The sequence below is a fragment of the Lactuca sativa genome, chromosome 4 (genome assembly GCF_002870075.4).
Source record: "Lactuca sativa cultivar Salinas chromosome 4, Lsat_Salinas_v11, whole genome shotgun sequence".
NCBI lineage: Eukaryota > Viridiplantae > Streptophyta > Magnoliopsida > Asterales > Asteraceae > Lactuca > Lactuca sativa.
The window spans coordinates 25,097,050-25,169,138 of record NC_056626.2 but is presented as its reverse complement, the minus strand read 5'-3'; the positions used below and the strand labels follow the sequence as shown (position 1 = coordinate 25,169,138).

The window sequence follows — 72,089 nt, the reverse complement described above, 5'->3', positions numbered from 1 at the left end:
TTTCAAACTTATATAATAGTGTAGGTCAATTTGTACTTCTTTTTAAATAAATAAAGAGAAATTTTGGCATACTATGTATATTTACAAAATTGACCCTCAAAAATAAATTATTAAATAATCTAAATTGGGTTGAACCAAGTGATAGAGATTGTAACAAGGTTTCCAAAAAATATAAAGAACACTAAAATCCGAGTTATAACGAAGAAGTTATGACCAATCGAAAATCCGCGACCAAACCGGCAAAACACTGTTCAGTGTAAAAACTGAATTTTTAATAAAAGGCTTTCTAGCCTTAACAATCTAAATGAAAGTTATAGTTTATGTTAAACCGAGAACTTTCATAAAAAGAACGCCAAAATCTGACTTCGTATGAGGAAGTTATGATTTTTCTAAGTTTCAGTATAGCAGTGTATAGCTAAAAACTCGAAATAAAGATCGAGTGGTTTTTAGCCGACACAACCTAAACAAGAATTGAAGGTTTCGTCATTAGTAGTACAACGGTAAAAAGACAGACAAAAACGGACGTCGTATGAAGAAGTTATGAATTTATAACGAATTCACGTCCCTGTTTGTTTAAAATAATAATATTAAAAATAAAGTCAAAATTAGCCAAAGAAGTCTAAACGAAAGTTATAGAGTATAATTTTACCTACGCGTGCATATAAAGAACGTCAAAAACGGAGTTCGTATGCAAAAGTTATGAATTTTACAAGTTTTGGCAAAAAAATAAAGAAAAATAGCAAAAATCGGGAATTTTCGTATGAACAGTAACGCCACGTTACACCTCGCATGCAAGGCCTCCACGTGTCGGCTGCTGAGTGGATCGATGTCTCGCGTGTCACCTCCTGATTCGACCAAGTCCGAGGTCCAGTAAGAACCGGACAGCCTCGCATGAGACACACCGGACCTCACCCTCGCACGCTCCTCGCACGCCCCTCGCATGCCCTCGCACCCGCTCATTCGCACGTGTCTTCTTTCCATTGGACCGAGGGTTAGACCAATCCGAGCCAGCCAGCAGCGAGCCTCCGGTCCGAAGAGTCCCCCTCGCCTCGCTATCTGTCAAACGCGTGTCACCCTCGCGTAGCTTCGGGTTCGAACCTTCGGGCTATATATAGCATGCAAGGGCTTCCGAAATTTTTCACTTTTTCACCCCCAAAATCATTCTCTTTCACATTCTCCACTCCCCTAAGCTCATATACAACCCCTAAAGCCCCGGTATCAAGACTCGAGCCCGAAGTAAGCCGTGAAGCCCCGAAATTCTCGAGAATTCATCCTCTCTCCTGTCAAAACTCTGCCCGATTTAAGTCGGTTTTTCGCCAAACAAACTAATTTCCGGGAAACGAAACGCTGCCCGTATTACCACCTTTCAAGTGAGTTCATACCCCCGTATTTTCATAATTTCTACTGTTTTAAGGGAGGAAATACAAGTATAGCACAACAACTTTGTGTTATAAATAAATGATTTCCAATCACGATAAAATGATTTTAAAACATCAAAAATATTCCAAATCTTGAACTCTTTTATAAACTTATATTTTTCCCAAATATACATGTTTGTATATATAATTTAATATAACTAAGATTTATTACATTAGTTTAATTACCCTTTGTAACATGTTGAGCAAAGGATTTCATGCAAAAATAGTTATTTACCAATTCATAAAGTACATATAAATTATAATAGGTATAATTTATGATACATAGAGCAATAATTCATATGAATACACTGTTTCACATGCAACAAGGGTTTTAATTCAAAAGAAATCAAGGGTTTACACTTATCAAATACATGTTCGGGATATTGATTCAAGAACATACTGGCAATCATTTATTTCAGAATGATTGGGTTTTCATAACTAATATACATATAACGTTTATATGCTTTTTATGAGACATTCAATTCAGGTTGTTTAATTCATTTTAGATAACCAAGGTAAAGACCTGACATTATAACCAGAATCTCCAGTCAGGGGATCGAACACAAGTTGTGTGTAGATCTATATCGGGATTGACAACCCCGCACTCAGGCTGCTAGCTACAGTCAGGCATACACACCAATGAGTGGCAATTGTTATCAACAGTTTAAGCGCTTATCAGTCGTTTATTTTAGGCGTTCATGTCTTAGTATGGTTATAATAACTCATTAAAAAAGATATTAACAACACGTTAGTGTATAAACAACTAAACGTAAGTACATCTTCAAAGTACCAGTTTACAAAATGCAAAGTACAATGGTATACTATAGTTTTCAATAACAGCTGGTGAAGCCAAGCACACTCTCAAATACAAGTTTTACAAATACATTGGTTTACAAATAGGACGGTTTTATGGGAATAAAACTACTTTTCACATACCACAGAAAATATGGGATTTTCTAGAAGTGTTTTCATATTCAAAATACAAAGACGCCCATTCAAACATAAAGACTTATGTACTCACTCAACTTATTGTTCATTAAGAAGGTATATGTTTTCCATATATATATATATATATATATATATATATATATATATATATATATATATATATATATATATATATATCAAAACCTCGGGATGTCATGTTTCGATACAGATCAAAAGCATAAACAAGACATTATAAGCCTTTCAACAGTTATTTACAACTACTGGCCTATAATCCAAAAATCTCTCGTTGTACTCCGACTATGCTCGGGGTCCACTACCTGTAACATAAAAAGCTGAGTGGGTCAGGCTTGGGAGCCTGGTGAGCATATAGGGTTTTCAACCCACAATAATAATAAACTTACTAAGTTCATCAATCAACAATAACCCTGATTACCTGTTCCCGTTATCCTCACTTTATGCCCCTAAACACTTGTCACAAGGGACCTAGCTTAAAGAATATCATCGGGATGGACACTACTGCAAAGGGGTTTCCTCAGCCATACATGTCCTAAAGGCAACCATGAGGGGGATGGAGTACAGCGAATGAATACTCTCAGTTCATTAACACCTACAGGTTGCGGACCTGCTAATGTTTCCCACTAGACTGTCTAGAAAGTTTGTGGTCGTTATTCAAACTCCGCTAGATGATTGGATCTCAAAACACATCGAGGCCTCTCATCAATTTTATTTTATCACACATCACTATCTACCCATGTTCTACCCAACATATTTGTAGATAAAAATACTTATACAATTTAAAACTTGTATAAAACATCAACACAACAATCACCTCGAATAAACACCACTTCAATTGTCTCACATATCCGAATAAAGAATCCAAATAGATTTTCAACGAGACAAAAGGGGGGGAGGGGTTAAAGACCACTCAATAAAAAAATATCTTAATTTTATTTAATATATTTGATAATAGTTTTATTCCCATAAAACCGTCCTATTTGTAAACCAATGTATTTGTAAAACTTGTATTTGAGAGTGTGCATGGCTTCACCAGCTGTTATTGAAAACTATACTATATCATTGTACTTTGCATTTTGTAAACTGGTACTTTGAAGATGTACTTACGTTTAGTTGTTTATACACTAACGTGTTGTTAATATCTTTTAATGAGTTATTATAACCATACTAAGACATGAACGCCTGAAATAAACGCCTGATAAGCGCTTAAACTGTTGATAACAATTGTCACTCATTGGCGTGTATGCCTGACTGTAGCTAGCAGCCTGAGTGTGGGGTTGTCAATCCCGATATAGATCTACACACAACTTGTTTCGATCCCCTGACTGGAGATTCTGGTTATAATGTCAGGGCTTTACCTTGGTTATCTAAAATGAATTAAACAACCTGAATTGAATGTCTCATAAAAAGCATATAAACGTTATATGTATATTAGTTATGAAAACCCAATCATTCTGAAATAAATGATTGCCAGTATGTTCTTGAATCAGTATCCCGAACATGTATTTGATAAGTGTAAACCCTTGATTTGTTTTGAATTAAAACCCTTGTTGCATGTAAAACAGTGTATTCATATGAATTATTGCTCTATGTATCATAAATTATACCTATTATAATTTATATGTACTTTATGAATTGGTAAATAACTATTTTTGCATGAAATCCTTTGCTCAACATGTTACAAAGGGTAATTAAACTAATGTAATAAATCTTAGTTATATTAAATTATATATACAAATATGTATATTTGGGAAAAATATAAGTTTATAAAAGAGTTCAAGATTTGGAGTATTTTTGATGTTTTAAAATCATTTTATCGTGATTGGAAATCATTTATTTATAACACAAAGTTGTTGTGTTATACTTGTATTTCCCCCCTTAAAACAGTAGAAATTATGAAAATACGGGGGTATGAACTCACTTGAAAGGTGGTAATACGGGCAACGTTTCGTTTCCCGAAAATTAGTTTGTTTGGCGAAAAACCGACTTAAATCGGGCAGAGTTTTGACAGGAGAGAGGATGAATTCTCGAGAATTTCGGGTCTTCACGGCTTACTTTGGGCTCGAGTCTTGATACCGGGGCTTTAGGGGTTCGGACCCGAAGCTGCGCGAGGGTGACACACGTTTGACAGATAGCGAGGCGAGGGGGACTCTTCGAACCGGAGGCTCGCTGCTGGCTGGCTCGGATTGGTCTAACCCTCGGTCCAATGGAAAGAAGACACGTGCGAAGGAGCGGGTGCGAGGGCATGCGAGGGGCGTGCGAGGGTGAGGTCCGGTGTGTCTCATGCGAGGCTGTCCGGTTCTTACTGGACCTCGGACTTGGTCGAATCAGGAGGTGACACGCGAGACACCGGTCCACTCAGCAGCCGACACGTGGAGGCCTCGCATGCGAGGTGTGAAGTGGCGTTACTGTTCATGCGAAAATTCCCGGTTTTTGCTATTTTTCTTTATTTTTTTGCCAAAACTTGTAAAATTCATAACTTTTGCATACGAACTCCGTTTTTGACGTTCTTTATATGCACGCGTAGGTAAAATTATACTCTACGACTTTCGTTTAGACTTCTTCGGCTAATTTTGACTTTATTTTTAATATTATTATTTTAAACAGACAGGGACGTGAATCCGTTATAAATTCATAACTTCTTCATACGACGTCCGTTTTTGTCTGTCTTTTTACCATTGTACTACTAATGACGAGACCTTCAATTCTTGTTTAGGTTGTGTCGGCTAAAAACCACTCGATCTTTATTTTGAGTTTTTAGTTGTACACTGCTATACTGAAACTTAGAAAAATCATAACTTCCTCATACGAAGTCAGATTTTGGCGTTCTTTTTATGAAAGTTCTCGGTTTAACATAAACTATAACTTTCATTTAGATTGTTAAGGCTAGAAAGCCTTTTATTAAAAATTCAGTTCTTACACTGAACAACGTTTTGCCGCTTTTGTCACGGATTTTCGATTGGTCATAACTTCTTCGTTATAACTCGGATTTTAGTGTTCTTTATATTTTAGGAAACCTTTCTACAATCTCTATCACTTGGTTCAACCCAATTTAGATTATTTAACAATTTATTTTTGAGGGTCAATTTTGTAAATATACATAGTATGCCAAAATTTCTCTTTATTTATTTAAAAAGAAGTACAAATTGACCTACACTACTATATAAGTTTGGAATAACAGTTTGTTACATTATCCCTCCGTTAGAGAGAATTTCGTTCCGAAATTTACTTTACAGATAGACTAGGGAAAAAGATGTGGGTATTTTTGTTGCATTTGATCCTCCCGCTCCCATGTGAATTCAGGTCCCCGCTTTGCATTCCAGCGAACCTTCACTATCGGGATGCGGCTTTGTTTGGTTTTCTTAACTTCCCTGTCTAGTATCTCTACAGGTTCTTCCACAAAATTGAGCCTCTCGTTTAACTCGATTTCCTCGAGTGGTATCACAAGAGTCTCGTCGGAAAGACACTTTTTCAAGTTCGAAACATGGAAGGTAGGATGAATGTTACTTAGTTCTTGGGGTAATCGCAGTTTGTAAGCTACAGGGCCGATTCGAGCAAGAATCTCGAATGGTCCTATGTACCTTGGGTTTAGTTTGTCACGCTTTCCAAAGCATATCATGCCTTTCCAGGGTGAGACCTTTAGCAAAACTCGGTCGCCAACCTAGAATTCCAAGGGTTTTCTCCTTTTGTCTGCGTAGCTTTTCTGTCTATCTCTGGAAGCTTTAAGTCGTTCCCGAATTTGTACGATCTTTTCGGTAGTTTCTCGAATAATTTCTGGACCAGTGAGAGCACTGTCAGGAGTTTGACCTCTAGCTAGCTGCGTGTCACCCACTTCAGCCCAGCACAGAGGGGATTTGCACTTGCGACCATAGAGGGCTTCGAATGGAGCAGCTTTTATGCTAGTGTGATAACTGTTGTTATAAGAGAACTCAACAAGGGGTAAATGAATATCCCATGCCTTTCCAAATTCTATCACGCAAGCTCGTAACATATCTTCTAACGTTTGAATCGTCCTTTCACTTTGTCCATCGGTTTGCGGATGGTAGGCTGTACTCATGTCCAGCATAGTTCCCAGAGAGTTTTGTAAAGACTGCAAAAAACGAGAGGTGAATCTACTATCTCGGTCTGAAATAATAGATATTGGCACACCATGTAGTCTAATAATCTCCTTGAGGTATGTTCTGGTTAGCTTTTCCATCTTGTTAGTCTCCTTGATTGGTAAGAAGTGTGCGGATTTGGTTAATCTATCGCCGATTACCCAAATAGTATCATAACCACTTGATGTCTTGGGTAACTTGGTTATGAAGTCCATTGTAATCCGCTCCCACTTCCATTCAGGGATTTCAGGTTGTTGTAATAAGCCTGAATGCTTCTGGTACTCTACCTTAATTTTGGTGCAAGTAAGGCACTTGCCCATAACGGTAGCGATTTCGGCCTTCATGTTAGGCCACCAATATAGCTTCTTAAGGTCCAGATACATCTTGTCTGAACCTGGGTGGATGGAGTATCGGGTTTTGTGTGCTTCATTCATAACCACATCTCTATAACCACCGAACTTTGGTGTCCAGATCCGGTTCATGAAATAATAGACTCCATCATCCCTGACTTCGAAGTTCTTATCCATTCCTCTCAGAGTTTCACCTGCTACGATTTTGGGTTTCAAGGCTTCAAGTTGAGCTTCCTTGATCTGTGTGGACAGATGCAAATGGATTGTCATGGTCAACGACTTTACCCGGCGTCCCGAGTATTGTTTTCTACTAAGGGCGTCAGCTACTACGTTTGCTTTACCAGGGTGATAAAGAATTTCACACTCATAATCATTCAGTAGCTCTACCCATCGTCGTTGTCTCATATTCATCTATTTCTGATCGAAGATGTGTTGGAGACTTTTATGGTCCGTGAATATTGTGCATTTCGTGCCATATAAGTAATGTCTCCAGATCTTTAGAGCAAACACCACTGCTCCTAGTTCAAGGTCATGTGTTGTATAATTGACTTCATGTGTCTTTAGCTGTCTTGAGGCATAGGATATAACCTTTCCTCTTTGCATAAGAACACATCCAAGCCCTTGATTAGAAGCATCACAGTACACTGCGAAATCGTCTGTCCCTTCAAGGAGAGACAAGATCGGTGCACTACACAAGGCTCGCTTCAGCATTTGAAACGTTGTTTCTTGTTTTTCTCCCCAGCTAAAAGTTACACCCTTATGGTGAAACGACCCAAAATCACGACTAAAAATTTCTTTTAAAACATTACTAAAACTAGATTTATAAACAACGTATCAGAAGTCAAACATAACTTTCGAGTATTAAATTCAAAACATAATATCGTTATCAGAGTCAAACATCCCCAGGCTAACTGACTATGGTGTGTGCTCTGCAATCTTCCCGAGCTCCTCTTTTGAAAACCGAGTACCTGAAACCAAAACTGAAAACCGTAAGCACGAAGCTTAGTGAGCTCCCCCAATCTACCACATACCACATAATAACATATAAAGCACATATTGGGCCTTGCCCACTGCATCGGACCGAAGTCCGGACCAACTGGGGCCTTGCCCCCTACATCGGACCGAAGTCCGAAGCTGACTGGGACCTTGTCCCCTACATCGAATCGAAGTCCGAAGCTGACATCGGACCGAAGTCCAAAGCTGACTGGGACCTTGTCCCCTACATCGAACCGAAGTCCGAAGCTGACTGGGACCTTGTCCCCTACATCGAACCGAAGTCCGAAGCTGACATCGGACCGAAGTCCGAAGCTGACTGAACATGGCATAAACATATCAACTAGCATAAACACATAAATCCTGTCTAAGCCACGAAGGCATTAAACATACTAACTACTACATCGGATCGAAGTCCAAACCTGACTGGGACCTCTGTCCCCTGCATTGGACCGAAGTCCGAAGCTGACTGCTAGCTAAACGGGCCGGCATTGTGGCCTTAGACCCGTTACTACTGGAAGGAAACTCACCTGAACTGCTGAGCTCTGCTGATAATCCTCTGGATGCTACTCGACAATCCCCTGAACCGCTGCTCCTCTAGCTCTCCGAGCTATCAATATACATATAACACTTAGTCTGACAGTCAACTAAGTCAACTATGGTCAAATTCAACCTTCCAGGTCAACCCTACTCGCCGAGTCCTCCTAATGACTCGCCGAGTTCATAAGCTCAGGGTCTTTCTATTCACGACTCGACTCGCCGAGTCATTCTATGACTCGCCGAGTCCAACTAGTTCCAAGTCCTGTCCTGACCAACTCGCTGAGTCACCACCCGACTCACTGATTCGAGTCTCAACTCGAAGGGTTTGAGGTTTCACGACCTGACTCGCCGAGTCCACTAATAGACTCGCCGAGTCCAAGGCAATCTTCAACCAACTCGTCGAGTTGTTCTTCCAACTCGCCGAGTTGATGCCTAACTTCATCCGACTCGACGAGCTGTTCATCCCACTCGTCGAGTTCCTCCTCATCTTCAAGATACTCGCCGAGTCCACTCGAAGGACTCGCCGAGTCTATTCAGTCCTTAATCCATGCAGTGGCTTTTCGAGCTAAGCAGGGCTTCCAACTCATAGATCCATACTTCTAAGGCCTATCCCCCACGTAAAGTGGCAAACTTTACGTGTAGATCAAGAGATCTAGGCTTAAAACACATTCAAACTAGGGTTTATGGCAACATACTTCTTCAACATACCAAGGGCTGATACTTTAGGGGATTCTAGACCAAAACAAACATGGATCTGAGGTAGCAACCTCAGATCTGGACCTCTAACTCGAAATGGTTACTTATCATGCCAAAATGTCCAAAACTCACACATGAGAATAGATCTAGGTGCAAAGGGATTCCAAGCAACAGCTTATTACCTCCAATTGGTCTTAAATGTCTTCTCAATCCTGGATCTACAGTCCCTTCTTGCACCTCCAAAGCCTTTCTTCCTTTACCAAGCTTTAGTGCACTCTTCAAGGCAAAATCTAGCTCTAAAACGGATATGGTGGCTAGGGTTTGGTGTTCTGGGGTAGAGAGGCAGTAAAGGAACCCTAGGAAGGAGAATGAGACGCTTAATAGGCTCCAAGTACCAGATTTAGGGTTTTCCTCGTTCAGACCCAACTCGTCGAGTCTCCTTGGCCGACTCGCCGAGTCGGTCGCTTACACCTCGACCCGGATCCCGCTCGGACTCGCCGAGTCCCTCCATGGACTCGCCGAGTCTCCCCTAAAAATTGAGGTCTTCTTTCTTTTCTTGACTTTCCAAACTTTGGGGTGTTACAACTCTCCCCCACTTAAACTAAACTTCGTCCTCGAAGTTTGCTATGACCAACTGTCCTGCGAACTGCCTCCAACTCTCTATCTGGAAAACTAACACCCTTCTATCCATCACTCCAGCCACTCACAGTGCTGGTCACTACTGTTGGTACATACTGAATTCTTTTCCTTTCCCTAATTTCCTCAATGTTACTTCCTCCGACTGAGAATTCTGTACCCCTCATCCGCCTACTGGGTGCACCGAGACCACTCTGGTCCAACTAATCTACCGATATCTGAGTTACCGGACTCCCACCGGTCACTACACTCCATCGCAATCTCCTAGTCGCTTCCAGCGACTCCTGAAGATACTTCGACTATCTATAACTGTTCTATCCATTCTGCCGCTCATACTGAAACGATGCTGCTGGAATCAGCTTGCTTATATCCCATCTGATTACTCAACTCCTACTAACTCGAGCCTTCCATCCTGAAAGAAAAGCTACCTGCCTAGCTATCCTTACAGATCACTTACACTTGGTAGAAGGCTCAACTGATCCTGCTGAGAGAGACTTGCCATTTCCAAATCAACCAACTATACCGTCAGCACTTGCATTCCAACACAAATACTAATACTGTCTCAAAACTCTGAAACCTTCCAAACACTAAACTGCCTGCAGTACTGAACATGCCTGAAACTCTAAACCACCTGAAATGCTGAACCGACTGAAACGCTGAACGGCCTGAAACACTGAACTGACTGAAACACTGAGCTGCCTGAAACACTGAACTGGCTGAAACACTGAGCTGCCTGAAATACTGAACTGGCTGAAACACTGAGCTGCCTGAAACACTGAACTGGCTGAAACACTAAGCTGCCTGAAACACTGATCTGCCTGAAACACTGAACTCCAACCCAACTGTGGAGTCAAGGGACTCCTCACTTAGTCGCTTCCACGACTTCTGAACGAAATCTTCCTCTAGGACTAGTTTCCACTAGTTATCCTGTCACTGCGGCTCTAACAATCTTCCGATCCAACCGACCGGGTCCATACGTCACATCCTGACATCATCTATTCCACGACTAATATCATGATGGCTCCCAGACTGACGGTAGTCCTTAACATACCCGAACCCCAACGATCCGCTGCTACTCTGATCTCATAACTGATGCGACGATCTACTGACAAATCGCCGACTTAACCATAACTGAACCATTTGGGAAATCCGAAATCTAACCCGTGGATTCCCATATCCTCCCTGCTGCACTCGAACTAGTGGGTGCTACTGCTTTCCCGCGTCCAACACGCGCTCATGCTACCTACCAATCTGATAAAGGCTGCGACTACGCTCGCGAACTTACAACTCTCTAATACTATCTGGCTACTAGTGAATGCTACGGCTACCCCCGCAGACTTACAACACTACTACTACTATCTGACTGCTAGTGAATGCTACGGCTACCCCCGCAGACTTACAACACTACTACTACTATCTGACTGCTAGTGAATGCTACGGCTACCCCCGCAGACTTACAACACTACTACTACTACTACTACCCCGAGGACATCCTGACTATCCCTAGTCCCGCTAGTGATTCCTCATCTTGATTTCTCAAAACAGCCCTCAGTCTTTGAATACTGCATCATCCTCGACATCTTATATCCTTGATATACTTAGCACTTCGTCGAGGAACTCTTCGGCTTGGTTCCCAAACCAACCGTCTACTAATCCAGATACAAGAAGCTATTGTTGGGAAGTTTCCAGACTCCCAACTCCTGAATTTACACAACCCTGCATGCTGACTCTGACATTGGCTACTAATACAAAAACATCTCTTGCTAATCGCTCTCAGGATCCTCATTTCGATTCACTTGAGCCCCTACAGGTGGTCCTCCAATCCTGGATTCTCAACCAGCTTCCGACCATCTCGTTCGCACGCGCTAACTAGTGGGGAGTTTCTCAAACTCCCAACCCTGAATCCTTAGTCCATCAAACGCTGAACTACTTCTTTTCCTTCCCGGAGGCCACATACTCGCTCTGGGTATGCATGCTCTTACCTGGGCACACTCGGAGGATTCTCCCCCACTTCGATCCTGCTTACCCCTTGTTGCTCGATACTCAAAAGAGATCCCGATCTTTGCTGCCATTCCATAATCATTCTGCTAAGGAACCCAAGCCTGCCATAGCTAGGGATCTAACCAATCCATCTCTAACACTATGCCACTCCGAACTAGCGAGGCACACCAAATCCCTCCCAAGCATGCTACAATTACCGCAACCTAGATAACCCGCTCTATTGGGGAGCAACCGCTGACTATCAATCTAAAACCAAGGTATGCAAATGGAATATAACTCATTCATAAGCAGGTAGCATAATACTCATAGATACATGCTTACTAACATCGATGCAATACCATAACCATAGAGTTACTACAAAGGAAGGAATTCAACAACATACCTGAGATCTAGTGCGGCTCGATCTTGACTTCCTGTGGAACGATGGGTGCCTGACCCTGAACTCTCTCCACCACCAAGACGGGACAACGAGACCTGAAATGACCCGGCTGATGACAATGAAAACATCTTTGATCCTGCTTACAATCCCGATACACATGCCCCCTTTCCTCGCACTTGAAACACCTGAACTTGTGACAAGCAAACCCATGAGTTCCTCCACACTTACCACACACCTCTAGGTCCTCCTGACCTCCAGCGCCCATGTCAGCTGAGTAGGACTCCACGCTTCTTCCCAATCTCCCTGCGACATATGCTTGCTTCCTTTTTCCGAGTTGCCCATCCAAACCAATCTCCTGCTCCTGAGTGACCCCGACTACTCCATCAACCGTATGAAGAGCAGCTGGTTGTCCCTGGAACTTAACGGCCAAACGACCAGTGACCCGCTCAATGATGTTGGGTAACTCCTCACGAATGACTAGCGAAACCTCATTAGCTACCCAATCATGCAAGGGTCTCTCCCGAAGGCAGGGTGCCCCACTCACTCCTGACCCCTGATGGCAAAAGTCAGAAATGGAATCCCCCTCTCTGATGGATCCCCGATCTCCATAAGAACCAGGCTCTAGACGAGCCCCAAACTGCCCTGAAACTATCCCGGCCCTAAATGCCTCAAGATGACTGTCCATAAGCTCCACGATGGCCTCTCTAACTGAACCAAAAATCACTGGAGTCTGATCAATGATGTTGCGCACAATCTCTGCGGAAATGAAATCCCTCATCTTATCATCAAGCTGCCCGGCTCTAAAGCCCGAGCCAGATCCCTCCTCTACGCTTGAACTGCTAACTGATATCTCGTGCAATGACACCATGCTGAAAAGATAACAATTCCTAATCAATTTACATACTACTGCTGAGGGACCTCTCACACACTCTACCATTCCCTGGTTTCGTCTTGGCCCCTCTTGAATCGAGTACGGATCCTCTGCTTTCAGTAGTATGGGCCCCTACTACCTTCCACATCTATCCGTACTTTCCTCAAGAGTTACCTCAACTCCACCAAATCCCCTTTTCTCTACTACTGATCTCTGCTACTCTCATCCTAGGCTTGCCCTAGGGAACTTTTGACTCCACCCAACCCAGTCCTCAGCTGTTGAAGGCCTCCTTGTAATGCCAATTAGCCACCACCTGAATACCATCACATGCAATGAGGCTCGGATAATCCTTCGAGTAAAAGTCTCGTCCCTACAGCGGCTAGACTCAGACGAGAGCTGCGCAGTAGGGCCAAATCCAGCACTCTGAGATTATTCAACCCTGATCACATGTGATGTGACGTATTCACCTAATGGCTAACTCCCATGACTCAGAGTCCCACAAAGCACAAAGCAAGCAGCATTCGGATAAAGGAAACGTACTCAGGCAAAACTATTCTCATAACAAGAAACTGCACTAGCATACAATGCTAAGCTCATACTATCAGGCATAACCTACACAGGCTATCCTACTACTGTCTACTCAATACTAGCATGCAATTCTCCTCAAGATGGAACACATAAAACAGGCACATAAGGCATCATCCTAGATCCTTAGTCCTATTCTAGCATGCTGTTCTACTGAAGCTGAAACTGAAATTGATACTGATAATCATAACATAATTCGTATGGGTGAATTGGGAGTACTTACTTGAGCTCGGCTGATTGCATGCACCACACCCTTTTCTCTTTTCAAAACTCTTTTTGCTTTCTCTAAAACTCTTTTCTTTACACTTTTTCTAAAATTGTTTTCTTTTCTCAAAATTCTTTTGTAACTACGATTTTTTCTTTTGAAAACTCTATACCACTTCCTTAGTTTGAGTTCAGGCACACTCAAAAATGCGCCCGAATCCCTCAAACCAAGGCTCTGATACCAACTTGAAACGACCCAAAATCACGACTAAAAATTTCTTTTAAAACATTACTAAAACTAGATTTATAAACAACGTATCAGAAGTCAAACATAACTTTCGAGTATTAAATTCAAAACATAATATCGTTATCAGAGTCAAACATCCCCAGGCTAACTGACTATGGTGTGTGCTCTGCAATCTTCCCGAGCTCCTCTTTTGAAAACCGAGTACCTGAAACCAAAACTGAAAACCGTAAGCACGAAGCTTAGTGAGCTCCCCCAATCTACCACATACCACACAATAACATATAAAGCACATATTGGGCCTTGCCCACTGCATCGGACCGAAGTCCGGACCAACTGGGGCCTTGCCCCCCTACATCGGACCGAAGTCCGAAGCTGACTGGGACCTTGTCCCCTACATCGAATCGAAGTCCGAAGCTGACATCGGACCGAAGTCCGAAGCTGACTGGGACCTTGTCCCCTACATCGAACCGAAGTCCGAAGCTGACTGGGACCTTGTCCCCTACATCGAACCGAAGTCCGAAGCTGACATCGGACCGAAGTCCGAAGCTGACTGAACATGGCATAAACATATCAACTAGCATAAACACATAAATCCTGTCTAAGCCACGAAGGCATTAAACATACTAACTACTACATCGGATCGAAGTCCAAACCTGACTGGGACCTCTGTCCCCTGCATCGGACCGAAGTCCGAAGCTGACTGCTAGCTAAACGGGCCGGCATTGTGGCCTTAGACCCGTTACTACTGGAAGGAAACTCACCTGAACTGCTGAGCTCTGCTGATAATCCTCTGGATGCTACTCGACAATCCCCTGAACCGCTGCTCCTCTAGCTCTCCGAGCTATCAATATACATATAACACTTAGTCTGACAGTCAACTAAGTCAACTATGGTCAAATTCAACCTTCCAGGTCAACCCTACTCGCCGAGTCCTCCTAATGACTCGCCGAGTTCATAAGCTCAGGGTCTTTCTATTCACGACTCGACTCGCCGAGTCCAACTAGTTCCAAGTCCTGTCCTGACCAACTCGCTGAGTCACCACCCGACTCACTGATTCGAGTCTCAACTCGAAGGGTTTGAGGTTTCACGACCTGACTCGCCGATTCCACTAATAGACTCGCCGAGTCCAAGGCAATCTTCAACCAACTCGTCGAGTTGTTCTTCCAACTCGCCGAGTTGATGCCTAACTTCATCCGACTCGACGAGCTGTTCATCCCACTCGTCGAGTTCCTCCTCATCTTCAAGATACTCGCCGAGTCCACTCGAAGGACTCGCCGAGTCTATTCAGTCCTTAATCCATGCAGTGGCTTTTCGAGCTAAGCAGGGCTTCCAACTCATAGATCCATACTTCTAAGGCCTATCCCCCACGTAAAGTGGTAAACTTTACGTGTAGATCAAGAGATCTAGGCTTAAAACACATTCAAACTAGGGTTTATGGCAACATACTTCTTCAACATACCAAGGGCTGATACTTTAGGGGATTCTAGACCAAAACAAACATGGATCTGAGGTAGCAACCTCAGATCTGGACCTCTAACTCGAAATGGTTACTTATCATGCCAAAATGTCCAAAACTCACACATGAGAATAGATCTAGGTGCAAAGGGATTCCAAGCAACAGCTTATTACCTCCAATTGGTCTTAAATGTCTTCTCAATCCTGGATCTACAGTCCCTTCTTGCACCTCCAAAGCCTTTCTTCCTTTACCAAGCTTTAGTGCACTCTTCAAGGAAAAATCTAGCTCTAAAACGGATATGGTGGCTAGGGTTTGGTGTTCTGGGGTAGAGAGGCAGTAAAGGAACCCTAGGAAGGAGAATGAGACGCTTAATAGGCTCCAAGTACCGGATTTAGGGTTTTCCTCGTTCAGACCCAACTCGTCGAGTCTCCTTGGCCGACTCGCCGAGTCGGTCGCTTACACCTCGACCCGGATCCCGCTCGGACTCGCCGAGTCCCTCCATAGACTCGCCGAGTCTCCCCTAAAAATTGAGGTCTTCTTTCTTTTCTTGACTTTCCAAACTTTGGGGTGTTACATATGGGTCAGAGTAGTAAGAGGCTTAGCTATTCGAGAGAAATTTTGAATGAATCTGCAATAATAGCCAGCAAGACCTAAGAATTGACGGATTTCTGTAGGTGTTTTAGGTGTTGACCAGTTTTCAATTGCCTTTATTTTGGAAGGGTCGACGTGTATTCCTTCTGAACTGACCACGTGACCTAGGAAATCTACCTTCCTGATCCAAAATTCACACTTTAAAAACTTCGCATAGAGCTTCTCCGATCTAAGAGTTTGTAATATTTGACGAAGATTTTGGCCATGTTCCTCTTTGTTCTTTGAGTAGATAAGGATACCGTCAATGAAGACTATAACGAATTTGTCCAAGAATGGACGACACACTCTATTCATTAGGTCCATGAACATTGCAGGTGCATTCGTCAATCCGAATGGCATCACTATAAACTCGTAATGACCATAACGAGTTTTGAACGCGGTTTTGGGAACGTCTTCCTCCAAAATTCGTAACTGGTGATACCCGGATCTTAATTCTATCTTCGAGAAGTAGTTCGCCCCTTGAAGTTGGTCGAATAGGTCGTCAATGCGAGGCAGAGGGTATCGATTCTTGATGGTAAGTTTATTCAGCTCGCTGTAGTCTATACATGTAACACCCAAAGTTTTGAAGGCCAAGAAAGGAAAGAAAACCCTAAGTTTAGGGGTCGACTCGGCGAGTCCAAGGAGGGACTCGGCGAGTCCGAGTGGGATCCGGGTCGAGGCGTAAGTGACCAACTCGGCGAGTCGGCCATGTGGACTCGACGAGTCTGGTATGTGCGTGGAAAACCCTAAATTCGGGACTTGGAGCCTATATAAACGTCTTAATCTTCTTCCTAGGGTTCCTTACAGCCTCTTTTTCCCTGGATACCAAACCCTAGCCGTCATATCCTTTGATTGAGCCATTTATTGCCTTGAAGAGTGCATTAAGCTTGGAGAAAGAAGAAGAATCTTGAGAGTGCAAAAAGGGGGCTGTAGATCCGGGATTGGGAAGGCATTTATGAGCTTTTGGAGGTAATAAGCTAGTCCTTGGACTCCCTTGCACCTAGATCTATGTGTGTGTTAGGCATTCTTTGCATGATAGTAACCATTCTGAGCTAGAAGTCCAGATCTGAGGGTGCTACCTCAGATCCATGTTTGTTTTGGTCTAGTGTCCCATAAAGTATCTGCCCTTGAGCTGATTATGGAGCCTTCTTGCCTTAAACCCTAGTTTATGGTGTATTTTGCTTAGATCTCCTTCTCTACACGTAAAGTTTGCAACTTTACGTGAGGAATAGGCTTGGGAAGGGTAGATCTACAGATTTGAGTCCCTGCATGACTCAAAAGTCCTCTGCATGTATGAAGGACCGGATGGACTCGGCGAGTCCTTTGAGTGGACTCGACGAGTAGCTTGAAGATGAGGAGGAACTCGACGAGTGGGATGAACAGATCGTCGAGTCGGATGAAGTTGGGCATGAACTCGGCGAGTTGGAAGAACAACTCGGCGAGTTGGATGAGGATTGCCTTGTACTCGGCGAGTCTGTTCTTGGACTCGGCGAGTCAGGTCGCGGAACCCCAAACCCTTCGAGTTAAGACTCGAGTCAGCGAGTCGAGCAAGGACTCAGTGAGTTAGACAGGACATGATTCGGGAATCAGAAGACTCGGCAAGTCGGGGGCTGACTCGGCGAGTCAAGTCGCGATTGGAAGGACTTTGAGCATAAGAACTCGGCGAGTCAGTAAGTGGACTCGGCGAGTAGGGTTGACCTGGAAGGTGACTTTGACCAGGACTTTGACTTAGACCAGAGTTGGCTTGGTAGTCTTTCGGGGGTCAGTTAGACTCAGTGTCGCATTGTTATTGGTAGCTCGGGGAGCGGGTGGAGCCGGAGTTCAGAGAGTTGCCGGGCAGCGGCTAGTGGGATCATCAGCAAGTTCAGCCAGTGCAGGTGAGTTTCCCTTTGTGTGAATGGGTCTAAGGCCACAATGCCGGCCCATGTAGTTATGAGTAGAAGACCCGGGGGTTAGCCCTAGGCACAATATGTTAGTACGATATTCGGGACAAGGTCCAATGGTAGAGGGCGGGTCCCCAAGGAACGGTTTATGTGATAGTTTATACTTGTTGTCTGTGTGTGTCACAACTAGCATTTTTAGCTAGGAAATTCTCTTCTCACATAAACATTATCCATTGTAAAAGCATATACTCTAAGTGAATACTATACTCTATTCTCATTCAAATATATCTCATATGCTCAAATAAGGTTTGGAAACCCTAGAAGTTCTTGATTAGGTCCATTTTGGACTAGGGCTTCCTTATTGGACTCTATGGACCAATAAGCTTCCAATTTGACTATCATGGGCTTAGAACCCTTAAATGGGCTCTAATTGGACCCACATTAATTTATTTCAACATTATGGGCCATATTGGGCCTAGAATGAAATAAATTAAGAGTTTTGAAACATGAATAACCTAAACTAGTCCAACAAAGGGTAAAAATCATATTATATTTCTTTTAGGTTAAAACTCATCCAACCTAACTTCTACATGGGCTAGAGGGCATAAAAGCCCAAATTTTTCCTTTTCCTTATAAATTCTCGGCCCATGGCCCAAATCCAAGAAGAAATGAAGAAGGTTTGACTTTCAATGCCACCTCCTTATTCTCTCATGGATCTCCATGCACAAACACATGTTTCGATGCACATGTCACTTCACTCACTTCTCATTTCTCTCTTTCCCTTCCCTTGGCCGAGAGTTTACACACACACACACACACATCTCACAAAAATCTCTCTAAATCACTCAAGACTTCTCTCTTCCTCTCCATTCAAAGTCTCGAAAATTTTCTTGTGTTTCAAGAGGATTCTTCAAGGTTATCATCATCCTTTGGTAAGTTTTTCCATGTCTAAGCTTCAAAACTCCCCTCTCACATGAGATCTCTTATTCTAAACAAGTTTCTTTGGTGATCATACTCCTATAAAACTCCATAAACTCGAGATCTTCATCAAGGGGTGCTAGGGCCGAAAATCACCAAGTTTTCTTCCATCTTTTCTTCAAGAACCGAAACTACCCCCTAAGGTGAGCTTCATACCTCCTATTTTTCTATTTTATAAGTTTTGTGGGGGGGGGGGGGAATACAAGTGAAAGTGTAGATCTATATGTGTTTTGTATGCCTTGTATGATTTCTATGCTTATATGTGTGTTTTTGTGTGTTTATAATGTTGCATCTAGCCATAAACCCCTAAAAATCGAGATATAATTTATGTTAAATGATACTAGCATCAAATATATTTCTACATACAAAGTGTTCCAAGAAAAATAGCTAAATGGCTTAATAACATCTTCTTTGGGCTAAAAACTCAATTTTTGGACATAAAATGTTAAAAATATAAAGTTAAAGGGCCCAAAATGAAATATTTCGAATTCTGATGGGTGAGATGAGTCAAAACATTTTCCATAATGTATTTTCTGAAAATATACTCTTTTGGAGGATTAAAAACATAAATTTCAAGCTTAATGGGCTAAAAATGACATTTTCGGCCCAATAGGGCCCATTATGCGAAATTTCCCAAACTTGAGGGGCTGAACCGTGTTTTTCTGTAAAACAGTGGGTTATTAGTGTTCTAAGTACTTTTCAAAGGTCAAAAATGCTTTCCATAGTTAAAAAGGACCAAAGTTGCAAAATTTTTCCAATTTGGGCCAAAAGTGTAAAAATTTCGAAATAAAGGGCTACAACCGAGAAAAATTGTATTTTCAGGGTCTAAAGCTGTTTTCAATTAAAAAGGTGCTGAAAAATATCAATTTCATTAAGTTTTGATGTTAAAATGCCAAGAAAAATGGTTTAAGGACTAAACCGGAAATTAATTTACTTAAAGGGGTGAAAAAGTAAATTTACAAAATAAAGAGGGGTTGTAAACTGAAAATTTTCAATGTTAATTCAATACACTCGTTGTGAACCAAGACTAACACTACGACTCTCGATGAATTACAATACACAATATCACTAACAATCGTTATCAAACGAATTGATTCGGTCTCGAATCAATAACAAATCCAAAACTACTAACACTGCGACGCTCAATACACACATGGAACTCTCGGAACTCTATACACTCGTGGAACTACTCTATACGTCGACGTACCTTCCTTAGGCCCAAAAGTTTCAAATCATGCTTGTTTGGCCTAGCTAGCCCGACGACATGATCTTTAGGCCCAAAGGATACTTGGTTACATGTAGTTGGGTCTAATACGACTTAACCTCATGTAAAAGGACTTTCAATGGAAAACGTCCTGCAGGTCTCCTAGGGTCCTTCGGTACTGCTAGTAAAGTCAGGAACTCACGATTGCGAGTTGGGCTTCGGGCCCTTCGCATTCGCAATGGTCTTGAACGACGTAGGGAAATACCGAGGGTTTCGCACCTTCTCCTTTTCCCTTCGGTCGTGGGACTACACAAGTCCGGGAGGGTTGGGTTATGTGAATAAGTGCGAGCGACGCCTAAGGGATCGCTTGTACGGTTGTCAACTGGACGTTTTCATTAACGTATGTTACAACAATTCACAACCCACTGTACACCCAATGCCTCCGGAGCTCAACGAATACACCTGTCGTAACGAAATAACAACACATGAACTAATTTAAAGCAAAATATTAGGAAAACGTCGGGTTTTCCTAGGGTTTTCAACTATTACACCTATGAACTACATAACAAGTTTTACAAATCGTACGCTTACATCTATAGAAAACAAACAAGCATACTTATGGATCTTCACACCTTTTTGACTATACTATTTTCAGAAAATATCGGATTTTCTGGTGGTTTTCAAACAATACAAAACATTGGATTTCAAACACTACTTATGAACTCACCAACATTTCATATGTTGACGTTTTTCAAAATACTTGTATTCTCAGGTAACAGATAAAGTGATGGAAGAATTGTACTCTATGATGTGTTGCTGTGTGTTAATTAGTATCGAACCATCTACTTTTGAGATTGTAATGTTTTGAGACAATGTAATGGATGTAAACACTATCAGTTGTAATATTCAAATGTTGGTGATGAATGATGTTATGATTCATGTATATTCATTGTGATGGTATTCAATTGAGTCACAACAGCCCCCGGACGTTTCCGCCGTCTGGTTCGGGGGTGTGACAGTGTGATACTTGTATGTGCCTGGTAGGGAGGTGAGTGTGGGCGAGGTCCCGTATCTCACCAATAGCAGAGTGTGGATGGTGTTCGACATCTCAGTAGCAGCAGAGCAGGGGCGAGGCCCAAGCTAGGGAAGGAGTGAGGGTGGGCTGGGCCCGTACCTCACTATCATCACCAGTATGGACGGGGTTCCATGACTCATCAGTAGCAGGACACGGGCGGGGCCCAGAGATAGGCGAGGCCTTAGAACAAGATCCATTAGTAGGTATTTAGCTTATGTGATGTGATGTGATATGTTTATGTGCTATTATATGTTAGTGGGCGGGGCCCTGTGACAGGCGAGGCCTAAGTGAAACAAATCTGTATCCGAGCGGGGCTCGAAGCCAGGCGGGGCCGTTGTAGCGGGCAAGGCCCGAGGTAGGGGGCGAGGCCCAGGATAGGGGGCGTGGCCCAGTAAGTGCAGTATGTGGTTATGCATGGTATGTGGTAGGGTGGGGAACTCACTAAGCTTCGCGCTTACGGTTTTCAGTTGTGGTTTCAGGTACTTCCGGTAGCGGATGATGGAGCTCGGGATGATCGCATGTCACACACCATAGATTAGTCAGCCTGGGAATGTTTTACTCTAATAATGAACATGTGTTTTGAAAACTAATACTCTGTTTATGTTTTGAAATGATGATTTTACTTTAAGTAATATTTTATTAAAAGAAATTTTTGGTCTTGAATTTTGGGACGTTACAATACACATGCGAAATGATCCATCCTTCTTCTTTACGAACAAAATCGGTGCTCCCCAAGGTAAGAAGCTTGGTCTTATGAAACCTTTGTTTAGGAGTTCGTTAAGTTGGATGGATAATTCCTGCATTTCAGATGGTGCAAGACGATAGGGGGATTTGGCTACAGGAGTAGCTCCAGGGATTAAGTCGATTCGGAATTCGACTTGTCGTTCGGGAGGCACCCCTGGAAGTTCATCGGGAAATACATCGGGAAAGTTTCAGACCTCAGGAATGCTTGCGATGTCTTTCACTTCTTGATTTTTGTCTACCACATGAGCTAGGAATGCACAATACTCCTTGCGAAGGTATTTCTATGCCTTGATGCATGAAATGATCTGAAGGTTCGTTCCGGGTTTGTCGCCATAGATAATAAGAGTTTCGTTAGTTGGCAAGTTCAAACGAATAGCTCTTTCATAGCATAGGATGTCGGCATGGTTGGGGCACAACCAATCCATACCTATTATGATGTCAAAACTTTTGATAGAGACCGACATAAGGTCTATTGGGAAAGACAAGTCATTTAAGGTAAGGGTACATCCTATGTATATATCATTGGTGGATTCGGATTTCCCGTTAGCCATTTCTACTGTGAAGGTTTTATTTAGTGGTTGGGAGTTCTGATTTAGTAGATGTTTAAAGTTATGGCTCACGAAGCTCCTCTCGGCACCACAATCAAAACGAAGGCATGCATAAGTATTGTTGAGAAGGAACGTACCCGTGACCACAGCAGGGTCTGCCACTGCTTCTTCGTGACCTAGTGCTAGAATTCTCCCAACCCCACCGACATTTCCAGCTTTTGGACAATCTTTCTTGAAATGCCCCACGTCACCGCATTGGTAGCATGCTCGACTTACTCCAGCGGCCGATACTTGGTTAAGGGGTTGAGGTGGTGTTCTACAGAATCGGGCAGTATGCCCTTTCCTGTTGCAGTTACGGCACTGCATTTCAGGGCAATTTCTAGTGTGGTGAAAATTGCACTTGTTGCATTTAGGGAGGCTACCGACATAGGGCTTAGTTGGTGCTGGGTAGTTAGGGGCAACAACAGGTGCAGTAGTAGGTATGGTAGCAGGCACAGTAGTAGCATGGACTGTCACTATTTGTTGCTTCTTTGAAGGTTCCAGAGGAGATTTTCCCTTCCTTTTGTTCCAACCCTTCTTCTTGCTGTTGTTGTTGTTCTCCCTAGGTTGTTATGGGGCAGTAACCACAGAGTTTTGACGGTTTCCGTGGTCAATAAGTGACTGTGCCAGTTCCTTGGCACTGTCAAAAGTGACAGGTTTAGATGCAATGACACTTGCTTGTATCTGGGGCGACAGTCCCCAAATATACCTTTCAATCTTTTTGCTCTCTGGAGCAACCATCTCCGGACACAGAATCGCCAAGTCACAGAATCGATTCGTGTAAGTCGTTATGTCGGCACCGGCCATCGTAATACCCCAGAGTTCTTACTCCAGTTTCTGAATTTCCCCTCATGGGCAGTATTCCCGCATCAACATGGTTTTTAGGTTCTCCCAGCTTATAGTATTAGCCACTACCAAAGTTAGTGACTTAACATGGCCATTCCACCATGTTAGGGCCCTATCTAAGAAAATAAAGGCAGCAAATTTAACTTTGCTACCCTCTGGACAGGAGCAAATTTCAAAGTCTGCTTCTATCTTCTCAATCCACTTCCTTAAAACCATCACTCCTCCAGTTCCATTAAAGGTCCTGGGTTTGGCATTCGATAAGTCTTTATAAGTGCACTCTCTCGAGTGCTCATGACCCTTGGTAAGGTTAGAAGGACGTGGACCAGCTCCCGACCCACTAGCACCAGGAGTATTGATATGTGATAAGGCAGTCGCTACAGCTGCCGTGACTGCCGCTTGGAACATGGCAGCATCGAATTGAGGGGGTGGTGGTGGAGGTGGCGTCGGTGCTTCCGTTTCATTGTTACGTCTTGGATTCCTACGAGGAGGCATCTTTTTCTATAAAAGTCAATAGAAAAAAAGATAGTGAGATATCAAGAATGAATATGAATTTGATATCTCTGAACTTAAACACTTAATTCAACAAGAATCTTGTAACGATTTGAAAATGGATGTCCATTGCAAGTACAACTTGCAACTGGATAGATTAAAATGAAGTGGTTATTTTTCAAAGAGTATGAAAGTACATGTCAATTGTATTGGTATATTAAGCATATGTAATTTGGAAACTTAACCCTAAAGTAGGTCTTTAATAAACCACAATATTGCAAAAGTATCGACATCAAACCGGTCTACCGAAAATAAAAATTTTCGCGGTCGTATTTGAAAAGTATGAAAAATAACACTGGAATGTATCCAAAATCCCAACACTTTGGAATGGAATGTTTATGTAAATTGTAATAACTCTTGTTGAAGTAAAGTGCTTATTATTTTATTGATACTTGATTTATACATATCCTGAAAGTAGTCTATACATTTAGTATATTAAACTAGAAAGTAGTGTAACACTACTTGCGGCGGTTGCTACGACGGTTATTGGGTTCCGCTTCGTCTTGCGATTTCCAACGCCTTTCTTGGGCAGCTTGATGCTCCCTCAGTCCTCTGATCTCTGATTCAGCAGCATTAAGTTGCCTTTGAAGGGCTTCAGTATGGTGTTGGGTATCATCTTGCATCTCGTCAAGACGAAGGATATCGGCAGCGTTAGCCTGCGCAGCCGCATTCACTTCTAGGATACGATTAATTGACATCCTTGATTGATCGAATTGTCGGGCAATTCGGTTCACTATAACTGGAAGAGCTCTGTCGGCTGTTCCTCCTTCCGAGACGTTATAAAAACCTCGTGTCATTCCGTAGGGAGGGCGTTGGTCGTCTTGTTGACTCCAATGGTTTATGTATTGGCCCCACTCGGGTATGGGTATTGCTTCCTCTTGTCTCGGGGGGCGTATCCCCGGGTTGCAGACTTGTGGCTCTGTATCTGTACCGCTTGATTCGCTGTCCTCAAATGGTTCTTCATCTGAGTCTTCTTCTGGATCCTCCTCCGGATCCTCCACTATCCATCCTTGATTGCCATGATTTGGAAAATAAGGGTCCCCTGGTAGATGATGTCCTGCCATTGTGTCTATACGAGAATAAGGTTATGAGAAATGCCTGAAAAAAAAACTAAAGCATATCGATGTTTATAATATTCTTATAATATTTTATGTTCTGTTCTTAAAGTTTCTTCTGTAGTTGGTAAGTTTTAGACATGTCACAACACTACTATCACTCCCAAACACATGTTGGTCATGTCTGAAATCAATATAGTTGATCAGCCTATATTAAGTCTAGATATGATTACATAACTGCCCGGGTTTAACTGTAATGTTCAACATCCAAATACTTTTAATTTCTTATGACTATGTACTTGTAGGTATGGGGGTTAGTATACTTCTTGTAAAAATACTTGTAATTTTTAAAAGTATACTTGTAGTCAGAGTTCTTAGCCCCAATGTATTTATAGTTTGTATATCTTTTATGGATTGATATACTGAGTTCACTATAAACAATGCTCTGATACCAATCTGTCACACCCCCAAACCAGACGACGGAAACGTCCGGGGGTGGAGGACTTCATTTGTAGTATCACAACACATGTATCATAGTAATCAAAGCACAAACAACCATTGTATTTAAAAGTATAATATTTACATGTGTTCAATCATTGTATATTGAAACCAAAATAGTTATACAAACGAAGAAGGTAAGACTCCTAATGGCTCCATCTTCTCAAAAAGCTCGGGGAGTACCTGTTATTATTTCCCTGATAATACAAGTAATTTGAAAAGAGAGTATCAACAATAAGTTGAGTGAGTACATAAGTCTTTATGATTGAATGGGTGTCTTTGTATTTTGAATATGAAAACACTTCTAGAAAATCCCATATTTTCTGTGGTATGTGAAAAGTAGTTTTATTCCCATAAAACCGTCCTATTTGTAAACCAATGTATTTGTAAAACTTGTATTTGAGAGTGTGCCTGGCTTCACCAGCTGTTATTGAAAACTATAGTATACCATTGTACTTTGCATTTTGTAAACTGGTACTTTGAAGATGTACTTACGTTTAGTTGTTTATACACTAACGTGTTGTAAATATCTTTTTAATGAGTTATTATAACCATACTAAGACATGAGCGCCTGAAATAAACGCCTGATAAGCGCTTAAACTGTTGATAACAATTGCCACTCATTGGCGTGTATGCCTGACTGTAGCTAGCAGCCTGAGTGCGGGGTTGTCAATCCTGATATAGATCTACACACAACTTGTTTTATCAGGGATATAATAACAGGTACTCCCCGAGCTTTTTGAGAAGATGGAGCCATTAAGAGTCTTATCTTCTTCTTTTGTATAACTATTTTGGTTTCAATATACAATGATTGAACACATGTAAATATTATACTTTTAAATACAATGGTTGTTTGTGATTTGATTACTATGATACATGTGTTGTGATACTACAAATGAAGTCCTCCACCCCCGGACGTTTCCGCCGTCTGGTTTGGGGGTGTGACAATTACCGGGAGTTGAACAAGGTAACGGTGAAGAACCGTTACCCACTTCTGAGGATAGATGATTTATTTGATCAGCTTCAGGGAGCGTCTTGGTTTTCCAAGATCGATTTACGCTCTGGGTAACATCAGACGCAAGTCAGGGATGAGGATGTGCAGAAGACTGCTTTCAGGACCCGTTATGGTCATTATGAGTTTGTGGTGATGCCGTTTGGGCTCACCAACGCTCTAGCCGCATTCATGGATCTCATGAATCGCGTGTGCAGACCGATGTTGGATCGGTCTGTGATAGTGTTCATTGATGATATCTTGGTTTATTCCAAGACCCAGGAGTAGAACGAGGAGCACCTGAGGGAGGTGCTAGAGATCTTGAGGAGGGAGAGACTTTTGCGAAGTTCTCCAAATGCGAGTTTTGGTTGCGCGAGATGCAATTCCTTGGTCACCTCGTCAACCTGAAGGGTATTTTGGTAGATCCGGCCAAGATAGAGGCCGTGATGTAGTGGGAGGTCCCGAAGTTTCCATCTGAGATTCAGAGCTTTCTAGGTTTGTAGGGGCGCAAACGAGCCGAGCCGAGCCCGAGCTTTGACAAGCTCGGTTCGGGCTCGTTTAAGTTATATGAGGCTCGAGCTCGAGCTCGGCTCGATTCGAGCTTTCTTGTACCGAGTTCGGCTCGAGCTCGTAAATAATTATATAAGCTCGGCTCGAGCTCGGGCTCGACTCGTTTTTTGTTCGACATGCCTAAATTAGCTTAAGCTCGGCTCGAGCTCGTTAAGAAGCTCATTTATTAATATTATAAGTTCCTAATTCCCCAAATATATTTTTTATTTTAGTATATAATAATAATAATAAATTATATTATATAAAAGCTCGTTTAGGCTCGCGAGCCTAATCGAGCTTAGTGACATAGGCTCGAGCTCGAGCTCGTTTAATAAACGAGCTTAATATTAAGCTCGAGCTCGGCTCGGGATCGTTCAAAATCGGTTTCGAGTCGAGCTTTTAACAAGCCAATCTCGAGTAGCTCACGAGTAGATTGGCTCGTTTGCACCCCTATAGGTTTGGCAGGGTACTACAGGAGATTCATCCAGGGTTTCTCCAAGATAGATGTACCGCTCACCCGACTGACTAGGAAGTCAGTGGTGTTTCGCTGGGGGCCTGAGCAGCAGGCAGCATTCGAGACCCTTAGACAGAGATTGTGCGAGGCACCAATTCTTGCCCTGTCAGAGGGAGTAGAGGATTTTGTGGTCTACTGTGATGTTTCGATCACAAGTATGGGAGCAGTGTTGATGCAGCGAGGCCATGTGATAGCTTACGCCTCGAGATAGTTGAAGCCTCACGAGGCTAACTATACCACACATGATTTAGAGTTGGGGGCAATGGTGTTTGCCCTCAAGATTTGGAGACATTACCTCTATGGGGTCCGTTGTACCATTTACACAGATCACAAGAGCTTGAGGTACCTCATGGATCAGCCGAATCTGAACATGAGACAGAGGTGATGGTTAGATGTATTGAAGGATTATGATTGTGAGATCCTTTATCACCCAGGGAAGGCCAATGTGGTGGCCGACGCCCTAAGCCGCAAGGCGGCAGCAGCCCCGATCAGGGATATATGTCTGAGAATGACAGTGATTACTCCATTATTGGAGCAGATCAGAGAGGCATAGGTCGAGGGCCTCAAGGAGGAGAGGCAGAAGTGTGAAAGGATCGTGGGCCGAGTAGCTTCCTTCGACTATGATAGTCGAGGATTGTTGACCCTTCATGGTCGAGTTTGGGTGCCATAATGGGGAGGGGTAGGGCAGGTGCTGATGGATGAGGCCCACAAGTCTCGATTTTCTATCCATCCAGGGGCGAAGAAGATGTATAGAGATCTTCGACCCTATTATTGGTGGCCCTGCATGAAGCGGGATGTTGTCTGGTATGTGGAGAGGTGCCTGACCTGCAGGAAGGTCAAGGCAGAACACCAGAGGCCTCACGGCAAGATGCAACCGTTAGACATTCCAGTGTGGAAATGGGAAGACATCACCATGGATTTCATCATAAAGCTTCCCAGGACTGCACGTGGAGTGGATTCGATTTGGGTCGTTGTGGATCGGTTGACGAAGAGTACTCATTTTATACCGATTCAGGAGAGTATATCGGCGGAGAAGTTAGCCGATATTTATGTGCGGGAGGTGGTGGCACGGCATGGAGTGCCTGTCTCGGTGGTGTCAGACCGAGACGTCCGTTTTATTTCTAGATTCTGGAAGCGGTTTCACGACGAGATGGGGACTCGTCTCCTTTTCAGCACTGCTTTCCACCCTCAGACGGACGGGCAGAGCCAGAGGACGATCCAGACTCTCGAGGACATGCTCCGGGAATGTGTTCTAGATTTCGGTGGCAGCTGGGATACGTATCTTCCGTTAGCGGAATTTTCGTATAACAACAGCTACCATGCGAGTATTGACCGCCATCCTTTCGAGATGTTATACGAGAGGAAGTACAGGACCCCGATCTGCTGGGGCGAGGTCGGTCAGCGTGTCATTGGGAGCACCAAAGTGGTGCTCAAGACGACGGAGTTGATCCAACAGGTTTGTAGTAGATTACAGACTGCACAGAGTCGGCAGAAGAGTTACGCCAACAGGAGACGTTCAGACTTAGAGTTTCAGGTGGGTGACATGGTCCTCCTGAAGGTATCACCCTGGAAGGGTGTCATCAGATTCCGAAAGAGGGACAAGCTGGGCCCCAGGCTCATTGGTCCTTTTAGGGTCTTGGACCGGGTGGGTCAGTTCGCCTACCGATTAGATCTTCCGCCAGAGCTTAGCCAAATCCACAACACTTTCCATGTTTCTCAGTTGAGGAAGTGTTTGGTGGACGAGTCGGCAGTAGTACCCATGGAGGATATTCAGGTTGATAGCAGCCTAAATTATGTCAAGAGACCAGTTGCGATCTTAGATCGGAAGGTAAAAACCTTGAGGAACAACGTAATTAAGTTAGTGAAGGTGCAGTGGCAGCACTGGAAGGGTTCAGAGTGGACATGGGAGTCCGAGTAGGAGATGCGGGAGCATTACCCAGAGTTGTTTCCAGATTCAGCGGCAGCAGACTTCGAGGACGAAGTCTGAGTCAAGTGGGGGAGAGTTCTGACACCCCAAATTCTGGTATGTTATTTAAATAATTATTTTTCAAGATTTCAAGAGGAACTTGACGAGTCAGTAGCCAGACTCGTCGAGTAGAGTCGGGATTTTGAGCACGTTTAAGTTGGCTACTCGGCGAGTCCATATTTTGGACTCGGCGAGTCTGCCAGTCTGGATGAAACCCTAATTTCAAGGGTTTGCACCCTATTTATTCAACTTTTTGGGACCCCAATTCAGCCCCCATCACCCCCTAGAGCATCCTTCTCGAAACCCTAGAACTCTCTTAGCTTTTTGTGTGTTTTGGTGTGATTCTTTGAAGATCTTGTGAGAAGAAAGAAGGTAGATCAAGGGCAGAAGAAGGAGATCCAAGATCTTTGTGACATTTCAGAGTATAGGGAGGTATAACTCGACCCTTTTCTGTTTCTATGCTTCAATCCCCTTTGGAAAGCCACTAAAGCTATTCTTGAACCATTTCTTGGCTTGGTAGTGGCATAGAGGACTCATTGGGATGAATAGCCTTCAGATCTAACTAGGTTTGAGTTCCAGAAGCTTAGATCTAGTACCTTTATGGAGCCATTTTGCATGAAAGCTCTAGATCTACTCTTATAGTGTGCTTTGAGCCGTAAAACCTTCATTTGATGTTATTTACACGTAAAGTTGGAAACTTTACGTGTTAATCAAGCCCCAAGAACCCAGATCTATGAATGGAATGAACTGGTTTCAAGCATAATCGAGTATATAGTGATTGCATGTATACGACTCGGCGAGTCGTTCTTCAGACTCGGGGAGTCGATTCGCGAGTCCCTTGTTTTCCCCTTTTCGAGTTATGCCGAGTGGGACCAGTGAGTGAGAGATGAAATCAGTGAGCTAGAGGTTAGAATCATTCGTGGAAGAACTCGGCGAGTCAATGCCCTGACTCGGTGAGTCCAAGGCAATCTTCATGCCTCAAGAACAGACTCGACGAGTTGTTCATACAACTCGGCGAGTCACAGTCAGAGTGTTCATATGTTGAAGGAGAACCCGACGAGTTGTTCATACAATTCGGCGAGTCGGATGCAGATTGACTGAGTGTTAGTTCGAAGAGGAACTCGTCGAGTCTATGCTGAACTCGACGAGTAGTATCGGGCTGAAGCAAGAAAGTGAGAGTAAGGACTCGACGAGTTGGTTACCCAACTCGACGAGTCAGGTCAACTGAATGTTGACTTTGACCGATAGGTTGAGTTTGACCAAGGGTAAGATAGTCTTTTTACCCTCAGTATTATTATCATTATTTGATTGAGGTTACTTATGGAAATTGTAGCCGGGGTGAAGCCGGAGCCGTAGCAGATAGATTCCGGAGCAGTTCTTTCAGCAGCTAGGCTACGAGGTGAGTTTCCTTCCAGTAGGAACGGGTCTACGGCCATAATGCCGACTCGTTTAGTTAGCAGTAGTTCCGGACTTCAGTCCGATGCAGTAGTTAGAGTGCTTGATGTCTTTGTGATTCAAGCGCGTTTTGTGTTATGTGTTTCGGACTCTGTTCCGATGCAGTATGCCGTATATGTATTCATGCTAGTTGATATGTTTATGCTATGTTATGTTCAGTTAGTTTTGGACTTCGGTTCGGTGCAGGGGACAAGGTCTCAATCACTTCCAGACTTCGGTCCAATGTAGTTAGTTCCGGACTTCGGTCCGATGCAGAGGGGAAGGCCCTAGTTAGTTTCTGGACTTCGGTCCGATGCAGTGGGCAAGGCCCAGTAGATGCTTTATATGTTATTGTATGGTATGTGGTAGTTTGGGGGGAGCTCACTAAGCTTCGTGCTTACAGTTTCAATTTTGGTTTCAGGTACTTCCGCAAGTAAAGGGAAGAGCTCGGGATGATGGCATCGCACACACCACAACTTCAGCTTTATTCCTGGGAGTTTTGTTCAGATACTTAGACATGATTTGATACAGTTTTTGACATGACATTTTATTATGTCTTTTGAGACACCCGTCGTATGGTTTTATTATATGACACTTAGTGTTATGACGTTTATTATATGTAAAAACAAAAATTTTTGGGTCGTGTTTTTGGGATCTTTCAAATAGGGTTAGCACGCCACCTTCATTCTATGGTTTCCATATATTTATTAAAGGTGATTCATTTATTAATGATGCAACACTGATAAATATGGATGAACCTGTTAACTACAAGGAAGCGATGGCAGGCCTTAAGGCTGCTAAATGGAAAGAAGCAATGGATAGTGAGATCCAATCCATGTATGATAACCAAGTGTGGACCTTGTTTGATCAAGCACCTAGTCGAAAGACATTGGGGTGTAAATGGATCTTCAAGAAGAAGACTGGAATGTATGGTAATGTACAGACTTACAAAGCTAGGATGGTAGCAAAAGGCTTTACTCAAACCTAAGGGATTGACTATGATGAAACCTTTTCACCAGTTGCCAAAATTAAGTCAATTAGGGTAATGCTTGCCATAACTTCTCACAATGACTATGAAGTATGGCAAATGGATGTCAAAATTGTTTTCCTTAATGGGAAATTGCCTGAGGATGTTTACATGGCTCAACCAGAAGGTTTTGTTCATGCCAAATTCCCTAAATAATGTGTGTAAGCTTGAGAAGTCCATTTATGGACCGAAACAAACATCTCGTAGCTAAAATCTTTGCTTCCATGAGAAAGTCAAAGAGTTTGGATTTTCTACAATTGAAGATGAATCTTGCATGTATGTCAAAGTTAATGGGAGCATTGTAACTTTTCTAGTTTTGTATGTGGATGACATACTCCTAATAGGAAACAGTGTTCCAACCTTGAAAGAAGGTAAGTCTTGGCTTGGGGAATAGAGATTTTAAGTATTGGTTAAACCCTTGCTGCAAAATTCATGAGTATTTAGAAATAGAGACTTTAAGTATTGGTTAAACCCACGCTTAGAGATCACTTCATGGATTTAATCATGAGTAATTCTAAGACGATAATGTATTTTATTCTTAAAACGGATATATGTAAGTCATATTTTACGAATCGGTTTACTCCAACGCATCTTGTAACCGAGTGCTATAAAATGTATTTCCATTTATAACTTAATGAGTGAAACTGAATGATTATATAGTTGAAGTTTATTCGTTCCTTTTACCTTAATAGAAAAAGTGATATATTTGGGCCCCTCGGTGTTTTGATGTTGACATTATAGTGTTGGGCCCAGCCAGGACTAAATTAATGTATTCGATTAGTAGTCTAATGACGTCATCACAAAACGAGATTATCAGAAGACAGAATATTGGACAAGAGGTTGATTCTAATCCATATCTTATGTTCATACGATATCGGGAAGACCGAAGTAATGGTTGATCACTTATCTTAAGAACAACGAAGTTTGGTAGTGTTTTGAAAGCACTCTTTTGTAACAACCCAAAAATATAGATAAAAATTTTGTTTTTAAATTCATTCAAAACATACGATAATCATATCAAAATAGTCGAAAGTGTACCACAACAACATTTTATCAGAGTACAAATTCCCAAAATCACATAATGTGGAAACTTATAGGTGGATGCAGTGTGATCATGCCAGACCCTTCCCCTTCGAGCTGGAAGTACCTAAAACATAAACCAAAAACCGTAAGCACAAAGCTTAGTGAGTTTTCCCCAAAATACCCCATACCATACAAACATAGAGTCAAGCATATCTGGGTGCTTGCAATCCCTTCGGTCTATTTTAACTGGGTACAATCAAGCATATTTGGGTGCTTGCAATCCCCTTCGGTCTATTTGAATCGGTATCGGGTCTATTTCACCCCTACCACTGCCACATAATATCATAACAAAAGAATTACAGAGTTATCAAGCAAATACATGCATTACTGACAAATGTCACAAAGACAATCATCATAAACTAGTAGGCAGGCATTGGTGCCTTCGACACATGAATACAGTGAAGGAAAATCAACTCAGACTGAAGGTATCAAATCACACTCAGCGGCTGACTCGCGAAATCCTCTCCCTAAGTCACAAGTATAAAATCCTAATTAGCAATTAGGTCAATAATCTAACCCGAGGACCTAAACCCTAATTCTTGACATAAAAGCAAAAATGGTTGCGTAAACCTTGCCTTAGTGGGCCTACCCCACCAAGGCCCAAATCCAAACTAGTCAAAAAAGGCATTCAAAGCCCAACTACAAGGCCTTATGGACCAATATGGCCTAAGAGCTCCTAGAAAGGCCTAAAGCCCATAAATGTCCTGCTACTGCAGGTATGCCTGAGGCCTAAACCTATACAAGGCAAAAAGCCCAACAAAACTCGAGCCCAAAATCTCTTAAGCCCACAGACTATGTATGCACGACGTGCATGGATCGTACGACCGACGTACATAGTCGATCCAAAATCGAGGCACTGGCCTAGTACGCATATCGTACCCAAGAGTATGCCCGACGTACTGGTCAGTCAACCCAAAGATGCTCCAAAATTTAAATCCAATCTCATAGAAGTGTATTGAGCCATAAATTTGCAAAGTTTATGCTCTTGCATGCCTTAATGGGACTCAAACCATGAATTAAGCCTTCTATCTCTCTTAAGTGGCCACCAACTCATGCATGGTTGAGTCTTAACCTTCAAGATACAACTTTTATGATTCATGCACCCCTAAGAGTAAAAAAGGACACCTTAAATGGTCTAGAGTAGCCCATACTCGAAAAGAGCAAGTTATGGGGACCAAAAGATGCTAAGTTCTTCCCTAAACCAATATCTAAGCTTAGAATGAACAAGTTTCAGACTTTATACCTCCAATGAGCTAGAAATAATGCACAAACTCTGGATCGACAAGCTTCTTATTCTTATTTGCTTATCCTCAAGCTTCCTTCTTCTTCTTCAAAATCACAAAAGAACACACAAGAACTCTTTGTAGGCTCAAGAATGCTCTCAAGATGGATAGGCTTTCGAGATTAGCACTAAAAGGAAATGGGGGCTGAAAAGGAGATGAACTTGAAGGACTTAATGAGCTTAAATAGGGTGCAAACCCTAAAAATTAGGGTTTGCCCCTGGCTTGAGTACGCCCAACATACGCATGGGTACCCCCAACATACACATGGATCACCCCGATGCACGCATGGAAGGAGTATGCCGTGCGTACCTAGTGTACGCACAACATACTCATGACCCCTTCATTAGTTTTTAATTGACTAATGGTCTAATTTCATACCTGACGACTCGGGTGTTACATCTTTACTGGTTATTCGAAATTGCACAAGCAATTATAGTTAGCGACTTATCCAAGTGGAAGACTGTTGGATTAAGGTGCCTAAGGTCCTAACTAAATTTGTATAATATTGATGAATAAGAGTAAAGTCCTTTTTCGGTTGCCCCCATAACTAAGAAATTGTCTAGATTGACTTTAGAGAGATAAATGATTTATTAATATATTATATGACTAATATATTAATTAGAAATATTTATAATTAATTTATAATTATTCAGAATTAAGTTGGAATTAATTATGGGTTAATTAGAATTAATTAAAAGTTGAAAGACTATAGCTGTAATTGTTCAAAAGTTGAGTAGATGACAAGTTCTAGAACCCTTATGCTATTGACGATTTTGGAGGCTCTCTTGGAGCCTTCTAGAAGCCTTCATGAGGATAAACTAGGAACTAGATAATTACCTTATATGAAATAATATTATTTTATGTTTAAATCAGGGTTTGTAGGTGTTTCCTTGTCAGCTATAAGTAAAACCGTTAGCATTGGAATTTTCGGCCTAACTTTCTAAGAAGATCAAATTCGAGAATTTTATACCTCTCCCCTCTCTCCTAAATATTTAGGGTTCTTAAGAGTTTAAGATATTTTTCCGCATTATTACATATAAAACCCATCAATTTATAATAATTTTAGATGACAAAGTTGAAAGAATACGAGTTAGGAAAGTTTTGGGTGATGTCATAAGGAAGGAGTGGTTGAGTAGAACTATGAAGTATGGGAAAAAAATTAAAACCGAAAAGAAGTCTTGATCTAAATGGTTAAGTCTTTTCCACATCATAAAAAGACTTAATCCAAAACAAAAATTCGTTTATATCTGGTTTTGGTTTTTGGTATGTCGAATGTAAGTATTTTTAAAAAAAATTCCATTTAAATAAACATGAAATTTTCGAGTTGAAATTCTCAACCTTAACATTATTTGTTTGATTTGTGTATACTTTACTAGTTGTGAGACCCGTATATTATACGGGTTGATTAAAACAAAATGTTAAATACGAACTATTAAATAGAAATTTTATTTGAATTTGAAATTAAAATAAGTGAAAATTATGTGAAAAAAACATGCAAAAAATAAATTAATTAAAATTATGTGTTTAGTGTACTAAACGAGTTAATTATAACAAAATGTTAAACATAAAGGTTTAAACTGTAAATTTATTTGAAATTGAATTTAAAATTTAAAATTTAAAATTAATAGTAATTATGGTAGGTTTAATTTATGGAAACTAAATTAATGATAGATTGAAAATGAAATTGAAGCAATGACAAGTGGAAAATAAATATATATCTTAAAATTATGATAAATTTACATGTAGCTAATTTTATGAGAGAATGACATGTGCCAAAGTCATTTTCATTTATTAGAGTAGATTTATTTATTATTATTAGGGTAGATTTCATGTCACTTAATTTAATTAAATAATTTTAAATCTCTTACAAAAATTGTTTATTTCGTATCGAAATTATGTCAGTTTTGCCACCTCTAATAGCACACGTAGATTCCTATATATTTTATAGTCTTTTTATATAAGCATTTGTTAGAATATTTTTTTTATAGAATTTGTATTATTTGGAGTTACTTTTGTATATACTTATATTTAGTGGCAGTTTTAGTATTTTCTCATAATTAACTAAATTAATTGTTGTATTTTGTATCATTGGGAAGTTATGTTCCTTTTCTACTCGATCAAAACATCGACAATGTTACAGCCCTTTGAAGTCTCAATCTTCATTCTTGATCAATTTGGATTCCACTCATAATCCTAATATAGTATTAGGGTAATATGTATTGTTCTTGGTCTCTCATCATCCCAATCATATCCTTAATAGTGTTCTTCGAGTTTTGGTCAGAAAAGCCTTCAGATCGAACGACCATGTCATGATTCTTTAATAGATAATAATATTAAATGGTTCAAACCTCACCCAAAAAATTCTACATAAACATTTTATATTTTTATTGGTTGTATTCTTCAACTCCTGCTCGTATTTTTTGTGCAAGTTAGATAGAATAAGGCCATCGGGTATGGAGGGGATTTCTAGTTTCTACGCATGAAATCCGAGTTGGCGCACTTGAGGACGCGTGAACACCGTACTCAAGCCTAGTAGTCGTGTTGTGGAGTGAAGCTATTCACGGATGATCATAGAGTCTGTGATTGGTTAAAGGATCGAATCCATCTGTTTCTCCTCTACCTTTCTTGTTCTCCTGATCTGCCTTTTTCCATATTTATCTCCACAATCGACTCTATTCTCTCGCCTCTTGTCTCTCTATTGTGAGAAGTGATGGAAAGAACGAAGACTGGGATGGACCCGCCAGTGATATGATGAACGGAGGTGATTTCCGATCAAGTAACGTTGCATCGTTTTGTACGTAATATGGATTTGGAACCGACTAGTGTTCTTGAATCAATTTATTCAGGAGACAAGACTTTTCTTATCCTTGTTATATATGATGTCTTTTGCTATTGCTTAGGTTGGAAATATGTGAGAGATTATAATCATGAGATAGTAGATGCTTGATGAAATGCATATAAATTGTTTGATGAAATGCATCAATGTTTTGTCGGATAAAGTTTCTAGCATATAAACCGTTTGATGAAATGCATCAATGCGATGTTTTGTTGGATAAACTGTTTGAAGTGTTGATAATGTGCAGAAACTCATAGAAAGCTGTATAGATTTTCCAAATGATTAAGCTAAAATCCTTGGAAACATTGAAGCTCATGATGTATGAGATCTTTGGCTGTTTAAAAGTTCTCTATCAGTATATACATTAACCATGACGTTCTTAAAATTATGTTTTTTATTTAATTTAATGTAAAAAAATAAAAAAAATAAAAAATATAAATGATGTGGAGTGGTAACCATATCCAAGAGTTAGTGGAGTGGTAATAAGTATGTAATGAATATGATGGGACACTGATCATATCCAAGAGTTAGTGGTGTGGTAATAAGTATGTAATGAATATGATGGGACACTGATCTGGCGTCACCTTCATAGTGAAGATGTGGTGACCATATCCCATGACATAACCTAATGCTCTTGTTCTTAAGCCTTACATATCCCATGACATAACCTAATGCTCTTGTGTCTAGGCAACATAGGGTCTACACTCATATGACTTGTGCCATTCGTCCATTTAGAATTATACTTGAGCTCTACGAATTCTAGCCTAACCCCCTATGGTTTCCATCCAAATTGGACCGACAAGTGTAACATTTTTATGGTACAACATGATAAATATTATGTTGTATAATTGTTATTAAAGTTAAAACATAGTATCATCCTTAGTACATAATAAATCTAATCTTATAGAAGTACTTCAAAGAAATCAAGAAGTGGTGCAACAACTTCTATCAAGTTCTAATGACACGTACTCATCATCCATCTTTGATGCAACAACACACCCAACCTTATAGATTTATTGCAGAAAAACAAGAGCAAATCTACCAACTTACGGTGGGTTCTGTGAGTATTATATAATTTTCATCATCCTTGAATAATACATGGGTGTTTGATTCTATTTGATATAGCCATATAACACCATGCACAAACTTATTCATCATCAAAAAGTCACAACAATGATATTATATTATTTGTAGTTATGAAGTTTTGGTGGGTGTTTAAAGCCTAGAAGTGGTGAATCGCCTTTTGATTCATCTAAATATGGACTTGAGCATGTAATTAGTGATATTATCTTATTTGGATATAGATACAAGTGTTTTATGTTTACGTCATATATCCAAATTTGAATTTGACTAAAAATGAGTTGCAAATAGCATTCTAGAACACCTTCACATGCGGAAAGAGCTTTGAAAAATCCTTTCCAAGGTTTCATGTGTAATGGTTCATATGTGACTTAAATAATGATGTTGTGACCTCTATACATGGTTTATACTTTTGATCTTCTCTTGTAATTTATACTTTGAGTAACCATTTTTCAAGGGTTTACTTTGCCAATTCCCTTAGAACGAGGAGCAATGATAATATGAAATTAGAAGACTTTGGGGTTGGGTCTTTATTCCATATCATACATTGCAATTTTTTACACTATTTATTTTTTATGATGTTTATGAGTTCATGATATCGATAACATTCTTTGCAATCCTTTACCACAAATTGAATTTAAAGAGTTTCAATGAGTTCTAAGAAAGAAAGGGTTTACATATATCTAACCATTTAAGACATTATATTTAAAAAATATAGCATATTACTACATTGTATTTTGAAAACCTAAACTGTTTGATTTGATTACCAATTATAACATGATGTTTTCAATAGATCATATTTAAAATTATACACTATATTATATAATTACGAGATGTACTTTCTATTGATAGTATAATATATATTTTCACTTCTTACAATTTGATATTACACAAAACAGTAAAAAATATGACATTAAATGTTAGAAGAGTGGGTTATCCGTTATTACATTCAAATGGTATATTATCCAAAACTTGCACCTTTTTTTGAGCGAAGAAAGAGACACGTAAGATTTAAAAAATGAGGTCTCGTTTCCATGCATTTGTACCTCACATTCTCACGTATCCTCCTCTTCATATTTATCATTCCCCTTCCCCCTCGCTGCAACAGAAACCAAAAAGAGACCGAAAAGTTTTCAGAAATGGCCCCGGAAACTAAAAAGCAATCGGTGTTCCCAACGGACACGGAGGAAGTGAAGGTCATTTTCAACCGTTTCGACACCAATGGCGATGGTAGAATCTCCGAGGAGGAGCTAATCGGCGTCCTGAAGTCATTCGGATCCGATACATCTCCGGACGAGGTGAAGCGAATAATGGCCGAAATTGATACCGACTCCGACGGCTCCATTAGCCTCGATGAGTTCGTGGGATTCTGCAAAGGACTCGCCGGAGAATCTGAAATCGACGACCTCAGGGAAACGTTCAAGCTCTACGATCAAGACAGCAACGGAAAGATCTCCGCGACCGAATTGCATCAGATCTTGTGTAAATTGGGGGAGAACTACACCGTTGAAAGTTGTGCGAATATGATTAAGTCGGTTGATGCCGATGGGGATGGTTTCGTCGATTTTGAAGAATTCAAGAAGATGATGTCGAAGAATTAATGTCACATAATCGCATTGTAGAATAGTAGGTGGGGTTACACTGATTCTATATTTCATGCAAAAATTTGATTTTTTTTTTCTTTTTTGGTCCATGGATTTAATCATTTCATTTGGCGAAATATCGGTTGAAAATTATTGTAACGTGTTTTTTGATTTCAAATGCACAAAAATATTATTTTAGTTAAATTTGTTTGTTGTATCAAGTTTTTGAGATTACATGATATTTAATTTCTATATGCTCCATATTTAAAAGGGTTTGAAGGTATTGGATGTAATTCCGCAAAACATGAGGGGGTGAATGTGTATGTGAATGCACATTTTCCTCAAAAAGAACATTGCGCGCAAGATCGGAGATTTGGATGTAGTAGGTAGGTTTGCTAACATGCACTACGCCTTCCAAACCAAATTCCCCTAAAACCCCAGAAAATCAAAGTTCAAATTTAACCCGAAAGTATCAAGAACAATGGGAAGTACAAATGCGCTCGTCAATCTTCAGTTCAACACAAACAATTGCTTCAATTGTGAGATTTCTAGAACAAATCATTCAAATTCCTTGCAGATCAATCAAAAAAAGACGTATCTGAATATCTCAAATAAGAGGCAAAATAAGTTTGATAGAGTCGTTTGTTTTGCTGTTGAGGATATGAGGGATATGCAAAGAAAGCTTGGTATCGGGTTTGGAGGATCAATTGTTGAATCTAAACCTAGTAAGTGAAAAACCTAATTTCATTTCTTGTTTTTAAATCGATTATGACTAGGGTTTATGTTACATATTGAAGAATTAATTAATGTATTTATGTATTATGCTTCTAATACCCTAATTCGTTCGTAATTTGATCGATCTTCGTTGGGGGTTAATGAAATAAGTTGCATTCTATTGTTTGTTATAGAGGTGGTTGATGAGATAATAGAAGATAAACAATCAGAAAACGAAGGCGCAATTTATAAATTTCTTTATCCGGATAAGGAACTTCTTCCAGAAGATAAAGAAATGAGCATCTTCGATCATCTCGAAGAGCTTCGAGAACGGCTTTTTGTATCCGTTTTGGCTGTCGGAGCCGCCATCTTAGGATGTTTCGTGTACTCAAAAGAACTCATCAAGCTTCTAGAAGCTCCGGTCAGTACTCAAGGCGTTAGATTCTTACAATTAGCCCCCGGAGAGTTTTTCTTCACAACTATAAAGGTCAGAAATCAGAATCCAATTTATAAAACATTTTATATAAAAAAGTTTGATTCTTCATGAAATTCATAACATTTGTTGTAATTATAGGTTTCTGGGTACTGTGGCATTCTTTTAGGAAGCCCTGTGATTCTATACGAAATCATAGCTTTTGTTCTTCCGGGGTTAACAAAATCAGAAAGAAAATTCCTAGCCCCAATTGTTCTTGGATCATCGATTCTATTCTACGCTGGAATCGCGTTTTCCTATTCCGTTCTCACTCCGGCTGCTTTGAACTTTTTTGTTACATATGCAGAAGGGGTTGTGGAATCATTATGGTCGATTGATCAATATTTTGAGTTTGTTCTCGTGCTTATGTTCAGCACCGGATTGTCATTCCAGGTAAACTTATTTGAATCGGAATTGGAATCTGGTGAACGGAATGGAATTGGATAATGTAGATGGTTTTTCATTTTTGTTTGTTGTTGATAAGTTGATTAATGATCATACAGGTTCCAGTGATACAACTGTTACTAGGTCAAGTTGGTTTGGTGTCAGGGGATCAAATGTTGTCAATATGGAGATATGTAGTTGTTGGGGCAGTTATTGCTGCGGCTATTGTGACTCCATCAACCGACCCGTTGACTCAGTTGCTTCTCGCGGGACCGCTTTTGGGTCTTTATTTTGGTGGTGCATACACCGTTAAGTTCATCGGCCGGTAACCTTTAGAAAAAATGTATACTGTAGAGGCATGACTGTCTGTCATTTGTTATCTGTCATCTGTCATCTTTTACCTGACGCCCTTATGGGAATTGGGTATAGTTGTTGGAATGAGATTCAGTAATTTGAATTTTGAATTCTGAATCTTTGTATGTTGTAATATTGAAATTATGATATCCTTATGAATAAAACATATGCATTTTCTAGTTGGAAACAAAATATACAAACATCATTTAATCAACTTTATAGTTACATAAACAAAACACAAGCAAGTACACACTAACTTCACATTAGTCTCTCCACAGACGATTCCTCATTAAATAACCTCTCCCTCACCTTCGTAGCCTGTACAATAAAACCCGATCAGTTAGTTTTACATTTTTCTCAAGTTACGTTTAAAATCATGATTAGAGCAAACCTGTTTTTCGTAATTTGTGGAAATGGTTACAGTGGTGAGTAAAATAAGTTGTATTACAGCGCCCACAAGGATTCCAATCCATAGACCAATTCCTCGTAATGATGTGTAGAATCCCAAGAAAGCAGCAACCGGAATCCCAGCAAGATAAAAAGCAGCAAGATTGATATAAGCCCCAAGATGTTGCCACCCAACACCCCTCGCAACACCTAATTCAATAATATATCTAATCAACAAATACAAATATTCATGTTTCTTTATGAACATAACAAACACTTTATAAGTTGTAAAATAACCTGAAAGGGTTCCTTGTAGACTATCCATGATAATGTTTAAGCAAAGAAGAGGGGCCATTTTTGTAACATAGTCAACAACTTCCTTTTCGTTTGTGAAAATATACCCGAAAACACGCCTACTCACAAAAACACTTGTGCTAATGAGACTTGTTTCGATGATGGCAAGGATAAGGACAACATAGACTGCCATACGGGCGCCATGTGGGTTTCCAGCTCCTAGCTCATTCGATACCCTTGTGCTGGAAATACAAAAAATATGTTTACTATAGAAAATTGGTTGCCCAATTTCAACTTTAACCTTTTTATATATTTATTTATGATTTATGATATGATACGAACCTGATTCCAGCCCCGAATCCGAATGCTATGGCGTAAAGTGTTGCAATAGTATTGAGACTGTTCTTACATCAAAATCACAACTTATTTTTTAATGAAAAAATAGGTTAATGACAAAATCGACAATCCCAAGTTATTGGGATTTACCCATTTAGTCATGAAAGTCTCGCATGTTTTGTTTCTCAGTCTACTTAGACATTTAATTAGAATCAAAGTATGTCCATATGGCGCTGACATGGCAAAAAGGGTAATTCCCACTAAGTTCAAAGGTCAATACGTACCATACAGAAAGAACAGAAGTTTCAAGCTCCGGATTTGGGAGAAGACCGGATAACAATATTAGAATTTCATATGACCACCATTCAAGACTGCAAATATTTTAATGTTTAAAAATGTTAAATATAAAATGAATTTGCAAATATAATGAAATATATGGAGTAGTTTTTGTAGAAAGAGAGAAAGAGTAGCAACCAAATCATGACAGCGGAAGGGATAGCATAGCTAAAGAATTGTTTCATCCCATGGATCACCTCGATCGATATAGGGGAGCGTGTTTTTTCACATGAGGGAGAATATTTCATGTAAAAGAAAAGAAAGATTGCATTTAGCCACATTGTAATACCCATGGAAATTGCTCCCCCAATGTTTGCTAATGTGGTCTTGTATACAAGGGCATAACAAAGAGGAATGTGTAAAAGTAGAGCAACAGTTGAGCTAATGAGCATAGGCCATAGCATGCTTTGCATTTGGAAATAACGAACGAGTGGTTGTAGTACTGCATAGGCAAAGATTGCAGGGATGAGCCAAGTTATGAATTTTCCAGCTTCATGTGAGATTGAAGGGTTTTGGCCAATAAGAAGGAGTATAGCTCCTGTATTTTTCCAGATGATGGAGAGAGGAATGCAAACGATTAAAAGAGAGAAAATGGCGGTGTAAGTTTGAGTTCCAAATTTTTTGTATTGTTGAGCTCCGTAAGCTTGTCCACATAATGTTTCCAGTGCACTTGACATCCCCATCTGTTGAAACAAATTCAAATCCGTACACAAATAGTTAAATTAATGATCATAAATTCATAACAACAAGGAATCTGTTATATATCATTTCATTTCGAAATTAAAGTAGGGATTCGATTTACGTCTTAATAATTCGAATAAGCAATAAGACAGAGAGCTAAACTTTTGATTTTTTGAGATTTATCTACTTTCAGAACGCTTCAATTGCGAAATTGGATATGGATTCTGCTAGAAATCCGACAACGAGTTTAGTCTATCGTAGTAGAATTTGTCGCAGATCTGGATAAAATCAGCTAGTTTTCCCCCAAAAGTTTATCCTAATAACTTTCAAGTTTCGAAAGTAAACCATGACATTCAAAGTATGAATATTAACAAATTCCTGGAGAATTTTAGCATGTGACGGCATCAGCAATTCGTATTTAACGTCATCTAATGTTAAAATTATGAGAGAGAGAGAGAGAGAGAGAGAGAGAGAGAGAGAGAGAGAGAGAGAGAGAGAGAGAGAGAGAGAGCTAACGATTAAGCTGAAACCAGTGACGCTAGAAATGGAGATGGCAATGGCGGCGCTAGAAAGAGCAAGCTCACCGAGGTGGCCGACCATCATGACCGAGATAACCTGCAACAAATACTGTGAAAGAGTCACCGCCACCATTGGCGCTGCTATGTATCCGAATTTCTTAGCCTCCTCTTCAAATACGCTCCATGTTAATCTACGATTATCATTATCATCTCTTTCAATCAACGGCAATCCTCCTTCCATCCAGCCTGCCTCTCACCGCTGACTGCTGCCTCGCACTTACGCACCGCCGCACCGGCCTCAATCAGGAACTGGATAATTTTCTCGTCTTGTTGCTCTCAGACTCAGATAGTATTATGGGGAGCGATCATCATTTATGGCGTCACTCGGCAACTTTAATGCATTCACAAAATTCAGAACAAAATCAAAATATCATCGTAAAACAAAAGTTATTCTAGTGACCACTTTTTTGTATTTTATTATTTTGTTAAAATAAACGTCGCTGATTTCATCCGTAAGTTGGCAAATATACCCAAATACTGAAATACGTAAAAAGGCGTAATGATTTTGATTTTTTAGCGAGTAACAAAAAATAAAAAATAATATATATATATATATATATATATATATATATATATATATATATATATATATATATATATATATATATATATATATATATATATATATATATATATAACGCAATTAAAAAAAAAATTTTATATCCGAATATTTCTCATTCCTACTTACATAAATACTTATCCTCCCTAATTCCTCCCATATAAATAAAAAACTTTTTATCACATGTTTTACTCTTATTAATTTGGCTACATGTCATTTTATGGTTATTTTCAATTAATTTTTTTTCACATGACATTTTGTGGTTCTTTTTTTATTTTATTAATTTCCACATAATATTTAAATGTAATAATTACAATAAACATAATAATAAATGCATATCAATTTAATTAATTGACTTTTCTTTTAATTTTAAATTTTCTAAATTAAAGTTTCATTAGTTTCTTTTATTTATTTATCTAAATTATTTGTTTAATTTAAAAGAAAAACAAACAATTTAATTTTAATAATTCTATATATATATATATATATATATATATATATATATATATATATATATATATATATATATATATAAGTATTTTTATGAGTTTTAGGGTTTTTTTGTTTTCCATAGAACCTAAACATATATATATATATATATATATATATATATATATATATATATATATATATATATATATATATATATTCAAACTTCTCATGTTTAGAATTTCATATTTTTTTCTTTAAAATGAATCCATATAATACATAGGTTTTACACCTATTTTAAAATTATGATAATGTTATAAAATATTGTTGAGAAAATAAAACTAAACACTAGTAATAACTTTGAATAGTCCTTGTGGTATTATGTTACCTGTGCATTTAGTCTTTAATTCGGGTTTTCATCTATAGAGTCCTTAAATATCAAATTTTTTGAACGTTTTGATCCTATTATTAGTTTTTGGTGCATGCCTAGTCTCCGTTTGACCTAAGAAGACTATTATGTCCCTATATATATATATATATATATATATATATATATATATATATATATATATATATATATATATATATATATATATATATATATATATATATATATATTTCCTTTTTAATAATTTTTATATTTTGTTGATTGTTTATTTATTAAATAAATATGTTTAATAAATAGGTGGGTCTCACCACCCATAACTTAAATGCTTAGCCCTTTTATCTTTTCACCTTCCCAACTTTCCCATCCATGGATCAACGAACAAAAGTAGTTGTCTCTCTTCTACACATCTGTTGTCGGAAAATGTCACTGCCCGACAACCCTCTATCTTTTTCCTTTCTTTGTCGCTAGATTGCTATTATAATATCAGTTCCAAGCAACTAATCATTTCCCCCATTTTCCTGATTCACGATTATATCACCACTGGTATTCCCGAAGACCCTCTCTAGTTCATGAATATGCACCGGAGAAGCCATGATCCACCAATACCCTCCACACTACCAATAATTTTCTCTCCGTGTGGTGATTTACCCACCACCACTTGAAACGTCCCATTTTCACAAGCAAAATTTTCATTTTTAAGTAAGGTAAAATCATCATTTACATAAAACCCAAGTTATGAAAACTCATTTGTTCCAAAATATAGTTATTTGATAATTAGAGTAATATAAATACTGTAGAATCTCCATTGTTGTTGATGAGTATGTACAGCCACACCTTTGCTTTCTCATGATCACCAAAGGTATCTGAAAAACATTTAATCCACAACTGTAAGCCAAAGCTTAGCGAGTCCCTAAAATATCACAATACACATACAATGCATGCACACATGAACCTTCAGTTTGTCTGACCCGCCTCGTAAGGCCTGAAGGGTTTTGAGCATTCTAACACTCCTAAGGTGTACATGCAACCCTAGAAACTTGGATCTATGTTTTACTAAGATACATGCAAATTTGATTTTCCAAGCTTCTTTACCTAACTAGCATGGCATGGGGAACTTTGAAACATAAAAGCTAGTAGAAGAACATACCTTTCTTGTTGCTTGGATTCCTTGAGAACCTTGTGAGCCTAGCACCTCAAGTGTGATGCCTCAAATGTTTCACACAACACCACAACTCTTGGAATAACTTTGAGAGAACTACTCAAAATCGGCTATCCCTCTTGTTCTACACATAGTAGTAGTCCCAATTTTTCTAGCCATGGGGTCCTTTTATAGTTGTGTCACAACTAGGGTTACAACTGAAGGGTTTTGGGTATTCTAACACTCCTATGGTGTACATGCAACCCAAAAAACCTTGGATCTATGTTTTCTCTAAGATACATGCAAATAATAATTTTCAAGGTTTACTTCCTAACTAGCATGTTATGGGGTACTTGAATCATAAAACACTAGTAGAATTACATACCTTTTAGTAGTAATTGATTGCTTGGAGTTTGAGAGCCTAGCACCAATAATGTGGATGCCTCAAATGGAAGTCACAAATCACCACAAACCTTGGAAACCTTTAGAGAGAGTATGAACACTTGTAGAAATCGGCCACCTTTACTCACACACCATTAGTGCCATTTCAAGTGCCAAGGACTCCTTTATATAGTGTGGTGGATTAGGGTTACATCCATGTAAACCCTAATACCCATGACCTTTCATTTCCATGAGATCCATGGGTTAAAGCTCCATGGACTATCCATGGACTTACCATGCAAGCCTAGCCCATTCTAAATAAGCATTAGCCTACACTATATAAATACAAGAGTCCATATTTAATTAGTCACACTTTTGATTACTAAATTAATTCTAAATTAATTTTAGATCAAGACTAATTAAATAATATGATTCAAGATTAATATATTAGAACTTATAATATATTAATAAATCATAACTTATACTATTCTCAAAAGATTATCCATATAAATTGTTCGGGTGAAGTGCAACCCAAATGGACCAAGCCGGGCCGGGTCAAGTACATCTCAAATATAGTTATGGACTTAGACACCTTATCCAACAACAACATGTAAACCCTAATTGACATGGCTTTCCATATTCCATGATCCATGGGTTTATAACCTCCATGGACTATCCATGGAGCACCTTATGGAGTTATGGGTTTTAGCCCAATGCAATAAACCATGGATCATTATCCCACTATAAAATAATGGATGATTTACACAATCAACCCCATATATTTAATTAGTCTCCTTTTGATCACCAAATTAATTCTTGATCAATACTAAATAAATACTATCATTAATATATTAGAACTTATAATATATTAATAAATCATAAGTGTCCTTTCTCTCATTTAGTCTATCCAAGTGTTGCAATGCCATGCAAACCAAAATGGACCATGCTAACCGGGTCAAGTACATTCCTGAAATAGTTATGATCTTAGACACCTAATCCAACAGTCTCCCACTTGGATAAGTCTAATAACTATAACTGCAAGAATGACTTCAGGAACCGATCATCAATCGTAGCTCTTTCAAGGTCTCGCGGAATTAAGATGATGATGATACACCATTTAAGATAAGTGATCATATAATCCTTTATTCTAGATATCATCCGGACAAGTACATGGAACAATGTCTTACTTATTGTCCAGTAGTTTGTGTCTCGATTTTCGATTTGTTTGACATAGAACTTAATCGAACACATCAATTTAGTTCTGACCGGGCCCGGTACATAGGTCAAAACAAAATCATCGAGGGGCCTGGACATCGCTTCTAATCCAAAGAAGGAACAGATAAACTTCGACTCATATGCTTGTTCTACTACTTGTTGAATTATACCCAAATGCACGTTTTATAACATCGAGTTACCAATGCGTTTTTGTACAATCAATGTATAACCAAATCATAGTCAACAAATCATATCTCTAGGTTTGAAGATTTATATGATATTACCGTCTCACGATCATTCAAGATAAATTCCATGAAGTGATACAAGTGAGTGTGGGTTGAATCCAATACTCAAAACTTATGAGCACTCATGAGTGTTGTAGCAAATCTTGATATGTCCAAAACCTTAGACATCTACAAGACAACTTCATGATAGTCTTGATTCATACCTACTTCCAACATATAACTGACTGTGGATGGTTTCAATAACTTAGTCATTCGGGAAGAATAACCTAGTTATTCCGGAAGTCAAAACATGCAAAGTGAAACACAAGAATAATCGAATCCAATATGGTCTCATAACTTATGAATATAAATAGAACACCTTTTATTTATCACCATATTGATTACACATTATTCATTGTATAATGTTTCAACTAATCAACTTTATACTTGAATCAAAACAATAGTCATGCCATGCTCTAAGCATGCACACTATGTTTATCCAAATAATAGTCATGCCATACACCAAGTATGCACACTATGTTTGTCCAAACATTAGTTATGCCATACACCAAGTATGGACACTAAGTTTGTCTATGATCTTTACTTTGTGAAATAGATCGATTGAACATAAGTCCAAAGATTCTCATTCGACAATCCCAAATCCTTATTGTAAATGTAAGAATTCCAAATTCCTACCATTTACCGAAATCTATTAGATTTTAAGCTTATATGCACTGATTCTCTTGTAATGATTATGCACAAAGTCAGAAAGACTTGTCAAAATTCATTACAGAGTATTCCAATGGAGATCAACTCCATGGAAACAAAGTCTCATATTCAAAGTAAATTGCTTTGAACATCCTTCTTGCATTAAGTTCTCTAATATTACACATATTGAATAACTTCCACCTATGGAGACATTTCCATATTCCCATTTTGACTATCACTTCTGAACAAGAGTTGCCTCCTTTCAGAATATGTCAATATGGTCCTTCCAAAATTAACACTATACTTCCAACTGTCCCTTAGCAACCAATCTTTGGTAAACCTTAGATTGTCCTCGAAAATTGCTTAATCATTCTAGTCATATCCAATTCTAGACCTTTCCCCTCTTAATGGCCCAAGGCATTTGGAAAATTTAGAAAGGATAAATATTATAGAACATGTAATTGATCCTATAGCCGAAGCATATGGGACACGATTCATTATGTCTCACATAAAGACATGATCCTTGATCAGTCTTTTGCTACAATATATTTTTAATTTGCCTTGTTTTCATAATTCGACTATAAAGAGGGATGCCGTAATCATAATCGAATTTTGAGAACGCAATATATATAGAATTTCCTTAAGTTGAGCCATTCCAACATAAAATTCATATATATATATATATATATATATATATATATATATATATATATATCATTGACTAAAGATGATTAAAATCTCAATCTAAGCTTTTTAGAATTGAAATGAAGTATAATGTCCTCTCCCTTAATTATAGCAAAACAGCTTTTCCCAATTGAAACTTTTGTTTTTGTAACATCCGGATTTCCAGGTATATATTTTAAGTATTTATTTTTGAGATATGTGGAGTGACTCGACGAGTTGGTGCCTCAACTAGTCGAGTAGAGTCGCGGCTGGTGACGTGGATTAATGAGTCGACTCGATGAGTCCATTAGCCGACTCGCCGAGTCAACACTGCTGAAGGAAACCCTACTTTTTTGGGCCTGTAGCCTATTTAAAGGCACTTAAGGCCTCCTATTGCGGCTACCCTTCAGGAGAGAAAACCCTTAACGAGTCTTGAGGGCTTAGAGTGAGAGAGAGAGCTATTGTGAGCTTTTGGTGGGTGTTTTTGCAAGGAAGAAGAGGGTTTCAAGCTAGAGGATCAAAGAAGGTTTTTGGATCTGTTGGTTTTCACACTCAAGCTTCAGTTGGAGTTATTGAACTCGACTTTTCCCTTTCATTGATGTGGATCTCTCATTTTTAGTATATTAGGGCTCTTCTTCTTCATCATTTTCGGGGTTTTTGTGAATTGGGGCTCATGAGGAAGTTAAAACCCCAGATCTGGACCCTAGGAGGTCCCAAACACCTTGAGGTCCTTGCTTTATCCAGCTTTGATGAAGCTTTAAGTGTGTATAACCCCTTTTGTTTATGTTTTTGGCATTTCTTGCTCTAGATGCCATGCATGGACGTAAAGTCTATGACTTTACGTGACTTATGATCCCTAAGAGTATAGATCTGAAGTTTGGGAAAGAATCCCGCCTTGAAATCATCTGAATGCATGGGAGTCTGAATAGACTCGTCGAGTTGATGGGTCGACTCGGCGAGTAGTTTAGGGTTTGTCCTGATTTAGCTGAGTCATGCGATGACCCGACGAGTTAAGGTTAGCTCATCGAGTTGGACTTTCCGAGGATCTCTGAAATACGATGGGACTCGACGAGTCTGGTTGATTTGGACTATTGACTTGTTTAGACTTATGTTTACTTTGTGAGTGGGTCAATTAGGAGCTTCTAGAACCTTGGAGGGGTAAGAGGGTCTTTTACCCATTCCAAGGGTTAGAAGAGAATAAGAGGACTTAAGGTGTAAATGAGTAAAAGATGAATAATAATTAAGATGCTTGTCTAATGTGTTAGGCGGAGGCTAGTTCATGATTTCCAAGTGCTTGTCTATTACCTACTAGCTACGAGGTGCGTCTTCTCATTATATCTTACCAAGAGTGGTAACTATGTGTGACCGAAAGGTCTTACGTTCTTACATGAGTTATGTGATATTATAATGATTCAGTTTATGAGATATGTATATGTTATACTCTGATCTTGCAAAGTAGGGACCGGAAGGTCAATATGGTTGGGACCGGAACGTCAGTATGGTTGGAAGGTCAGTATGGTTGGGACCGGAAGGTACCACTGAGTCACAATGACCAGAATGTCTTATAGAGCTATGGCCTCAAGTGGCTCACGTGTTGTATGTGGTATTTAGGGAACTCACTAAGCATGTGTGCTTACCATGTTATGTGTTTATGTGTTTCAGGTACTTCTGAGGATCGCGGGAAGGCATCGGCTTGATTGTACACACACATTTGAGATGGAGCTTTGTTTGTGGATCCTGGATTTTGATAAATACTTTTGAAAACTATTTTGAAATATGTGATGACTTTGATACTTGAGATTTTGAGAGTTATGATATGTGATGTTGGTAATTTAAATTGAAAAATTTTGTTTGAAAATTTATGTTGTTACAAGTTGGTATCAGAGCCTTGGTTTGAGGGATTCAGATACACCTTTGGGTATGTCTGGACTCAAACTGAGGATTTGAGAAAAGTTTTCGAAAGGAACGATTTTTTCTAAAAATGAGTAAGAGAATTTTAAAAGAAAGAGGAAACGAGCAGTGTGTACAATCAACCAGCGCCCGAATGGTGATTTCCCAAAATACCCTTACTTATGTGTTATAAGATGGTATGAGATATGTTATGCATGCTAAAAGGTAGGCTAGGTATTTCATAATTTAGGACTAGAGTGGCCTGATATGTGATGCCTTAGCCTAGGGGTTTGTTATCTATGATTTGCATGAGTGCAAGTAGGAAGCAGGAATGAGCGTATGATAGATCTACTATGAGAGTAGTCGATGTTTGACAAGATATAGAGTGCTTGTGAGATAGGATCCTAGGAGGAAGATTTGGGATGAACACAGATGCAGTGTGAAAGGTAGTATTGAGCCCGTACTACTGGAAGCACCGGATCGGTGAGCAGTCCAAGTAAGAATCCTTAGGATGCTAAGGAACAAGTGGGCGGGAGTGATCGAGTGTGAACATTCTCGATCGAGTCTCTGATTATTTTGTGTTATGTTTCAGAGACATCATGGTGAGTACGCGCCATCACCCGGAGAGCAGTGGGGCCAGCGATGAGGAGATTCGCAGGATGATTTATGAGGAGGTGGCCACAACGATCCGTGAGGCTATCCCGGAGATGTTTGGGTCTATTAAGAACACACTGATTGAGACGTTTGATGAGCGATACGTTGCTGTTACTCAAGCGGCTGCTGCCGCAACCACCACAACTGTCGCTGCTGCCAGGCCACAGGGGGGTGACTCGTTGCTGTACCGAGAGTTCAGCAACACGAAGCCACAAGATTTTGATGGGACTCAAGATCCGATTGCAGCAATGATATGGATCTATGACATTGAGGGATTTTTCTACACCTGTTCTTGTTCGGAACATTTGAGGGTATGGGTCGCGCTGAACCAGCTTCGCCTGTGGGCGAAGGACTGGTGGAAGTTTGTGACAACCATCTTCACTCCTACAGAGCTCACTGCAGTGACTTGGGAGAGGTTTACTTATATGTTTCTTGATGAGTATGTTCCTCTGGTTGAGAGGGAATGGTTGGCCCATGAGTTATTATCCCTCAAGCAGGGAACGAGTTCTGTGACAGTGATTATGAGGATGCTTCATGAGAGGGCGTTGTTTTGCCCTGAGCACGTGTCTTCTGAACAGGCACGTATGAGCCGCTATTTGAGAATTTTGAGGAGGGATACCCATGAGTTCGTGGCGAACTTGACATACCGTACATTTGTCGAGCTCCAGGCAAATACCCGGAAGAGGGAGATTGAGCTAGAGACTCAGGCCAGGGAGGAGGCGAAGTCTCAGACGAGGGATAGGCGGCCGACACAGTCTCAGCCGGCAGCCAAGCGGGCAAGACCCGCTGATTCGAGATCTGGAGGCCAGAAGGTCCGCTCTTGTGGGAAGTGCGACAAAGGTCATGGGGGAGTCTGTCGAGCAGATGCTTGCTACAAATGTGGCAAGGAGGGGCACATAGCCAAGGATTGACTCAAGGGGTTCATAGTTTATAAAACCTCTCTCGGGGTTAGTGAATTTCGCATGAACCCTAATAGGGTTTAATCCTTGTTTGTTTTTGGAGTCTTGGGTTTGAATACATTATAGAAGTTCTCATTCGGGCTCTTCGTCCTTTTCAATAGATGTACATTCCATGATCTAAGGATCAAGAGGTAAGTAATATATCCTTTTTAGGTTGATTTCAAAGTATGTTGCTAAAACTTAGATTGTAGGATGCATGTGTACTTAGGTAAATCTTTTGATTATTTCGCTACATTTTGATTGTGTACTTGACGCAATAAATCCCCAACAATATCCCTTTCCTAGCTTCAAAAATGGATGGTCCACTTGGATTCACATGTCTATTCCTACACAAATAACAATACTTACATTTGAGATACATGTTATTTTAAAGGAAAAATATCAATTTGACAAACCTCAAATCTTCTCAAAACTTTGTCATTTTCTTAGTAGCATTTGGAAAAACTTAACATTACCACTTCATTTCTTTTTATTGACATATTGTAGAACCTCTCCATCATGTACAACCTAATTTCTTCAAGTATGGCCAATAGTGGTTTCTTTCTAGCATCCATAAAAATGGCATTAAAGCAGTCTGAATACCATTTTCAAATGCCTCACATGTTATCATTGTCTTAAAAAAAGCTTTGCACCATGTCTGGGGGTCTATTTCCATATAAGGATCATAAGCCTTTGGATTGATCTCCTTGATTTCCTCCATTTTTCTCTCAAATTATGCCTCCAGAGTAGAAAATGCAGTTGTCTAAAACATATTGTTGAATTCAACATCACTGAAGGTATTCCTAAAATTTTCATATATATGTCTTGCACACTATCTCTGCTCAATATTTGGCAAAACTATTTTAGTGGCATCAAGCAAACTTTGAAATGTAAACTTATTCACCATATGTTGATCAAATATCACAGTGAATCCACTTCCATTTCCCATCCAAAGAACATCTCTAATCAGTTCCAGAAACCATTTCCAATCCACGTTATTTTCAACCTCAACAATTGCCCAAGCAATGGGATACACTTGGTTGTTTGCATCCCTCCCTATATATGTGAGTAATTCTCTTTTGCATGGCCCTGTTAAGAAAGCTCCATCTACACCAATTACATTACGACATCTTAATTTTCAACCTGCTTTGATTTACTTAAAACAAATATACATCCTGTGAAAGTAAGAGAAATTTTGATTGTGCTACATGGATCGGAACATCTTAATTACTGAGCATATTCCCATACCTTTCCATAGTGTTCTGTGATTTTACATTCTATGAGGCTCATTGCTCTACACCTAGCTCAGTAACATTTGGACCAACACACCTCAACATGAAAATTTGTTTTATTATTTGTCGCACTTACATTTCAATTTAGGTCTAAGCATCAATTCCTCCAAAAAGTGTCTTGCTAACCAAGTTGGGTTCATTAAGTGTGCATTCTTATATTTTTAACATTGTGCTTATCAACAAGTCTTTTGACCTGAAATGATTTTTCCTCTGTCATCTAAGAAGCATAAGCTATATAGGGACATTGAATTTTGTCATTCTTGGAACCACATCTAGCAACTAACTTTACACCTTCACACTTTATAAACGTTATACTATAACCCTTGTGTATAAATTAATTAATAATATAGTTTTTCAATTGGTGTGTTGATTCGTACCTTTCACCTAAAATGGGCTACATCTTGTTCCACTTAAGTGTCAGATCATGTATGGGGAAATGCTTAGCAGCCTCGTCTCCCATATTACGAATATAGGATGCTTGTGTGTCATCAATTTCAGCCAAATTTATCTTCATTATCGACTTCAATGTAAACTTTAGGATCATTTTAAATGTCATATTCAATGCAACATATGTTCAGGAAAGCATCCTTATATCTCTCCTTGCCTTGTGATTGAAAATCATCTTCCAAAAATATTTTGTAAGTTACTTTTACAAATTTGGTCTTTGTTTGAAATTTTATTATGAATATGATCCTCATTTTAGTTTTTATTAAGAATATGGTCCAAAATTCACTCCAAAATTGTTTTTTTTTCTTTTTTTAGATTTACTTATGTACACCATTTTTTCAAGGCGTTTTATACCACTTTTCAGAAGAAAAAATTATAAAATTTTTACAACATTTTGAAACCTTTTAAAACTTTTTTACAACATTTTAATTTTTTTTATAACTTTTATATAATATTTTAGAACTTTTATACAACATTGTTAAACATTTTTTAGAATGTTTGTGATATTTCCATATCTATACATATTTTTAGGTATAATTTTAATACATTTTAAGCTATAATTTGGTTAAAAGCAAAGATATTTGATACTTATTGAGTTAAATCACATTTTGCGGCTAAAAAGGACATTATTGAAGAAAAAGGACCGAAAATGACAAAAGCTGAAACTTGGAAGGACTGGAGTTGAAGTTGGGAGCTTAATGGAGCTTAAGAAGAAGGAAAATCATGCAAATATACTTCCCACGACCTGGCTTGAGAGTACCACGACATGACTAATGGAAAGATTTCAATCATATGTGCGAATTAGAATCTCACGACGTGAGACATTACCATTCACGTCATGAGAATGAATGTTCCAGAAGATTTTTACAAGGAGAAGCAGTTTCCTTGTTGAATACGGATTTCTAATTATCTCACGACGTGAGCCCTATAATCTCACGACGTGAGGAGAGTTACAAAGGAAACTATATATCCTTTGATAGATCGACAAGAAGGAAGATTAGAAGACATAATCTGAGGATTTCAGTCGATTTTTGGGATAAAAAGCTGTGAAAAATAACCCTTGGGAATAGAAAAAGATTGAAGTCTAAGAGTTTTAAATATTGTAGAAAGCATTCACACATCACTTTCGGTTTGCATTAGATTAATCATGTCTAGTCAACTTTTTATTGTGTTTATGTGTTTATTTTATGCTATGAGTAGCTAAATCATCAGACTTTCGTTTAGTGTAGATGAACCCTAATACTATGTGTTAGTTTCTTGCTTTTCATGAATGTTATGAAGTTGGTTTAAGCTTGTGTTTGATTTATCTTTACCTAGCATGTTAAAGTTCTAATATTTATTGCTTTGATTCAAGGTAAGTGTAGTTGAATAACCATTTTGATTGCATGAACTTGATTACCTAGTAGTTTATGATCATTAAATTGCTAGAGCTAGGATTTGTCAAATCTTAGATTACGTAATAAAGGTAATAACTTTATCAGTGTTGAGAACATAATTTGATCATAATTGTGTTTGGTTATTTGTCTTGATCATAGATAATAATCTTAGATATTTCTCACATAACCCTAATTATCTTTAATAATCAATTATGTGTTTACTTGTGTATGACCATTGCATAGTAGTTCATGAATTGGTGAAAACATTAGGAGATTGGATCAAGACTTCTAATAACTTTTATATTGGTAACCAACTGAATTAATCCATTTTTTTAAACTAACCATAGGAAAAGGGGGGGGGGATATAAATCTAAACGGAAGTGTCTTTATTCTCTTGAATACAATCATCTTTAATTAGTTGTAGGGGTGTTCGTTTGGATGGATCGGTTCGATCTGATCCAATTAAGTAAAATCCAAATTGATTTTGGTTTTCAAAATATGGATCCGAATAATCCAAACTAAATTCAAATCCGATTCGATCCGATTCAGTTACAATTCGGTTGGATCGGATTTTATAATTCGATTTTCAAAAACTAAAACATTTTAAAATGACATATAGTTATAATATTATCCAATTTTTATAGAAGAAGCAAAAAAAATATTTAGTTGTGATTTAAAATGTATAAAGTATTAAGAATGTATATTATAGTTTAGTATTCAATAGATAAAAAACTTTTAAGAGAAAATGCATATTAATGTTTTTTATTAGATGAACCTTTTTGAACTTACTTGGAAAAATAAATTATAAAATTAATAAATAATCATAGTTATATTAAAATTAAATAAATAATAAATTGTTATTCGGTTTTTTTGGATTATTCGGTTCATATTTTATAAACCAAAACCAATCCGAAATCCAAAATAGTAATTCGGTTTTGTTGAAAACCAATCCAAAAATCCGAATATCCGAACCAAATTGTCCAATCCAATTTGTCCAATTGGACAATTCAGTTTTATCCAAATAATGAACAGTCCTAATTATTTGTTTGCTTAGTAAATTGAGTACTTAAGTTATTTTGAACTTGAAAAATCAGATAACCCCCCCCCCCCCCCCGCCTCATTTCAGTTATTCTTCTTAGATTAATTTTTAGTAATTATTTTATTAGCTAAATACTGTTCCCTGTGATCGATACCCGACTTACTTTTCTATATTATAAACTAACTAGGTACACTACCTATAAGTACATTAATAGTTAAAGTTTTGTTAGGTTATAAATACCTCACACTTGTCTTTTGCTTGCTCTCAAGCAAAACTTTATCTTTTAATACATCACATAGAACCTTGCACCAATACCACACAAAACAATCCGAAATGAACCCACAAATTATGTGTCACCTCCATGCATGTATTTATTCTAAATCCTAATTACCTCCCAATCCCTAAATACTCGCGATCCTGATAAACGTTTCTCACTTATTTTAAACAACATTCATTTTATGCATCTCTATGAATCCATCCCCATAAATCTTTCTTAACCTCAAGGTATTTTTGGTTAACCTTCCAAACATATATATGGAAAAATAATCTCGAAAGAAAATTACAATAATAATAACTTGACAATTTTTCCTTATTCTTGAATTTCTTCAACTTGAGTCTTCAATAATTTGGAACTTTTTTGAACTTTTATTCATAATATTTATAAAAAAAAATTATTGATCTTCATAACTTTGTAGACTCTTATTCACTCAAACTTTCCAAATTTTATTCTATTTTTTTTCTTTTCTCACAACTCACTTTTTTCATTCAAAACTAAAAATCCTAAAAAGAAAAACATATGCTTATGCAAGGGAACTTAACTTCAACCTTTATTGGTTAAAGGTATTAGTCTAAATTATAATTACTACATAAGCTCTCCTGGATATATTTCTGGTACACGATGCTAAACATATTATATCCCTCAAATTAAACGACGCTGTGTTTTTGTCTCACGATTTCACTAAGACTGAGAAGTCACAAATACACTATAACATATTGGCTCAACTAAATATTACGGTTCTCATTGAATCATCCCACATAACACTAGAATATTAGCCCAAATGCAATAATATCAAAATTTTAAAAATGACTAGATTTATTAGACTAGTTTGCATATTTATTATTATTTTTTAAAATTTATAGCATTTTTCTAATTACTTTTATTCTTGATTACCCTTTTTTGACCCCCTACCCCACACTTATTTCATACAGTGCCTTCATTGTATGCTTAAAGCAAGTAAAAGCACATAAAAAGCAATAAAATGGAGAAAAATTAATAGACTTCCCTGGGGTAGTAGTGGCGAGATCAAATCTGATCATTGGTGGCGGGAAAGCGTGAAAATCTCGAAAATGTGTGGTACATAAAATCGTCAAATAAAAAATACTTGTACTGCAACCATAACGTGGGAAAACATACACCACATTCTAATGTTGAAAGAGAGAGTGAAAATTGCAATTCTAGATCCTCACGACGTGAGAATAGATAAATCACATCGTGAATACTGATAAATCTAAATCAAAATCACGATGAAATACTCTTCACGATGTGAATGGTAATACCTCACGTCATGAGAACTAGGTGATGACAGATTGTAGTTCTTCACAAATTCTTCATGTGGGAAACTTTCAGTTAAGTTCTTCACTGACTAAGAACCTTTTAAAGACTCTTAATTTTCTAAAACTTCTATCAACTCTCTAATCTCTCTTCTTTCGCACACGAATGTCACCCCACACTTATCAAAAATTGTGGTCTTTGATTCTTAACTCTAACTCTCACAACTACTCTTTTTTCTCTATATTTCAAAAAATTTGCGAAAATAAACAAACACCTTGGAAATCCTAAAGGTAAAATAAGAAAACAAACACAATCATTAGGTTATAAAAATAAAAACGAAACAAAGAAAACTCAAACAAAATTAAAAGAATAAAAATTCTCCAAACATCGGGTTGCCTCCCAATAAGTGCTTCTTTTTGTGCGAGTCTTGAGCTGGACTCCCAACTTAATAAACTATCAATCTACTCGTTATTAATCTATCCATTTCATTGAACAAACTTTTTAAACCAACTTGTAAATTTGACCTCTCGTTTCGATTTTTGGCCTAATGAGCGAGCATCTATTTAGTCACAAAAAATTAAAAATGGTGGGGACCGGTTAGTTGCTTGTCAGAAAATAATCATTCTTCAGAACCTTCTTCAAAGATGGAAGTGTCACCCCATGCATTGAAACACAAACCGAACTATCATGAGCCCGCGTCGTGGTAATGATCATATCATGACATTGTTTTTGAAAGTCTGGTTGTTCTTGTTCTTCGTCTGAGCATACTGCTAGCAGCCTTTCTAGCTCCTCCCAATCTCTTTCTGGATTAACTTCCTCATCTTCAATCTCTAACTCATGTAACTCAACTTATTCTGTTTTGTCAGGAAAGATGTCATCCATCCATCTTTTTAGCTTCCTCATATATTTGTCTGAGTCGTATCCCTCATCTTCTCGTGTTAATTCGTGTTCCACTTCCTCAAGGAAAACATCAAGAGCATTGAGATTTGGAAAATACATAATAAACGAAATAAAAACTAAAAACTAAAAAAATCATCAGCTCCCACGTCATGGCAAGGAAATCGCCACGTCGTGGAACCTAATTAAACAGAAAAAAAAAATATTGCGGATTTCACCCCACAAAAAGGATCGATTAACCTAAAACAATTAAATTAACAACTAAAATTAGTCGTTCCCCGACAACGGCGCCAAAAACTTGATGTGCACAGATATACCTATCAGTTTTAAATGTATAACCTAACAAAACTATAACTACTAATGCACTTACGGACAATGTACCTAGTTAGTTTATAATATAGAAAAGTAAGACGGGTGTCGATCATAGGGAACGGTATTTAGCTAATAAAATAACTACTAAAATAATCTAAGAACAATAACTAAATTGGGATTTTTTATCTGATTTTGCAAGTTCAGAATAACTTAACTACTCAATTAACTAAGCAACCAACTAATTAAAGATGATTGTGTTCAAGAGAATGAAGACATTTTCATTTAGCTTTGAATTTCCCTTTTCCTATGGTTAGTTTCAAAACAAGGATCAATTTAGTTGGTTACCAATATAAAAGTTATGAAAAGTCTTGATCCGATCTCCTAATATTTTCACTAATTCATGAAATACTATGCAATGGCCATACACAAGTAAACATATAATTGATTACTAAAGATAATCGGGGCTATCTGAGAAATGTATAAGATTATCATCTATGATTAAGACAAATAACCAAACACAATTATGATCAAATAACGTTCTCAGCACAGACAAAGTTATTACCTTTATTACTAAATCTAAGATTTGGCAAATCCTAGCTCTAGCAATTTAATGATCATAAACTACTAGGTAATTAAGTTCATGTAATCACAATGGTCATTCAACTACACTTAACTTGAATCAAAACAATACAGAGTAGAACTTTAACAAGCTAGGTAAAGATAAATCAAACAAAAGCTTAAACCAACTTTATAAAATCCATGAAAAACAAGAAACTAACACATAGTATTAGGGTTCATCTACACTAAACAAAAGTCTAATCATTTAGCTACTCATAGCAAAAAATAAACACATAAACACAAAAAAAAGTTAAATAGACATGATTAATCTAATGCAAATTAAACGTGATGTGTGAATGCTTTCAACAATCTTCAAAACTCTTAGACTTCAATCTTCTTCTCTTCCCAAGGGTTATTTTTTGCAGCATTCTTTCCCGAAAATCGAATGAAACCCTCATAATATGTCTTCCAATCTTTTTTCTTGTCGATCTATCAAAGGATATATATATATATATATATATATATATATATATATATATATATATATATATATATATATGTATATATAGTTTCTTTATAACGCTCCTCAAGTCATGAGATTATAGTGTTCACATCGTGAGATCAGTAGAAATCCATATTCAATAAGGAAACTATTTCTTCGTGTAAAAATCTTCTGGAACATTCATTCTCACGTCATGAATCATAATTTCTTATGTCGTGAGCTTCTAATTCGCACATATAATCGAGATCTTTCCATTAGTCACGCCGTGGTACTCTGAAGCAACCTCGTGGGAAGTATATTTGCATGATTTTTTTCCTTTTAAGCTCCCAGCTTCAGCTCTAGCCCTTTTAGGTTCCTGCTTTTTTCATTTCCAATCATTTTTCTTCAGGAGTGCCCTTTTTAGCTGTAAAATGTAATTTAACTCAATAAGTATCATATATTTTTGCTTTTAACCAAACTATAGCTTAAAATGTATTAAAATATTGCCTAAAAATATGTATAAATATGACAATATGAGTTTGTAAAGTTCTTTTACAACTTTTTTATATGTTGATACAACTTATTACAATATTTTTCTTCAAAATGAAAGTGTTTCTAAAAATTATTAAAAAAACGTATTAACAAAATTGTAAAAATTATTGTAAATAGTTTGAAAAATGTTGAAAGCTTTAAAAATTTTGTAAAAAAAACTTTTAAAAAGTTGTAAAAAAAGTATAATAAAACTAATTTTTGAGCATACTTATAAAACAATTGACGATATTCATAACAAAATTGAGAATGCAGAACAAATTTGTAACAAAAACTAAAATTTGACCTAAAATTATAATACTAAAATAGTACCTACAATACCCAATAAATTGCTAGTATATTTATGAATGTAAGTTTCAACAAAACTTCAGGAAAAATCCAAATTATACTTCAATCCATCACATTCAAATTTAATATCCAATAAATTGCTAGTACCTAAAATAGTACGTCAATCCATCACATTCAAATTTATACGTCAATCCATCACATTCAAATTATAAAATAATACCTACAATACCCAATAAATTGCTAGTATATTTATGAATGTAAGTTTCAACAAAACTTAAGGAAAAATCCAAATTATACGTCAATCCATCACATTCAAATTTAATATCCGAAAACATTATTCATAGTCACATGTCTCATATATTATGTAAACACACTTTTTATTGTTCTAAAGGATCAATTCATTGCATATTTCAAATTATAAGTACTTTGACATTATATTTCATTAATTGATATTGTCATATTTATACATAAATTTATGCATTATTTTAATATATTTGAGCTTTAATTTGGTAACATGCAAATGTATTTGGTACTTATAATGTTAAATTCTATCTTGCAACCAAAAAGGACATTCTCAAGGAAAAAGGAACGAAATTAAAGAAAGTTGGACACTTGGAGGATTGGAGCTTTGAATTAGGAGAATAAGATAGAAGAGATTGAGCATATTAAAGTTCCCATGACATGGAAAATTACTTCCCACGACGTAGCATTTGGAAACTTCTCAATTTATGCATGAACCTTTCTCACGACATGACCATCTCTTGGTCATGACGTGAACACGTGTCAACAAAAGAATTTTCTACGTACATGTACAGATTCCTTGGCGCATACAGGATTACTATGTTTATCACGTCGTGACACTCATATTGTCACGATGTGGCAACCAATTTTAGGAAACTATATAAACCAATCATTAGGTCGAAATTGAGGAACTTATGGCAGAGAGAGCTGCGATCGACTGCGAAAAAAACCTTCTGAAGAGTCCTTGGAAGGTCTAAATTCAATTGGAGATCAAGCTTTAAAGATTTTTAGAGAAAGAATATCATTAGATCACCCAGTTTGCTAGTTTACTATGGCTAATCTCGTTAAATTTGATTATATGTCTATTTTTGCTTTAACCAATGGCTAAGACCCTATACTTTCATTTGGTGTTGATGAACCGTTTAACTATATGTTGATTTCGAATTTATGGACATTTTATGTTGGTTTAACAAGTGTTTGGGAGATCATATTGCTCGCATATTGAAGTTCTAGGTTAAATTGCTTACTCTACAAGTTTTGTGTAGTAGATGATCATTCTATTTGCATAACTTTGTTATCTAGTTGTTTATGAACATTATATTGCTAGATCTAGTGATTGAACAAATCCTAGAGTTAGGTAAAATAAGTTAGCTACTTTGATTGTGTTAAAGAGCATAATTAATCCATAATTTGTGCTTGAATTACTTGTCTTGATCTTAGATAGGTAACTCATAGATCTATCATCTATAGTCTAATTTATCTTTATATCATTTTTTTTGTCCAACTTGTGTTTGATCATTGCATGATAGTTCATGAATTGGTAGAAACTAGGATTCTAAACAACTAGTTACTTAATAATTTGGTAACCAATATATTCTATTCTATTAGAAATCAACCATAGAAAAAGGGGGATTCAAAACTGAACGAAAGTACTCTTTATTATTGATTTAAAATCATTTTCTATTTACATTCTTAGTCTTAAAAGTTGTTTAATTGCTAGTTGTTTGATTTAAGTTGTTCTTGCAAAATCAGTAAAAGCCTCCACTTTACGTTGTTTTCTTTAATTTAATTAATAGTAGTTATTTTCTAGTTAGACTTATGTTCCATGTGTTCGACACCCGACTTACTTTACTATTATGTAATTTGACTAGGTACGCTGCCTAAGTGCGTTTTAGCTATTTAAGTTTTGTTAGGTTTTAAAATTAAAAACTAATATATATATATATATATATATATATATATATATATATATATATATATATATATAGAGAGAGAGAGAGAGAGAGAGAGAGAGAGAGAGACGCATCATTAATCCATTTAGTACATATTAAAATTACTAAAATAAACATGAGACCAACAAGACAAATCCTATCGCACTATAACGCATACAATAATGTACTATAAAAATATGGATGGAAAAGGACGGGGATGGAGAGGGGTAGACCATCCATGTCCCTGTCCCCAAGTCCCAAACCTCATTCTCATCCCCATTCTGATAGATGTGGGGAATCAAATCCCCTACCATTTAGATTTTGGGTTTATCTCCGACTCATCTCCTATCTATCAACATAATAAATTCAACTTACACAAAACATAATTTCAAGTTTAATAAGTCATCAAAACCAAAGGTCATAATCAGATTGTGTTTACATCAATCATAATGTTTAACAAGCATCAAAATGAAAACATAATTACCCGAAAGAGAATTTCAAGTCTTTGGTTCTATTTGTTTCTTTTGTTTAATCTGAAAAATTACTCAACTTCATCATCATATGCAACCGTCTTATCAAAAGCATTTAGTTATTCTTGTCTTTTACTTGAAACATATAAATCTTATAGTTAGAAAAAAAAAATAATATTTATACACATGTATGATGTAACAATTGGTGTATTTATTATAAAACTTACCTTCAAGTTCCTTCTGTAACCAACTTTAGCTACATATTAATGCATCGACTATGTCCGGTTTAAGTCGCCTATGTTGTTTCGTTACCTTATTCCCGCTTAAGCTAAAAATTTATTCTATAGCAATTGTAGACCGTAGAAATTAGAATGGCTAAGACATCTCTAGCAATCTTCTGTAATATAGGAAACTTGGAATCAATTCACTTCCACCACATCAATATGTCAAAATCTTCATCATTTACTAACAACTTCTCAGCTAAATAATCGTGCAACTCAGTTTTTTCAAATCCATCATCCTTAGAAAGTAGTCTCGAAATCCAACTCCCATGTTGGTTTGATAAAAGTTGACGCCCCTCCCTTTAAGACATTAGTCGCACATTGTCGTTTCCAAGAAGACTCTCGTTTATTGTCATGTTTCTTTTATACTCTTCAAACAACTCATTAATTATGTTACATATTTTCGTAATCCCACTTCTTGCTTCCTCCCCATATATTTTTGGAAATAAATAATTTATCAACTTTAACTTATATCTGAGATCCAGGACAATTGTTACACTCATAACATTATGTATTACATTTCAATACTTCTAAAATTTGATCAGCATAGTTGATACCATAGACTTATAATGTGTTGTGATTGTCATGTAACCTTTCTTTTGAATATTTGTTGCCCACATATCAGATGTGAGAGCAATCCTACTATCATTTTGCTTAAAACATTTCAAGATATGGAATTTTTTATTCTCATATACCTTCATTATATCGTTCTTGATTGTAGGTTGACAAGATACCTTCAATAAAGGTTGAAGACTTTTGGTATACTTTCGAAAACCATAATGTTTAACAATAGAGAGCGAATAATCATGAATTATAATCATCTTTAATAGTTCATTTCTAAATACTTAAGCATCAGAGGAATATTTACTCATATAAGCTTTACCATTAGACTGGTGGGTGTGGTACCATATTATTGATATGCCACATCAGCACCACATCATTTTCCCCTTACCTTTCCCTCACCCCACAAAACGGATATGAGTGGTACCACACCATACCATTTTTTTAATGTAATTTATTAATTATATAAATATTTTTAAATACATATTTATAATAATAAAAGATAAATATTCCATTAATTTAATTAAAACGATTACATAGATAAAAACGCTAATTAAAATAAAAGACTACAAAATAAGACTAACTGTAATATTTTTTCATGATTTTCGCTCTAGTATCAAAATCATATCGTGCTCATTTCCGGTGAGATGATCGATGTTTTTTGTTAAAAAATTCATATCGTGAATTTTTTGCTTATCTTGTCACGCTCTTTACTTCTCCTCTCATTCATTTTTCTCCTCTAATTTCTCATTTTCAAAATTCAAACGATTTTCAAAATTTAAATTATAATTTCGAAATTGTTAGGGACCTTTCAAATGTCATCTCCTCTTCTGATTCCCGATGTATTCGATAAAGACTCTATCTTTTTCTTCTTTTCTCGACCCATCGGGGAACCACCTCTTTAATGTGCAAAATAGAACGACCTCTTATTGTTATCAATTTTTAAAAAATCATGCACCGTCTCGAAAATAGTATAATCATTTTCCCCGCATTTCCGTTGATTTAGCAAGTTGTTGTAAATCTCGTTGAATTTTGTAATCATTTTATTCACTGCGTGAAAACTTGCAATTACATCGGTATTTTATACGGTATTCACCTCAACCCATAACGCTAAGAAATCACTCCATAATTTATCTCCAAAAATGATCATATTTTTGCATATTTCCGGTTTTAGGATCCTCCAAAGTGTCGACCCATGATTTTGTTAGATTAGGTATCTAAGCCCATAACTATAATTGATATAAACTTAAATTGATTGTAACACAGTCCTTTTGGGTTGTCCTCAAACCTAGCAACCGGACATGTTGATTTTTGAGATAGAGAGATATTGATTTATTACTTGAGTAATAAATTCAAATAATTGATGTATTAATATATTATGGAAATAATATATTAATTAGAAATCATATTGTTTCATTAATAATTAATCAGAAATTAATTAGAATTAATTTTGGGATTAATTGTATAATTAAAAGTGCAGGGTCTGTTTGGTTATTTATTGAAAGTTGAGGAAAGAAGCTCAATGATCTCATTGGCTGAGGTGGATGAAAATCACTTGGGAAAGCCCACAGAGTTTTCATGCAAGCCCCTTGATTGAGGGGAATGGGCTGCTTGGTGTAACATCAAGATTTTTCTACCAAAGTACACCCAAATTTACCAAAAAATCATTTAAAAGTTTTACAAATAATCTTGGTGTACAATGGCACTCCGGTATACAAGAAGTTATCACAAGGATTGTGTTGGCAGCAAGCACATAATCGAGTTAGGCGTCACAATAAATCTACCTGCAAAACAGATTAGCACAAAAACGTAAGCCTCACGGGTTAGTGAATATACTAACATAATCAGACAAATCATATAAAGCATAAAATCATACAATTCATGCAAATTATATGAATTTCACATAAATGTCACATATCCAATATAATCATTTCATCGAGGGATCTATCTCTCAGTAATGATCTATCTCTCAAATATCTATGACCAATTTATCAAATAAGTTATATCTTCCAATTATAGTATACTTATCAATCAAATATCCATAATCTAATGTCTCAATAATTATCTATTTCTAAATATCTCAATCAACAATTAAGTATTGTCAATAATAATCAACCATATAATAATTATCACAATTATCACAACACTGGATGTTAGAGTAGTGTTACTCACCCGGTTAGTCGATAGACTTATTCCAGTCTCAGCTTTGCTCTTCCACTATCTATCAGTTCGTCACATGGTAACACCTATTTATCAAATAACAAGTTCCTCATAACCTTTCCAGACCCACTAATAATCATACTCAGTGACCTATTATAACAACAATAACCAAATATCATAACAGGCTAAGCCCATGGCTAAATCTCTCATATCGGGTATTTCTCGGGTAATAGGGTTTATAACCCTTATTAATCAAACTCAATGAGATTTTCTCACTAATAATAATTACTTGCGTCTAATATATCTAATAATAATTAGATATCATAAATGCAATTTATCGAGTAAAAGATACATCACTGTATCCCGCAACTCAACTCTATACCACCCATACGCCAGCATAACATCTCTGGTATAGACTCCTGAGGATAGCTCCCAAGAAGCATCTCTCCTCATGTACGCCAAATGAAACGCATGTAGATCCGGGCTAGTCAATTTAGAGATAATAGGGGTCGAAAACGACTTTTTGAAAAAATATTATTTAGAATAAATATTCTTAACCAAGTTGTAGTATATGTTACAAGGTTTCCGTACATATAAAGAACGCCGAAATCCGAGTTATAACGAAGAAGTTATGTCCCGTCGAAGTTTTGCGGCAAAACCGACACGATACCGGGAAGCGTAAATAGTGAATTTACGATAAAGCGAGATTTAGCCTTAGCGATCTAAACAAAAGTCATAGAATACGTTAAACTGAGAGCGTCCATAAAAGGAACGCCCAAATCTGACTTTGTACGAGGAAGTTATGATTTTTCGAAGTTTCGGATTAGCAGTGTACAACCCGAAATTCGAATAATAGATCAAGCGGTTTTTAGCCGACACGACCTAAACAAGAATCAAAGATCTTGTTAAGAGTAGCGTAACGAGAAAAACATGGGCGAAAACGGATGTCGGATGAAGAAGTTATGAGAATTTAACGGACCAATCTGTCCCGGCCTGTTAATAATGTAACTTTTAAAATAAAGTCAAAATTAGACGACAGAGTCTAAACGAAAGTTGTAGAGTACGTTCCTGCCTTTGCGTCGATATAAAGAGCGTCAAAAACGGAGCTCGTATGCGAAAGATACGAATTTTTAAAGTTTAGACTCGAATTTGTGAAGCTTGTTGCTCGATCGATGACGTGGCACAATCTAGACCCTCCATCGCTGACTCAGTACCCGCTTCGGATGAGTGACACGGCACCTTCACATTACGCCCCGCATCTGAAACAAAGTACGCGCAGCGTACCTCGCTCTTGTGCGGTCCGAGACTTCGCCACGTCGCACCACCCGGAGGATACCACCTGGCAATCTTATCCGACGAACGCGTCGCGTACCACCTTCGGTACGCCCAGCGTAGACCGAAGGCTCGCACTATAAAAGGCAGCGAAGGCTGCCGACTTTCTTGCACATTTTCCACTCTCTCTCTAGATTACTTTCTCTCTCTAAGTGTCCTAATCCTCCCAAAACCCTAGGTAAATCCCCTAGCTCCCAAAGGAAGCCCCGAGGCTCCCGGAGTCCCGAGAAAAAGGGTCTTTCGGTTTCGAAATGCTGCTCCGAGCTAAGCCCGATTTTTTTTAAAATCCGCTGTAAATGAGCTACGCTTACGCAAATTTTAATGTAGATTTCGAATAATTATAGTAATGCTATTAGGTCCTTAAAATAATTATTTGGGCTATTATTATGAGTTATATAAGTATCGTTTAACGCTTATATAATAGTAATAATAGTCAGACTATTAATTTGTCGCGGTTATCGTTAGACTAAACCCTAGTGATATTGATACTAGGTTTTATCGAAGGAAAATTATTTTGAGAGTATCGAAGCGCTGTCCGAGTATTGAGTCACCACCTTTCAAGTGAGTACATAGTTACTTTCAGCTTACACATAGATATGAAGTATTTTATATAAATTACGTGCTATGTGTGCATATTATCTTAATATTTGCTGTCTATGCTAGATGAATGATTTTATACACGTTTTAAACGATTTAAACTGTATATGTATTTTATATCTACGAAAATGTTGGGATAAAACATGGGTAGATATAATAGATGGAATATGAGTTGGACGATGAGTTGAGAGGTGTTATAGACCACGAGGTGAGGGTGAGAGGTGAACGATGTGAAAAGCCTTTTCCCAAACGATGGTCCCGTCATTCAGCAGAGTATGGATAACAACCACAGACTATTATAGACAGTACAGTGGAACACTAGCAGGCTCGCAAGCTGTAGGTGTTGTGAACGATGTGTTCACCGGTGTACTCTAAAAACCCATTGACATGTATTGCGAGTGGATACTGTCAATAAACGAAATAGCCCTGGCAGCTATGGATTTAGTGCCCGTTGAGCAAACCCTGGCAGCTATGGATTTAGTGCCCGTTGAGTAAACCCTGACAACGATGGATTTCGTGCCGATTCCTTAGGATGATCCTTAGGAATGAATGAACGAGGAGTAGTTGATTCTTAGGGTAGACCCTTAAGAGTAAAGAAGATAATGGGGATGGGTAATTGAGTTAACTGTTTGACGATTAAACATTATAATTATATTATTGTGGGTTGAAAACCCTATGTACTCACCTGGTTTCCCAACCTGACTCACTCAGTTTATTTATATCACAGGTGTTGATATGAAGTCACATTACACTGAGAGATTAAGGAGATATAAATCACTAGTGATAATGAATGTAAGTTCTGTTTATGCTTATGTTTCTGTATTGACAATGACATCCCAAATGTCTTAAAAGGAATAAAAATACTTTTCTTCGGAAATACTTTGATCACGTATTTTACTGGGAACAAATTCCGCAACCTTTTTATTAAAAGAGATACTCTGATTTTTATAAAGCATAAACAAAATTGGTCTTTTCTGGACGTGAAAATGGCGATGTCACACCAAAATACTCCAAAACGACTCAAAACACTCATATTTATACTCTGGGGATGATCATGTCGTGAGCATATACCTCTCACGTCGTGAGAAGTGCTTAGACTGGTTTCTGCCACGTGTCCAGCTCTTTTGACACGTGTTTTCATCGATTCATGTTGCTCACGTTGTGAGACAACATTCCTCACGCTGTAAGAGTCAAAACTTTGACCGTTGACTTGATTTTAGTTGACTTTCTCGATATAGCAGCGAACTTTCATCAAATTTTCAAACGATCATAACTTCCTCATACGGACACTGTTTTTGATGATCTTTATGTCCACAAAATCTTCTCAACAATCTCTACAACATTATTTGATTATCTTTTTATAAATATTATTTCTAAAAATAAAGCAACTCAAGTCTCTATCTCATTTACTCAACTCATAATATCTATATTTCATGAAATAATACCTGTTATGAAAAACTAGGTGTTACACTTGGTCACCAAGAAAAGGGATTTAGGGTTTCCTCCTTAAACCCTAGCTTTGGCACCAAGCTATCTCAGCTATATAAAGGGCCATAACCCTTCACAAATTCAACACTCCTTACCTTGAGAGGCTTTGGCCGAAATTCTCACTTGATTCTCCTTCATCCTCTTGCTTGTGTTGGGTGTGATTTCATCAGAGGCACGACAATTGTGGTGCATGCTTCCAAAGGATCATCAAGAAGGTTTCTTTGCTATTTGCAACAATAGCAATCAAGGTATGAAATCCTTAACCCTATTTTGGTATTTTCGAAAATAGCCTAGTGTTTTTAGGGTTTTTCTTTTGATGTTCATAGTTATAGATTCAATAGAGAAAACATAGATCTTTATTATGGTTGCATGCACACTTATGAGTTTAAGTTTATTTGTTATATATAAAACTCATCAGTGGTATCTGAGCTTGACTTGTTTTCTATTGAATGTGATATAATGGTTGAATTGATCAAATTAAGGTTTATGGTAATTAAACCTTCTAGGCCAAGAATTTCGAAATTAGGCTATCTTGGACCCTAAGTTTCGAAAATTTGGTAAGGGATGAAACCCTTACCTTGCCTCCCAAGTAATCGATTGTAAAATCCCAAAAATTCAACAAATTTAAACTTTTCAAAACGATCCTATTATTATTAGAAGTAATACAAAACTATTGCTTTCAAACGTTATTTAAAATCAAAGTCTCCCAAAATCCAATTAGTTGTAAAACCAAGGATGTGTACGGTCACGCCTTCGCCTTGCTACGGTCCACTGAAGTACCTGAAACCATAAACCAAAAACTGTAAGCACAAAGCATAGTGAGTTCCCACAAAATACCACCACATAAGCATAATAAAAAATAGCAACATGCATACAAAGCCTCAACATGATTGGAACGCCGCA

General features: G+C 38.0%; 3 protein-coding genes across 3 annotated transcripts; 2 read left to right on the top strand and 1 right to left on the bottom strand.

Annotated features, from left to right (window-relative positions):
- Positions 1-39,366: 39,366 nt before the first annotated feature.
- On the top strand, positions 39,367-40,035 carry LOC111894413 (calcium-binding allergen Ole e 8). The gene has a single exon (XM_023890488.3). It carries the CDS (start codon positions 39,388-39,390, stop codon positions 39,847-39,849), a length of 462 nt encoding a protein of 153 aa, XP_023746256.2. The 5' UTR covers positions 39,367-39,387; the 3' UTR covers positions 39,850-40,035.
- A 160-nt stretch (positions 40,036-40,195) lies between these two features.
- On the top strand, positions 40,196-41,955 carry LOC111894412 (sec-independent protein translocase protein TATC, chloroplastic). Its single transcript, XM_023890487.3, has 4 exons — positions 40,196-40,556; positions 40,740-41,032; positions 41,120-41,410; positions 41,521-41,955. The coding sequence occupies exons 1-4, from the start codon at positions 40,313-40,315 to the stop codon at positions 41,728-41,730; spliced, it is 1,038 nt and encodes a 345-aa protein (XP_023746255.1). The 5' UTR covers positions 40,196-40,312; the 3' UTR covers positions 41,731-41,955.
- LOC111894411 (protein DETOXIFICATION 12) lies at positions 41,764-44,840 on the bottom strand. The gene is made up of 7 exons (XM_023890486.3): positions 44,306-44,840; positions 43,247-43,791; positions 43,057-43,143; positions 42,779-42,835; positions 42,440-42,678; positions 42,147-42,352; positions 41,764-42,073 (listed from the first exon to the last, which is right to left on the bottom strand). Exons 1-7 carry the CDS (start codon positions 44,546-44,548, stop codon positions 42,014-42,016), a joined length of 1,437 nt encoding a protein of 478 aa, XP_023746254.1. The 5' UTR covers positions 44,549-44,840; the 3' UTR covers positions 41,764-42,013.
- Positions 44,841-72,089: the final 27,249 nt, after the last annotated feature.

Bases quoted from the DNA above. Each gene is read 5' to 3' on its own strand.
- LOC111894412 (XM_023890487.3), top strand. From the start codon at position 40,313: ATGGGAAGTACAAATGCGCTCGTCAATCTTCAGTTCAACACAAACAAT. The intron at 41,033-41,119 runs GTCAGAAATCAG...TTGTAATTATAG, and splicing joins TTTTCTTCACAACTATAAAG to GTTTCTGGGTACTGTGGCAT. The intron at 41,411-41,520 runs GTAAACTTATTT...ATGATCATACAG, and splicing joins GCACCGGATTGTCATTCCAG to GTTCCAGTGATACAACTGTT.
- LOC111894411 (XM_023890486.3), bottom strand. From the start codon at position 44,548: ATGGAAGGAGGATTGCCGTTGATTGAAAGAGATGATAATGATAATCGT. The intron at 43,144-43,246 runs GTTGCTACTCTT...AAATATTTGCAG, and splicing joins CCTTCCGCTGTCATGATTTG to TCTTGAATGGTGGTCATATG. The intron at 42,836-43,056 runs GTACGTATTGAC...ATGTAAGAACAG, and splicing joins ACTTCTGTTCTTTCTGTATG to TCTCAATACTATTGCAACAC.
- LOC111894413 (XM_023890488.3), top strand. From the start codon at position 39,388: ATGGCCCCGGAAACTAAAAAGCAATCGGTGTTCCCAACGGACACGGAG.